The sequence below is a fragment of the Salmo trutta genome, chromosome 38 (genome assembly GCF_901001165.1).
Source record: "Salmo trutta chromosome 38, fSalTru1.1, whole genome shotgun sequence".
Lineage (NCBI taxonomy): Eukaryota > Metazoa > Chordata > Actinopteri > Salmoniformes > Salmonidae > Salmo > Salmo trutta.
In genome coordinates this window covers 18241198-18294270 of record NC_042994.1, presented here as the reverse complement: position 1 = coordinate 18294270, position 53073 = coordinate 18241198, and the positions used below count along the sequence as shown (strand labels likewise).

The window sequence follows — 53073 nt, the reverse complement described above, 5'->3', positions numbered from 1 at the left end:
CACCAAGGCACCTGCAAGTTCCCAGACATTTCTGGGGGGAATGGCCCTAGCTCTCACCCTCTGATCCAACAGGTCCCAGACATGCTCAATGGGATTGAGATCCGGGCTCTTCGCTGGCCATGGCAGAACACTGACATTCCTGTCTTGCAGGAAATCATGCACAGAACGAGCAGTATGCTGGAGGGTTATTGTCATGCTGGAGGGTCATGTCAGGATGAACCTGCAGGAAGGGTACCACATGAGGGAGGAGGATGTCTTCCCTGTAACACACAGAGTCAAGATTGCCTGCAATGACAATAAGCTCAGTTTGATGATGCTGTGACACACCGCCCCAGACCATGACGAACCTTCCACCGCCAAATCGATCCCGCTCCAGAGTACAGGCCTCGGTGTAATGCTCATTCCTTCGACGATAAACGCGACTCCGACCATCACCCCTGGTGAGACAAAACCACGACTCGTCAGTGATGAGCACTTTTTGGCAGTCCTGTCTGGTCCAGCAACGGTGGGTTTGTACCCATAGGCGACACTGTTGCCGGTGATGTCTGATGAGGACCTGCCTTACAACAGGCCTACAAGCCCTTAGTCCAGCCTCTCTCAGCCTATTGCGGACAGTCTGAGCACTGATGGAGGGATTGCGCGTTCCTGGTGTAACTCAGGCAGTTGTTGTTGCCATCCTGTACCTGTCCCGCAGGTGTGATGTTCGGATGCACCGATCCTGTGCAGGTGTTGTTACACATTTTCTGCCACTGCGAGTATGATCAGCTGTCCGTCCTGTCTCCCTGTTGTGCTGTCTTAGGCGTCTCACAGTACGGACATTGCAATTTATTTCCCTGGCCACATTTGCAGTCCTCATGCCTCCTTGCAGCATGCCTAAGGCATGTTTACGCAGATGAGCAAGGACCCTGGGCATCTTTCTTTTGGTGTTTTTCAGAGTCAGTAGAAAGGCCTGTTTAGTGTCCTAAGTTTTCATAACTGTGACCTTAATTGCCTACCGTCTGTAAGCTGTTAGTGTCTTAATGACTGTTCCACAGGTGCATTTTCAATAATTGTTTATGGTTCATTGAACAAGCATGGGAAACAGTGTTTAAACCCTTTACAATGAAGATCTGTGAAGTTACTTGGATTTTTACAAATTATCTTTGAAAAAAAAGGGTCCTGAAAAAGGGACTTTTCTTTTTTTGCTGAGTTTAGTTCTTAGGCTGTAATTGATCATTGTCTTCCGTCAGATGGGCGTTATTGATGTAATGGATGCGCTAAAGAGATCAATCTAACTCGACCAAAACAATGGAAACACCACTCACGTGTCCCCGTGGGGTATAGATCCAGAATCTCCTCATTACACGAACGGGAGTTAGCATTTATCAAACATTTTTGCTAAACCCGAAAAGGACAACTTCTAAATATAATGTAGCGAAACAGCCAAATATATCCAAATTGGATTTTAGTAACCATGTTGTGGGCCTGTTAGAACACTAACATGACCGATTTGACGAATATCCACTTTGTTAGATAGATATATATATAGTATGCTTACCCCTATACATATCTACCTCTATAGACCCAGTATCCCTGCACATTATGATATGGTACTGGAAATGACCCTGTATATAGTATGCTTTTTAAATGGGCGCCAATTACCCTTTTCTATCCCCCACAGCCTGCTTTCCATTCATCTTTTCACCCCATCTATTGACGTGTATGATGTCACTATAGACAGACTAATATCAAGTTGCAGCTTTCAGACAGGTGCATTTGTGCTATGTGCTTGCTATAATGGAGTTGCATAGCTCTTTGAGATTTTGCACGTTAGCAATTCATTGTTTTATTACTAATTAGCTGAGTAATATTGTCAACTTTCCTCCCTGGGTCAATCCCAAAGTGAAGATCCAAAACTGTTCTAGTAAGTACTTAGGAGTTCTTACTAAAACGAATCCTATAACTCCTGTTAGTTTAAATTAGAATGTTTCTTACAGCAATGGAAGACACAGAATTCGGGAAAACAAAGAGAGAACAGGGAAGAAAGAGAGGACTCAAGCAGAAAGCAAAAACGATCAACAGCAGCGCAAGTCGAGGCATCCACTGCTGTTCATACCTAGAAAAACGCTGCACAGTTTGCAGTTGTGGCGCCAAGGCTTTATTGCTTTGCTCGTATTGTTATGTGTCTTTGTGTTAAATCTTGCTCTGGCAGCATGCAGACCCTCAGCATAGAAAGACTGTGGTGGTGCCCAGGCTATCTAAATCCGTTAAGCCATCAACCTTTCAGTAACACTTTACTTAAAGCCTGCAGGTATAATGCTTCATAACTTGTTAAAACTGTGAGCATTTGTAACGTCTTATAACAGTGTTTAGAAACCTGTTAATGTTCCTGTAACACTTAACTTAAAAGGATCATTTAAGTAAAAGGCATCATCACAGTTTATGACTGATGCCATGTAGACTTTTTGGGGATTGTATTAACAGTGGATTAATGAACAAAACACTCAAATATAGTTTGAGAGAACAATCCTTTTAAAGCCTGTCGGGAAAATGTATTATGCTGCGTTATAATGCATAGTTATAATTGCCATGAAGATGTATGACCCCCTTATAAGGTCTGATGACCATCTCATAATTAAACTTATTATGTAAACATCCTGATATGGAACTTGGTGATGGAACACTTTTTCTCATAACCCCTGTCTAATGAAGCCTAACCACACAGGTTGCTAACTCACAGGAAATCCTGGTACACAGATTTTGAGACCGCGCCCTATTCAAGGTGAAAATGTACTGTACGATACATTGATTGTGCGTGCATGCAGGGTCATGCAGGAGGAAGATTCTAAGCAACGTTAGAGGAGTGTATTAGTAACTTTAGCAATGCGTTGAATGAACGTAACCTCGGGAATGGGTGGAGGTATTTCAAATGAACATGGAGTAAGAAGACCACAACGGAAATAAGTCTTTGTGCTTTATTGTGTTTTATCCTCAATAAGTTATGTAAGTTTATTAGGTACACCCATCTAGTATTGGTTCGGACCCCCTTTGCCTCCAGAACAGCAGGAATTATTCTGGGCATGGATTCTACAAGGTTTGGCATTTAAACGTTGCTCAGTTGGTATCAAGGGACCTAACGTGTGCCAGGAAAACATTCCCCACACCATTACACCACCGCCACCAGCCTGCACCGTTGACACCAGGCAGGATGGGCCCAAGTCCTGACTCTGCCATCAGCATGACGCAATAGGAACCGGGATTCGGACCAGGCAATGTTTTTCCACTCCTCAATTGTCCAGTGTTGGTGATCGCATGCCCAATGGAGACGCTTCTTGTTTTTAGCTGATAGGAGTGGAACCCGGTGGTCATCTGCTGCAATAGCACATCCGTGACAAGGACCGTTGAGCTGTGTGTTCCAAGATGCCGTTCTGCACACCACTGTTGCACTGCGCTGTTATTTGCCTGTCAGCTTGCACGATTCTTGCCATTCTCCTTCGACCTCTCTCATCAAAGCTCTGTTTTCTCCCCACAGGACTGCCGCTGACTGGATTTTCTTTTTTTTGGACTCACCATTCTCGGTAAACCCTAGACACTGTCTTGCGTGGAAAACACAGGAGGCTGGCCGTTTCTGAGATACTGGAACCGGCACCTGGCACTTACGATCATACCACACTCAAAGTCGCTTATGTCACTCGTTTTGCCCATTCTAACGTTCAATCGAACAGTAACTGAATGCCTCGATGCCTGTTTTACAGTACATAGCAAGCCATGGCCACGTGACTCACAGTCTGTAAGAGTGAACCATTTGTGAACGGGGTGGTGTACTTAATAAACTGGCCACTGAGTCTGATTTATCTCACAATTAAAAATACAAATCAAAAGTCTCTGAGAATCCTAAATAATGACTTTGGTTGAATCATTCCCAAGTCATTCAGAGTCATTTTCTTCCGGGAACACGGCCCGTCAGGTGTGGCAGGATTCGGGATGTCATCATCTGCATCTATCATTTCCATTTAAGGAGCTACTGGGGCTTCACTGGAAGAAGATCACACACACTGACACACCCAACCACGTCTGAAATCTCAGACACCCACCTACACACACCTAGAAAATCACTTAGTTGGAAACACACAGACACACACAACTAGACAAACATGCAAGTGCACGCACACACTTCGAGACACACACACACCATTTCCCATGTATCCGTCATGGCACAGCTGTTAGTATAAAGCTTTACCTGCCAGTACAAGTCTATGGGTGTAACCTGTGTGAACAGACAAACTGGGAACCGATCGGAGTAACATTTCTCTGGGTGGTAGCTAGAAATATAAAATGCACAGAATAATTGAAGATTCATTTATTGTATCTAACCCCAACAGGCATAATTCACAATTATACAATCATAATGCATCATAACACTTGTCATACGCATGTATGAACAACTTTACAGTGTCTATAAACTGTAGCAGATATAACATATAACACTGTGGGCTGGTTTCCCAGACACAGATTAAGCCTGCCAGAGAACCTGGGGGGGCAGAAACTGTGGACATTTTTAAAAGAGATCTTAAAAACACACCTTTTTGGCTTTGCTTTTCCTTAGCGTGCTTTTTAGTCATTCAGTTTTTATTGTTATTCTTTAGTTTTTTTATCTTCGTTTGTTGTGTAGTAAATATTTCCGTTTTTATTTTCATTGTTTTTATTCTGGGTTTTTTCCTCTGAAGCACATTATTTTGCATTCCATGTCTGAAATGTGCTGTATAAACAAAGCTTGATTTGATTTGATTTAGTCCTAGACTAAAAAGGGAGCTCAATGGGTAATCTCCAGTGAAAGAACTTGAATTACAAATGCAAAGTCCCAACATTAGCTGGATTCATGCACTTATGCCAGCAGGAGATTTTCACATAAATTCAAGTAACAGTCCTTGTCTTTATCCCAATTTCCCAAGTCAAGATTCCACTCCTAACAACTACCATATGTCTCTCGCTGTACTTTGGACCTGTCCAGTTGTGTGGTCCGTCACTCTAAAATGAAAGGCACAAACCTTGCGCCAGCTGAGTCACCAAAACCAGGTTCATACAAGTTCATGTGTGTGGCTGCCTGACTGTTGTGTTTGTGTGTGCGTGCATAGTCAGTCGGTCTATCCGTGTGTGTGTGTGTACGTGTGGATCTGCTTGCCAGCCTGCCTGACTAGGTGCTGCTGCTAAGTGAAAACGACTCAAAACTACAGCTTTCTACTGCACTTTCTCTGCTCTGGTAGAATCTGGTTGTATGTAAACAGTATGGTGTGACACCAGCGGTCGCTTCCGTGGTCGTTTGCCCAGGGCCTCGGGACCACTAAACTTGGAGCTAAGTCTCGCGTGACAAATAAACTTTGATTTGATTTGAGGTACTGAGTTTAGCTGTGGGAGGGATTATGGTAAGTTAAGCTGCTTTAATGAAGACTAGGAGTTGTATGCTTTTCATTTTCCTTCGCAAAACAGCCTATACAAGACATTTAATGCTATTTAGCAGACTCTTTTATCCAAAGTGACGTACAGTCATGTGTGCATACATTTTCGTATGGTGGCCCCAGCGAGAATCAGACCCACAATCCTTGGCACTGCAAGTGCCATGCTCTACCAACTGAGCCACACAGGACTACTCATTCTACAAATCAACATGGTAAACTTGTATAATGTATGGCATTACATGACATGGTGTGACATGACATGGTCTGAAGTATTGTGTGGTAAAGTATGGTACAGATTTGCTGTCTCTGAACATGATGTCAAAAGAACTTGAATAGGAGGTATCCATTTCCCTTCTCTGACCACCCCAACAGTTATGCTACTGTAGATCACCCTGCTACAGGGATGATTATTTCTGGAAGTGGGGGTGGTGTGTGTGTGTGTGTCTGAGTGCGCGTGTGTGCGTGTGTGTGTGTGTGTGTGTGCGTGCGTGCGTGTGTGTGTGGGTGGGTGCAAAGTAAACACTTGTGTGTGTGTCTGGTGGCATTTTGTAAACACGACTCTATCCAAACAGCTCCGGGTCGTGAGGCTGGGGTGAGCCCCAATGCTGGGCGTTGTGGAAATGAGTTAAATGAGAGTAACATTAACACACACACACACACACACACACCTTGGACCTTGGGGAACCACGGTAGAGGAGGAGGAGGGTAAAGTGATTTAAAGCCAATATTTTTTACCATTAGCAGCAGAACCAGTAATGTCACAGTGGAGTTACTCTTTCCTTGATTTCCACGCTCCGCTCTCTCCCTCTCCGCATTTTGAAATCTAAACCTCTAGCGAGACCTAACTGGACTTAGGAGCCTGTCGATATCAAAAGATCCTAATTGGAAAATGTGCTAAGATTTTTACGGAATGTTAGTGTTCCAACTACGTGAGACTAATATCTTCATCTGATTTGAATTGAGGGAAGAATTTATTCGGGGGGGGGGGGGTTGGGGGTGCATACTTGAATGTCATTAGCTCGTTTTGTGTGTTTTGCTTTCTTTTCGACCAAAGAAAATGAGCTCGCTCATGTTGTTGTTGTACTGGGGCTCAAGAGCCGTGTTTGCAATTGATATGCAGGGCTTTTGATATGAGGCTTAGATAAAAAAATATATTTAAAAAAGAAAGAGCGTATGTAAGAGGGCATTGAAATTCCTGGTACTTATGTACTTCTTAAGTTATTTTATCACCTATTTCACTTTAATACTATAAACACTTTCTCACTTTCATTTCTTTAACCCTTAAATTCAACTCTGCAAACCTCTCTCTCTCTCTTTCGCTCTGTCTATTGTAAACCTATCGAGGACCGCTTGTTATTTTCCACCAGGGGTTACAGACAAGGGAATGGCTTAAGCCCTCACAAGACTGCCAAGCCGTGAGTCAGCAGTGCCACAGCGCGGTGTGCTGAATACTGGGGCTGCTCTGAGGGAAAAGCCGTCTCCCACGGATATTAGTGACCATTCATCCAGGAGCCTGGGAAAGTGGCTGCGAGTTGTGCCTCTATCAGGGACCAGCCGAGGGCCCTGGCAGGTGTTCCACTTCCCAGTCCCAAAAAGTGACCCCCCCATTGGCACCTGGTGACTAGTCCCAAGCCTCAGGCTCTGGTCAGTCAGATGATCAACCCCTGTAAAGGAAGGTTAGGTCAGTTGTTGCTATCTGGTCTTGCTCTAAAGTTTTTTTGTTGCCAGGGAGTTGGGCAAGTAGCTCACCAGGGTTGTATTCATGAGTTTGCACGGTAGCAAAACAGTTTGCAATAAAATCAAGACAAGAATTTCTTATTGTACAAATTTAGCTAGGTCCCTCCCCGTTTCAGCCGATTGCTCCCTTTAGTTTTTTTGCTACTGTTGTCCTTTCAAACATGGGGACACACTCTTTTCACAGCATTTCGCCCTGAAGGCGGTGCTATACGTTACGGTGGGTGTAGATTTCAGCATACGTGTACACAAAGCGCTGAGAACGAGTCAAGCACACAACCGCTAACCCATAGTGTACAGGTTGGCTAAACCTAACTACAGTAATGGATGTTACTGTTTCATCAGGGAACAACAAACATGAAGTAAATAAATGGAATCGTTGAATTTACATTATGTTTGCTATTTCATGCAGTCACAGAATAGAAAGAATCTATACCAAATTATTTTGTATTAGAATTTTGCATTGTGTAGAGTTCAGAGATATCATTCACGCAAAGTATTGAAACTGAGTGTGTAAGTATGCCTCTACGATAATACGGTAAAGTTAGCCTCATGTATAGGCCCTCGAACAAATAAATAAGACCAGGATATCCAAAATCAATCAGATTAACAGTTTTTAATGAAGCCAGCAACACAAATAATTAATCTCACTGATTGACAGTATACAGGTATTATTGCATGTTGACTAACCAATAGCATTGAAATTAGATTAAATCTAGTCATGATCAGTTTCATATATTTTATTCAGTTCAATTTAGTAGATTGGCTTGATAGCGTCATTGACGTTGTTGGTTGGGGAAACTGATCCAGCCAGTTGGTAGCTAGCTATTGTTAGTTCAAATAAAGCAAAATGATGAACTAATGTGAAAGTGCAATTGTAAACTATAAAGTATAAACCCACCATTGCTTAATTCACGAATGAGGTCTCAGACGGAGGGTTCGTGGTAGAACGTGGCAGTCATTGCACTTTAAAACCCACGCCCACCGTGACGTATAGCACCGCCCACCGGGCGAAAGGGCTTGAAAAACGTGTCCCTTCAAGCATGGTGAGTGATTGCCAGTAAAGGACTCAGTGGATCAGCCTATCAGGCAAGGGGTGGGCGTAGCTCTCTGGTCAGGGCTGAAGTCAAGCCCGGAGTTTCTGGCCATCTAATCATCTACCCTTACCCTATCTCACTCTTACCCTATCTATCTCACTCTTACCCTATCTATCTCACTCTTACCCTATCTCACTCTTACCCTATCTATCTCACTCTTACCCTATCTATCTCACTCTTACCCTATCTATCTCACTCTTACCCTATCTATCTCACTCTTACACTCCTCACCTTTTCTTATCCTCATTCTCACTCTTGACCAGGGTTGAGTGAGATCCATTTCAACCCATTTAATGCAAGACATTAATACACTAATTGGAAATTGCCCATAACTTCAAGAATAAGATTTACGCTTAACAATAAGATATTTTCCTCACAATAAGATTTTTTTCTCAGTTCAAACCTATTGAATTTTTATTAATTTGCTGTATTACTCAGTTTAAATGGAATTGACGGGATCCGAGCTCTTTAGGCCCTGAAAGGTTTGCTTCCCATATAGATAAGACATGATAATAATTGATGTGAGTGGAAACGTATGCATGTGCTGCAGGTGCACTAAGGTCATTGAGCTTCTGCTCGCTTATCTAAATCCATGGGAACTCTAAGTTTACATACCAGAGGAAAACTTTTACACAGTCTCTGGGAGTTTTAGGGAGTCAGTGAGTCCATCAACATGGATTGGACAGACACATCTCTGGCTTTCTGGTCAGTACTTTTTATTTTTGCCCCTTTAGGGTATCAAATTGATGTCCATGATATCAACACAAAGTCAGTCACCTCTGGCCATAATTATGCACGTAATGTGCATAATGTACGGCATCTGTATTAGGTAGTGGTCAGACAAAACTCTGACAACTTCCTAATATGGATGCCGTATTCTTGTGTTTTCACCTTTCTCTGTGGCCCAGACGGATTTTCTCTGCTGATAAAATATGAATTAAAAGTATTGGATCCAGAGTTACTTCCTTCTGCAAAACATGCAATAAAAGCAATTAAAATGCAACTCTGCTAAAGAGGACCTTGATCATTAATAATGTTAATGATGATCTACACTGCTACAGACAACTAATACTGGCATCATACCCACTAATTACACTAAATCACTAAGCATTTTTGCACGGATCCCGAGTCGTCAATCTACAGGAAAAAAATTCAATAAAAAAAAAAAAAAAGAGTCACTTCTCAATTTGCCATGTCATGTTGAATTAGCTACACAAATAGACATAGGAGGTTTTGGAAATGTATACCATGGCAGAGACCATGTAATGGAACCCAAATCCTTGGAAATAACATATCTGGAATGGTGTCGTTCCTAGTATTAATACCTAATGTTGTGTGTGTGTGTGTGTGTGTGTGTGTGTGTGTGTGTGTGTGTGTGTGTGTGTGTGTGTGTGTGTGTGTGTGTGTGTGTGTGAGAGAGAGAGAAAAATCAATCTAGCAGTACAAAACATCAACTATATATTCAGGCAAACGGCAAAAGAAGCATAATTGTAATTGATAAAAAACAAAACAAAAAAGATCACAGATGACAACTGGTTTGATGCAGATTGTAAAATTATAAGGAAAAAACTTAGAACACTATCCAACCAAAAGCACAGAGACCCAAATAATGGTGAATTATGCCTTCATTACTGTGAGACATTAAAACTCTATAAACGTACACTCAGAACAAAAAAAGCACAGTACAACAGCAAGCAGCTAACACTAATTGAGGAGTCCATAAACACAAACAACTTCTGGCAAAATTGGAAAAAACTAAAAAAATCTAAACAAGAGGAATTAGCGATACAAAATGGTGACATATGGACAACCCATTTTAAAACACTTCAACACCGTTCAAATTGACACAAACGCAGAACAACACCAAATTCATGAGAAGTTGAATGGATTAGAAAAAGCTATAAAGGACAATCAAAATCCATTGGACTCCCCAATGACTTACCAGGAGCTCTATAAGAAACTTCAGGCTCTCAAATTTAAAAAAGCATGCGGACCTGATGGCATCCTAAATGAGATGCTCAAACTCACTAGTGCAAAATTTCAATTGGCTATATTAAAACTGTTTAATTTGATCCTGAGTGTAGGTTATTTCCCTAACATCTGGAATCAAGGACTCATAAGCCCAATCTTTAAGAACGGAGACAAATTTGACCCTAACAATTACAGAGGCATTTGTGTGAACAGTAACCTGGGGAAGGTTTTCTGTAGTATCATAAATGTAAGAGTTCTAAACTTCCTTAATAACCACGTCTTGAGCAAAAGCCAAATTGGATTTATACCAAAACATCGCACAACTGATCATATTTACACCCTACACACCCTGATAGATAAACATGTCCACCAAAATAATACCAAAATATACACTTGCTTTATCGACTTCCAAAAAGCATTTGATTCTATTTGGCATACACGACTGTTCTACAAAGTTATTGAAAGTGGTGTAGAGGGTAAAACATATGACATAATTAAATCAATGTATACTGGCAATATGTGCAGCATTAAAATTGGCAAGAAAATAACAGAATCCTTTAACCAGGGGCGTGGCCTTCGTCAGGGTTGCAATCTGAGCCCTGCACTCTTCAATATTTACATCAACGAATTGGCCACTATTGTAGAAAAATCCTCAGCCCTTGGTGTTAGTCTCCACAATTCAGAAGTTAAATACCTACTCTTCGCAGATGACCTATGCCTGCTGTCACCCACAGCACATGGCCTACAACAGAGCCTGGACCTGCTAGAGCAGTACTGCCAGACCTGGGCCCTGGCAGTAAACCCCAAAAATACTAAAATAATGATTTTCCAGAGAAGATCCAGATCTCAGGGAATTAGACCAAAGTTCTCAATTGGTACAAAATATATAGAGTACTGCACACACAACAATTACTCAGGTTTAAAAATAAGCTCAACTGGACACCTTAATGAGGCAGTGAATGAACTGAGAGAGGAAGCATGCAGGGCATTCTACGCCATTAAAAAGCAAATTCAAATTGAAATACCTATTCAAATTTGGCTAAAACTAATTGAATATGTCATTGAACCAATTGCACTTTATGGCAGCGAGGTGTGGGGTCCACTTGCAAAACAAGATCTCATCAAATGGGACAAACACCCAGGGGCGGAAATCCCGGGGGGGACGGGGGGGACACGTCCCCCCCAATATATCACTGAAACATAACTATGTAATTTAAATAATATTAATAATACGCAATGAAAGCCATTGTGCTGATTATAGACACTTAATAGCGCGTTTTTAAGTTTCAAAAGATTGAGACCCCCCCCACCCTTTGCCTCAATGGTTTGATCCACTGCCAGTTCCTTAGTTGGCAAGGTAACAGAGGGGTCGTGTCTACTGTCTGAAAGGCACTCAATGCACGTAACACGTGAGGTTAATCCAGTCAATCGCGCACCCACACTAGCTGAATATGCAGAGCTAGTGCGCAAATATTAACTATTAAGCTAGCTAGTACCTATTCCATTTATGTGGCGTCGTCAAAGATGGAATCTTCGCTATCGTCAATTTATTCCAAGATCAGCATGCAGATGATGTAAGTTAGTGCTTCAAAGTCCCTGTGATAAGGTTAGCGATAAAATGAAGTCCAAACTGAACAGAACTACACTCTCTTCTACCATTGTCTTAAATATATTTAATGGTCTCGTTGCAAAAGCTAAATTGTCGCAAGGGAACTTTTATTTATTTATTTTATTTCACCTTTATTTAACCCGGGTAGCAACGATTATAGCAAACACCACTGAAACTGAATTGGTGCTCGCTAGCTTTGCAAATTCAGCTATTGTTGGAAGCCAGCCAATATGAAACAAACTATTAAAATTACAAAAGGTTGCAGCATATGTTGTGTAAATGGTGAACTCATACAGCTGTCAAGTCATTTTAATCCGTTTCACATTTGCTAGCTACCTTTTAGATCGAAGCCCAAATAGAATGATAGAAGATGATAGAAGCCCATCTCCTATTGTAAATAACCTACACACTGTGTGTGTAGCCAGCCAGCCAGCCAGGTAGAAAAATGGCAGAAAAATAAAAGACGGACATCAGAGTATTTTTCAATACACTAAAACGCATAGTAAGAACCCTTGTAGCCTAATATCTCAAAGACTAGTTGATAAAATGTTCATAAGAAAGAAATGAAATTCTAATGGAAATGTTTCACAATGATGTCATTAGGCAGAGCAGGCAACAGATGGCACACAGACAGAGTTGGGGACAGATATGCAGGGACCGACTGGCAGAGACAGGGAGTCTCAGGTAAGTTTGTTGAGTCTTTGTTTGGCAACATTATGAAAGGTTCTCAATTTTTTTGACTTGTAAAATAGGAACATAATTGGAAAATGCCATGGATGCCCCCACTCTCAACTTAAACTGGTGACTGAACTAAGATTTGTTAAAGGCAATGGTATTGCTGTTGTGATTAGTTGTGTAGTTTTGGGTACCGGTAGTTAGGAGTACGGCAAACACCTTATTTCTTTGGTTCCTCAATATACATTTACCATATTACAATGTAGGCTATGTGTTACAGCACTACTTTTGGTGTCCCCCTCAGGAATTGCTCTTGAGAAAATTTCATGTAATTGTCCCCTCCAAAGTTGATATCAGATTTTCGCCCCTGCAAACACCCCATTGAAACCCTGCATGCAGAGTTCTATAAGATTCTTCTACATGTCCAGAGGAAAACTACAAACAATGCATGCAGGGCAGAATTAGGCCAATATCCACTAATAATAAAAACTCAAAAAAGAGCAATTAAGTTTTGGAAACATCTAAAATACAGTGACCCCCTCTCATATCATTACCAAGCCCTGCAATGCCAAGAGCTGAGCAAAGAAAAGAGTCCCCTCATCCAGCTGGTCCTGGGGCTGAGTTCACAAACCTGTTCTACTAACACACTGAAGCCTCAGGACCAGAACATCCAATAAATCAGAATAAACCAAATTACAACACAGTCTAAACAAAACTACATTGCTTATTGGGAAACACAAGCACAAACACAAAGCAAAATGCAGTGCTATCTGGCCCTAAATTGACAGTACACCGTGGCTAACTATTTGACCATGGTTACTGAACAAAACCTTAGAAAAACCTTGACAAAGTACAGGCTCAGTGAGCACAGCCTTGCCATTGAGAAGGGTAGACACAGGAAAACCTGGCTCCCTGTAGAGGAAAGGCTGTGCAACCACTGCACAACAGCAGAACCTGAGACGGAGCTGCATTTCCTGACCAAATGTCAAAAATATAAAACAATTAGAGAGTGTCATTTCCCCAAATTTGAAACCCTTATTCAAGGTTTCAAAGACCTCTCTGATGAGGATAGACTACCCGTCCTGTTGGGGGAGGACGCAGAGAGCTGTGTGTTGGCAGCGCACTACATTGCTGCCTGCCATAAGTTGAGGGACAGTGTCTGACAGACCAATCAACCTGCACATGTACTCTACTGTATGCTTATTGTTATTGATGAATGTATAATTATTTTGACCCTTGGTTATTGTTGTTACTGTTGTCCCGTTGACAATTATGATTCAACATTTTTTTGTAAATATGAAAAATAAGCTTTGGCAATATGTACATTGTTACGTCATGCCAATAAAGCAAAAAGCAAATTGAATTGAGAGAGAGAGAGAGAATGTGTGTGGTTCATGCCTGTTTGTGCGTGTGTGTATGTTGCATGTGCACGTGAGCTGCCCGCTATACTATAATCACCAGCATCAACCACACAGAGCTCAGTCTCCCTCTATGGAATTCATTCACCCCATCACTGTATCATTTGCACAGTGTTTAAACAAACAGCGGACACTTGGGAAAAGACCAGTCAAAACATTGGCCCATACATCCGCGTGAGCCCACAGGGTTCCCCAACCCATGTTGTAGATTGAGCTTCCTATTATAAGATACAGCAAACTGTTACAACATTCATAATGCCTACGATATATTCAGGGCGGTTGTACAAAATGTGGCGGGAAATAGCTAATGTAGCCTAGGCATCGATGCTACAACTCTGAGGGTTGGGGTTTGAACTCTAACTCACACTATTTACTAACTTTAAACGCAAAATGGCAACTGTAGCCTTTGGTCAAATCACATTGAGGTAACATGCATGCCGATCAGAATACACATAATACATATGAATCGGACTAGGACCCTTGTCGATTGTTGGTGACACAGATTAAACCTAGTCCTGGATTAAAAATAATGCTTAAAGGAGATTTTCCATTGAACATGCCTTTTAGTCCAGGACTAGGCTCAATCTGTGTCTGGGAAACCAGTCCTAAGTGTTTGACTGAGTCATCTTTTGCTGTCTGCCTCTGTTGTCCGGTCTCGCTCTGTGTAATGCTATTCATGCCAACAGTAGACAAGAACTCAACACCAGCAAGCTGCCCCCAGGCCATCAATAAAATGCTTTCACCCTATTTCCCTCCCTCTCTACTTTCTTTCTCTCACATCTCCCTTTCTAATGTGTGTGTGCTTGCACTCATGCACGCACAGACATACACACACAAGCATGTACACACACACACACACACACACACACTACAGCCTCAAGGCTGCTAAGTGAAACTGTCATGTGTCTCTACTGCGAGACTGCAACAAAGTGGCTTTTTGATTGGACGGGAATTAGGTCTTGTGTCCTGTAATCCAAAAACAAAATGATGCTAATGACAATGGAACCTCGCTTCCTGTTCCTCTCTCTACTTATGAGTACTTATCACAACGGGGGTCGTGTTAAACGATGACCTAGACTTACTAATGATTTTTCTGTCTGGTCTCCCGTTATCTCTTTCTTTGAATGGGTCGGTGCCAGACTGTGTTTCTCAACTCCAGACAGTCCTGGGGGTGTACAGCCAGGACCACACATTTTTTTCCCAGCCCAGCACTAATACAACTAGATGATTCAACTAGGTGATCATCCAGCCCTTGGCTAAATGAGGTGTGTTAGTGCTGGACTGGAACAAAAATGATCTTGTCACCATGTGGATACCTGCACAGACATTACCTCTCTCTCGAAGCTGTCTGTCTGTTGTCTGCTCTGTCTGAGCAAGTCGGGGGGAATCAAATCCTGATAGTTATGACACCCAGAGTTAATTCCAGTTCAATTCCTGTCTGTGGATTTTGACATGGAATTTCTCCATAAGAATACGACGTACTTGAATATGGAATTGACCCAGACCCTGATTCAAACAATAGCCAATCAATACAATGGATTTGCTACATAATGATAAAGGCAAAGGAATTTAAAAATGCAGAATGAACACACATGAAACTCAACATCAAAGTCTATCACATTCATAGATTCTCACCTTGGAGAAAATAGAAAACTTTCAAGCAGTTAGTAACTCTCCTCCCCCCATCCCGGCGATGGTATCTTCCTACCTAACTCCATTCAGATAACCAGCTGGTGTCTTTAGCCTATTCCCCTGGGGGTGGAACCTGAAGAAGCACCAGCTTACAGGGTTCCCACACTGTCAGACAATGAGGGGTGACCTGCCACGGGTTAGCAACGCACACGACCCCCGCAGACAACAAAGACACACCACACAGAGATAAGTGGCAAGGATAGGAGAGCGAGAAGTAAATGATAGGAGCGAGATTATTTCCTACCACTAAGCAGGCAGGGCTGTGATACTCTTCAATTACCACTTTGTATATAGTTTACGCACTCTGTCTCTATTCATTTCACTTTTATCCTCTCTCTCTGTCCCTCTTTCTCTCTGTTTTGCTCTTTGAATCGCTCTGTTGCCTTCCCCCCCGTCTCGCTCAATCTTTCATAATCTTTATCGCACAACCTGTCCATCCATCTTCCATAGTTACACTTTCTCTATGTCCCTCTCCTTTCCCAGTCAGTAAAATACTCCATCATTCCATGTAGCTAAAGTATGGGTCACTTGACTTCAAAATAATTTAGTTGCCGGGTAAGACAAAGGCCAAAATGAAAATGTATAATACTTACAGATTGTATAGTTTTTGAGGGAAGTGTTGTTGTGATGGGGGGAAGAAAAAAAATCTATACAGTTACATATCTCAATATTATTTTGGACAATACATTTTTTTCTTCTTCTAGGTAGTGTTAGCTAACGCTAGTTGGCTGAACCTGCGCCAGAACTCGTTTTATTATGGCTCTTTCTTGTCTCTGCAGCAGGCATATAGGGAGCAATATGTTTGGAACATCAAATTGCAAGAAACTCGCAGTATCGAATTGCAATACATAGAGAATCGTTAGAATTGCAATACATATCGTATCGGCACCTAAGTATCGTGATAATATCGTATCGTGGTGTTCCTGGCAATTCCCAGCCCTACAAGAAACCCCTCCTCAAAACCGACATTTTCACTTCACGCCATTAAAAAGGCAAAAAGTAAGAAAGAAATTAAGAAAGGAGATGGGATCAGGTGATTTGTCTTCTCTTTCAGGGATGAATAGTTGCCGCCCACTCTCTGCAGACTTCTCACCGCAAAATATAATATCTCTGGGAAACTTTGCTTCATGGTAAAATGATAATAGCTGATTTTCTGATGATTCACCAATGGCAATGGCTCTCTTGGGTTTTTGTCTTTTCGAGAATAGGTGTAGCTGTGGCAAAACAACCTATTAGATTAAAGATTGATCTATTCTAAATTATGAGGGCATTGTCATTGGTGGAAGACTTTCTTGGTGAGGCCAAGCCTTGTAGTTAACCCCTTGACATTTGGCTGGTTAGTATGAATAATGACTGTATTTTAGACTGGAATCCACCGTGGGAACAAATGTGAGAGTAGGCAGATTTCCACAAGAAAGACACTTGTCAAGACACTTTTCACAGGCTAAAAGGCACAGTTAAGACCATATGAGTTTGGTGGCACCTTAACTGGGGAGGACGGGCTTGTGGTAATGGCTGGAGTGGAATTTGTGGAATGGTATCAAATACATCAAACACATGGCATCAAACACATGGAAACTATTCCATTTGCTCCGTTACAGTCCTTATTATGAGCCGTCCTCCCCTCAGCAGACTCCACTGGTTAATACTATGTGTGCTTCCAAGTCTTTACAACAATGAAATGGCGAAATACTACAATTTAGGGCAGTTTGCACCAAGTTTGGCTAATTTGTCTACCTCCTACAAACAAAGTTGCAAAGAGAGCCCCTGAACTGCCTTGTCACATGCCAATGAAAGGAACAGCGCCATCTTGTGGAAAACCAAGTCACGCCTGCAAGACGACACACACACACTGTCTTGTCTTGAAACTTCTTAACCACGTTCATTTTCCTTAGGACAAGCCAGAACAAGGTCAAGCCCCTCTCCGAAAAGCCCCCTGACGCAATGTTGAGTAAGTGGTTTTATAAAAAATATTCCACTGGAATTGCATCGAAAAAATGAACTGTCTATGTAATGCGATACGTAGCGAACCTTGTTAGACACAGAATTTCATGGGTGGGTCATGGATATAAGAGCTATTTGGCCATACAGCTGGGTGGTAAATCAACAAATTGATGCAGGGGAAAAAAATGATATGCCTCTGTTCTCTTGCTCATTGGAATGAATGATGGTACAGTTAGTTCTATAGAACAGAGATACTTCTATTTTTATTTCTGGTCAATGGTGTTGGCCAGAAATCAGTGGTGGTTCAGTGGTGTGTCAGGAGTAGTAGCTGTGGTTTCAGAATGTAATTACAGCACATTACATTTTTACATTTTAGTCATTTAGCAGACACTCTTATCCAGAGTGACTTACAGTAGTGAATGCATACATTTCATACCATGCATTTATTTTTTGTACTGGCCCCCCGTGAGAATCGAACCCACAACCCTGGCGTTGCACACACCATGCTGGCGTTGCAAACACCATGCTCTACCAACTGAGCCACAGGGAATCCTGGTGTTACATTTCAAACCATGAATAGCCTAAGCAATTAATACATTTCTAATAAACAACTAGTGACACTATTAGTATCCAATCACCATGCCCTGCGTTCTTGAAAGTAATACTAATATTAGAACTGGAACGCAACGGGAATGTTGCTGAAATGCCTCCCTCCATTACTATGTGTAATGCGGGTTGGAGCAAAATAAGTGGGGAGTTGAAGAAACCGCATTGCTTCGCCTTTGGCCGGGATCCAGGTTGCGGGCCATGCTTGGAATATCTCCCTTTTCTCGAATTACTCTCGGTAAGATCGTGGAGTGACCTATTTGCACACTAACCATACATATCAGCACTAACTGACTGACTCCACGCTTCGCGCACAAACGGTGCCATGTAATAGGTTGTTTTGCCCCTTTGTCCCTTTCAGGGGAAAAATCCAATGCCATTTCTTGATATTGCACTGTCATCCAAAACGGGTCCCAGATCTGCATGTGACAATGACCATAGGAGTTGGCAAAACACAAACAGATCTGGGACCAGGCTCATCATGGTTCAGTTTGAACCACCCAAAAACATTTTGGAACGATTAAATGTGAGTGGTTAGTATTGGAGAAGTCAGTGGCCCTTCAAACACCATTAGGCTTACAATGTAGCATGGCCCTAAGTGAATGGTTATTTTCAGCCATCCCTCTTCCCACTCTTTATGATGTTTCCTATTCATATATGTATCATGAAGGAGAGGCAATGCAGGTTCAAATTTCATCAAGTAGAAAGGGAAGAGGTAGAAAGGATGCTGTTGTCTCTTTCGGATGACATGTCACCTGGTACAGATAATCTAGATGCCAAATTGCTTAGAGTTACGGCTAACCAAATATCTACACCAATCGCTCATATTTGTAATAAGTGCTTGACGTATGGGGTGTGCCCAGAAGTCTGGAAAGAGTCAAAGGTTATTCCACTACCTTAGGATAAAAAATCTGCATTCACTGGTCCTAATAGTCGTCCTATAAGCTTGCTGCCTGTGTTAAGTAAATTATTGGAAAAAAATTGTATCTGTACAATTCAAGGATTATTTCTCATGTAATGGTCTGGTTCTAAGGGCATTCTACGAGTACGGCCTTAGCACAAATGACAGATGATTGGTTAATAGGAAGTTAGTTGGTGCAGTGTTGCTGGATTTCAGTGCTGCTTTTGATGTAATTGATCATGAACTGTTACTAGGAAAACGCAAATGTTATGGTCTTAAGGATGCAGCTCTATCCTGGATGGAAAGCTATCTATCCAGGAGAAGGCAAAAAGTGTTCTTTAATGGTAGCTTTTCAAATAGTAAAGATATACACTGTGGTGTTCCTCAAGGAAGCTGCCTAGGCCCACTACTCGAATGTATCTTTACTAATGATTTACCATCATTAATGAACAAAGCAAGAGTGGTCATGTATGCTGTTGACTTTACAATGTATAGTGCAGCATCAGAATGTAATGAGCTAACAGATGTACTGAGCATTTCTAAAACTAAATGTATTGTATTTGGTTCAAGATATATGCTTGCTGATGACCCCCAATTGAATTTGTCGATGAATAGAACGCATGTAGAGCAAGTGAAAAAAACAAAACTACTAAGACGTCATGTGGAACGCAGCTTTATCATGGTCAGAACACATAGATAATATTGTTATTAAGATGGGTAAGGGAATTGCTGTTACAAGAAAATGTTCAGAGTATGTAACATCTAGCACTCTGAATCTGGTGATTCAATCCCTGGTCCTATCACACTTAGAGTACTGTCCGGTTATGTGGTCAATCCCTGGTCCTATCACACTTAGAGTACTGTCCAGTTATATGGTCAATCCCTGGTCCTATCACACTTAGAGTACTGTCCAGTTATATGGCCATCTGCAGCAAAGAAAGATATAAAAAAGCTCAAAATGGCTCAAAACAGGACTGCCAGATTATCTCTTCATTGCTCTAACCGAATGAATATTATTAAAATGCATCAGAATCTCTCATGGCTTCACGTTAATAACAAATTACTATCTAGTCGTCTGATTTTCTTTAGGAATGTTATATATTTTTTTTAAAACACAGTATTTTTCAGTCCAATTAGTACATAATAGCAACACGCATAACCACCAAACCAGACAGGCAAATTCAGGGCAGCTAAAACAACTTTATATAGAGCTATAGCTGAATGGAACTTTTTACCAATCCATATTTCTCAGGCACCTTCAAGAAAAAAATATAAGAACATCTAATGTAATAGACCATATGACTGGACAGCAAATAGAAAGTATCAACTGAATGTTAAATGTGTTTCCTGTCAGTATTTTAATTATCTGTACTGTCTACTTGTTGAATGTTTGTGAAGTCTTGATTGTGGTTGTTTGTAATGTCTTGTTAATTGGTGTTGGACCTCAGGAAGATTAGCTAGCGTTATGGCATTAGCTAATGGGGATCCTAATAAAAATGACAAAAAATTACAAAGTACCAAGACATGATGAACCCAAGACATTCCTTGATTTCTAAGTCGGTTGTGTGTGTGTGTGTGTGTGTGTGTGTGTGTGAGCGAGCGATTGGGGCTATTTGGTGAATTGGGGAGTGTCAAAGTGTGTACGTGTGGGTGTGTGTAGTGTGATAGTCGTCTCGTGACAAACGCATTGGTGACCCAGAGGGGTGTACGGCAGAGGAGGCTGGTGGGAGGAGCAGAGGAGGAAGGGCTCATTGTATTGGCTGGAATGGAATAAATGGAACGGTAAACACATCAAAGATATGGAAACCACATGTTTGACTCCATTCCAGTCATTACAATGAGCACGTCCTCCTATAGCTCCTCCCACCAGACTCCTCTGGCGTAAGGGCTGACATTACACAGATGAAACCACTAAAACCCCTTCTCTCTCTCTCTCACACACACATACATTGATAATGGCCAGACTGATGTGACTGCTAGAGTCTGGCAAGTCCAGAACAGCCCCCCTTATCCCTACACCCATAGGAACTATTTGAGTAGCCACAGCTGCATTGGGCAACATAGGTATTCCATAAATGAAGTCTGGGATTCGCTTTATCAAGTTGAATCAGTCATAACCTGACTCATCATAGCCTAGAACAAGACCAAACCAAACAGATGTTACTGGACCAAGACCCTGTACTTTCGTTGTCTCTGCATTGTTGGGAAGGGCCCGTAAGTAAGCATTTCACTGTTAGTCCACACCTCTTGTTTACGAAGATTTTAGATTTTTATGTACTTGTGGTTTTAAATTTGGTCATTGTTTGTTTAAACAAAAGACATTTCTTCATGATAGTCCATTTATTGAGGCCAACTTGAAGTGCATTGTCACAACTTTGATTTTCTTCACACACTGAGGTTGCTTGCTATTCAGTAAAGTATATTTCCATGGCTTTAGAAAACTGTCGGCAGCTTGCCCCACGGGGAAGATAGATCTAGATAAGCTTCTCCATCAATAGAGAGAACACGTCAGTGTGTCCCACCCAAGACATCTGAAATGGACCGTTTTGAAAGAAGCTCCCATTTCTCACAGCCTTTAAAAATGGGCCAACGTGACTTTAGTTCCTGGTTCTCATAAGAAGTGATGTATACTGTGGGGCGCAGGGAGTTGGGACTATTATGACTGATAGAGGCTCAGCTATCACTGGCCACTTAAGCTCGACTTCTTCATTGTACTGCTGCACCTTTTGTTCCCAACCACATTGTAACTAACCACAACTCCACTTGATGCAAAGTGTTCCTAGGTGACATTTTTCTGATTCAAAATAAAGTTTGCATTTAGCACAGGTATGGGCAACTTCAGTCCTCGGGGGCGGGAGTGGTGTCACACTTTTTACACATACCTAATCAAAACAGCTGATGAAACTAATTGCATTCTAAATTAAAGATCCTGATTAGTTGATTATTGGAGTCAGATGTGTTAGCTGGGGCTGGGGTAAAAGTGTGACACCAGTCAAGCCCCCGAGGACTGGAGTTGCCCATCTCTGATTTAGTACATACTTTGCTTTTTTCACATATTGTTAGCTTCAGGCCTAACTGAATAGATTATTTGGTAACACTTAAAATAAGGCCAACAGGTACTGTATAGGCTAATGCATTATTATGTGATCATATATAATGCTTTGAAGACATAAGTTGTGCTTTGCACCCCGACAAAAATATTGAACCGTTTCCAACGGTCCCAGTCAGAAATAATCGAAACAATTCTGTGAGTCTGTAATCTTGAATCTGATCCAAAAAGAATGAGGGAGTCGTCCACTTCAAGTGACTCCTTCTCCTCTTCACTCATCCTCGGCCAAGTTCAGGCTATAGCAGATGCCTCCTCATTCATTCCACACTAATCCTCTGTCGGTATCTGGTCTGCATCATCTGCAGTTCATGCCACCACCGAACCTTATCTTTCTAGCCCGTGTCCCAAGAGTATTACTGTCCAACTGTTGTGCTGCACAGACAGGCCATGACGCTGCTCCTCATCACCTTCCAGGCCTTGAACCTTCTACGTTCTTGTCCAATGATGGCTGACCACAATGCAGCTCTATATACAGTATCTTCTGTATAGCTACACCTCTTCTCTTTACACCACATTTTGTGTTCAGTACTTGTCCATTTTGGCCAGACTGGATAGTAGTAGACAGAAAACTGGTTCTGGATTCCACTCTTTTTTTGGTTTCCACAGTGTGTAGTCTGTTGACATTGTTGAGTAGGCCAATTAACCATATTTTACATGCATGCTTCCACAAATGTTTTATAATATTTCACTTTTCTTCCTGGAATTTGGGTCGAGAGACACAAAGGAAAAGAGAGAGAGAGATTCATCTGGTAAGAATTACATAGGCAGACAGCTCCCTCTGCTGGCCCAAACTTCTAATCAATTTTAGAGAGAAATGTTAACGTTTAACAACGACGAATTGTCAACATTTAACCAGCCAAATTAACATTAATATAGCTTCATACGCACATAGCTTCTCCTTACCACTTCAACATGACATTGTGCAAACGCAGGAACACAATTTCTCGTCCTGGCAACTTACAGGCGCAAATAGGATAAAGTGCCTTACTCAAGGGCACATCGACAGATTTTTCACATAAACCAGTGACCTTTCAGTTACTGTCCCAACGATAGAGATGGAAAGAGGCCTCATCATTGTATCCGTGCCATTTTGGCGTCTGTGACAGCATGGGCAGCGCCATTAAGGCTAACTCCATTTTGAAGTAGTATATTTTCTTCTTCACGATTGGCTGACTCCTCCTGATGACCCAGTTGCACATGACTCCAACAAGGTTACCAGGAGGGATTAGCCAATGAAGTTGGATGTCCCACCCAGTTGACTTGATTAAAAATAATGGCAGCCCGCAGTGGTATTGCCCATGCAAAAATGGCCTTTTGGCCACTAGAGGCCTTTATCATTCTCTATGGGACCAACGCTCTTAACCACTAGGTGGCTAAATATTGCCTGCATAATTATTATTATGTAGTTTGTAAAAACGTTTGTTTAAAATATTAAGTGGAAAATGTGTTTTCACTGAAAACATTTAATTTTCTAATATTTATATAAGAGAGGTTGATTATCTTTGCTGATATGATCAACATTACACAATTAGCTCATGTTTAGGCATCTTCAAGTCGACAATACTGCGAGGACCCATAAATGGTGGACGTACGAGAAAGAGCTGACTCTTGAAGGTGAGTAGCTAGCTAAACCTAGGTACACGTTAACAAACATTCAGTTAGCCTGCCAGCTTTTACATTTGGTGAAAGACGACATTACTGAAGGTCACAACGTGAAAAATGTGTGTCCTTGTATGTATGAAGCATTATGAATGAAGGATCTCTGAATATATCATAAAGCCAGCTGTTTCACTAGCAAAAGCTGTATTGAAAAGCTGTGCTAGGGCAGAGAATAGCCTTGTGCTCAAATGACTCAAATGGCAAATCTAACCCAAGCAAGACAGTTATTCGTGCTGTATTGCAATTTGATGACTGACCAGTTCAACAATTTAAAACTGTCAAGAAAAAATAAATGCATGGGACATGACACCCTTTCTAAAAAAAAGTCTACAGTTTGACTGAATAGCAGGTTATAATGCATTAACAAGTCAATGCTTCTTGACATACATTTTTTTTTCTCTTTATGTTTGTGGTTATAGTTGAGCCAAGTGCCTTTCAATCATGGGATTGCGGACTATCTGGAATAATTACAAAGTCTTGATTGTTATGGGCACGAGCCTTGGACTCATACACTGGGGTTGGTACAACGTCAAGTCGCACCCTGCGCTACACAAGAATAAACAGGACTATATGCCCGAACCAGGCATTGTGGCATATGTTTCGCCACCTCAAGCCCCTGCCAAGGCAAAGTAGCTGGTGAAGGAGAGTGAGGTAAGCATGTTGGAGCTCTTTATTTTTGTAATGTCATGAATCATGATTATCATCCTATCAATCTTGATGTATTATGTGACATTTTCTCTCTGCACTCTAATCTAAGGCATGTCAAGGTCTTATTGTAGCCAAATCATATTTAATGTAACTGTAAAGTGACACATCCTCCAGTTGTGTAGATCACCTTCATTCTGAGTTGCCATGGTAGGGGACCACGAGTATCTTGGATCCTAATTGTTCTCTGTTTTGTTCCAGTGACGTACACATCCTTCAGAAAGGACAACACCGACGTGGCTATATAGTGGACTGAGACTATGAAGCCCCAGAGCTGGTTGAGGAAGAACTGGCAGTGGGTGGCTGGGGGGGTCCTTCCTTGGCATCCATTTAACCACCTGGCTCATGCAGAGGGCTATGAGAAGCATCGCTCGCTCTGAGATGGCACTGAAAGAGAAGGATTCCCAGGAGTGACTAGTGGGGAGGCATTTTGCCAGTGGACTACTATCTGTTTAACGATTCACGTGTGGAGTAAATGGAATTGATTTCTGAACTCAAGATAATGGTGTAATTACTTGTGCTTGATAAGATGTAAATGTTATTCCTCTGTTAGAGATCAAATAAAACTATGAATTTCACAATAAGTCAAACTGCAGAGTAACTTGCTTACAGGTGTGCGGAGTATGAACATATTTCACCCAGGGAAGACCAGGGCTGCATTTCAAGACACTTTACAGACATCACATAATCAATTACATTTAAAATGTCAGCCATGAAACGCAAACAAAACTTGAGATTATATTAAATTAGGCCAACGAGTGGGCTTATGTACCATCACAATTGAGTGCAATATTGGGACCTCCATTCCTAACATGTACCATCCCTAACATCTCTATGGCCCGTTTCACACTACTGTGCTGACCCAAACCGTACTATGCTGGTTCAGGGATTTTATTTGTACATGCTCCTTTCCAGCATGGTTCCTGCAACTATGGTGAATGCGTAGCCAGGCCAGTGCAATACAGCTCAGCTGGCTCAGTAATGTGGAAAGAGTTTAATCTTTCCATCATCAGCACTGCTCTTTCTCCAGATCAGTGCCAATGAAGGAAATTAGAAAACCACCTTAAATTGAAATATTGATGTGGACTATGTTGTTGCGCTCTCTAAAACATGATACCCTTATGAAAACGCTTATACTACCCTCTAGGGCTGGAATTGGAGGATTACAACTACTGTCATGTCATAACACGTACTGTGAAGCTTGTCTGTCACGAACCTCAGTGATGCACTAGCTCGACTCTAGTTCCCACTAGCTCGACTCTAGTTCCCGAGGGTGGCATCTCTCTGGTTGATGGTTGATTGATGAATGGTTGATAATTGATTGATGAATGTCACTGCTTAGCCATATTGCATTTACATGATTTCCAGTAAGCTGAGGCTTTGTCCCACCTAACGAAGGATGACTTTGCCTTTGGACTTATGTAATCAACCAAGCAAGCATGACATTAAAAAGTGCAATAACATATGCAGCAGTTATTAATCACATAATATTTGATAAACTGCATAATAAAAACAGACCAAGGTTTTTTTTTCAGACCCAAGGTAAATAAGCAGAGGTTTAATGAGCCTTTCCAAAAGTGAAGTAGTTAATCTGTCCAAGAAATCACTTTTTGCACAACGAAGAAAAGGCAGTCAGTCATCCCTTTCGAATGAATTATTTTTTTCCTTTATTCTTTCAAGACCTACCCACCACCCCCTTTCTCTTCACCCTGAATTATTTATCCTTCATTGAGCTTTGACCATGCTGACCAAGCATTTGGGAGTATGGTATTACAGATCTGTTGCTGCAGGTGTGGAATATGATTTAGCTCTGAATACAATGAGATGATAGGAATATGTCTAGTTAATGAAAGCTAAAGCCTGGTCAAAATGGCTCTACAGAAAAGAGCAATATTGGACAAGCATTTCATTTCAGAGTTCAGTAAATGCCAAAATCATGGCTATGACTAATGATTTTAGCTAGGTCAGTCCATTAAGGCTTCTCTGGTTTGCTGTTCTTCTTATAATATGAAAGGTATCACAGCTTTCCTCGACTGGGGGTAGTCTTCAAACTTCTCTTGGTAGTACCTGAAAGAGATGAGAATGTCATATTGAAGGAATACTACTACCATGCTTTTCCATTGTAAAATGTCAACACAAGACAGTCCATGCTTATTGCTTCGCTGAAAGACCTATAGTTGTATCAATGTGAGTATGAGCATGAAGAGATTACAGAAGGCTCTTGAGGTTGGACCTGTCAGTACCTGTGGTGGTGGTAGGCCCGCGGTCCAATCGAGCACATAGTGAAAAGAGCAAAGGAGAACGTCGGCAGGGACCACGTTGCTAGGGCATACCCGCACCACTCCAGAATCTCTCCAAAGAAGTTTGCGCCGGAGACATACTCAAACATTCCCCCTGTAATAAAAAGTGTCAGACAGTTAATTCAGTAGTAATGAAGTAGGGTCTGTACACTCATACATTGAGAGTAGTTCACAACAATTCAATCCCTGAACTTTCAGACCCTACTTCATATCTACTACCTTTTTTGGACCCCATGTCAAGGGATTAGATTGTTCATTCACCCAAAGGTGAGTGAAAACAAATCTGCTGTGTCGCATCGTTCGGATAATGGTTACAAGATGTTCTTTTCCGTGAGGTAATGGCCCAGAAAGCTGGAATGTTTGCTTCCTGTGTTTCTTGGCGAAACTGAATGCCGTGTGTACGTTGCCCATAATCTTCTATGACCCTGGTGATTACATTAGCACTTAACTTCTTATGGAGGGTGGCAGTATTGAGTAGCTTGGATGACTGACGTGCCCAGAGTAAACTGCCTGTTTCTAAAACTGTTTGAATGATGTCTGTAAGTTTCACAGAACTCATATGGCAGGCAAAAACCTGAGAAAAAAATCCAACCAGGAAGTGGTTTGTAGTTTTTCAAGTGATTGCCTATCCAAACTACAGTGTCTATGGGGTAATTTTGCAATTCCTATGGCTTCTACTAGATGTCAAGTCTTTAGAACCTTGTTTGAGGCTTCTACTGTGAAGTGGGGGAGAATAAGAGCTCATTGGGTGAGAGGACTTCCAGCAGGGCATGAGCCTCAGCCATGCACACTCACGTGAGAGGTAGCTCAGTTCCATTGCATTTCTGAAGACAAAGGATTTCTCCGGTTGAAACTTTATTGCAGATTTATGATAAAACATCCTAAAGATTGATTCTATACATCGTTTGACATGTTTCTATGAACTGTAATGGAATTTTTTGAGTTTGTCTTACCTGCGCGTCGTGAATTTGGATTTGTGAACTGAAGGCGCGAACAAAAAGGAGGTATTTAGACATAAAGGATGGACTTTATCGAACAAAACAAACATTTATTGTGGAACTGGAATTTCTGGGAGTGCATTCTGATGAAGATCATCAAAGGTAAGTGAATATTAATAATGCTATTTCTGACTATTGTTGACTCCAACATGGCGGATATATTGTATGGCATGTTTTTGTGTCTGAGCGCCGTACTCCGATGGTGTGCTTTACCGTACTCCGATGGTGTGCCGTACTCCGATGGTGTGCTTTACCGAAAAAGCATGGTGTGCTTTTTCGGTAAAGCTTTTTTGAAATCTGACACAGCGGTTGCATTAAGGAGAAGTTTATCTAAAGTTCCATGCATAACACTTGTATTTTCATCAACATTTATGATGACTATTTCTGTAAATTGATGTGGCTCTTTGCAAAATCCCCGGATGTTTTGGAGGCAAAACATTACTGAACATAACGCGCCAATGTAAACTGAGATTTCGGATATAAATATGAACTTTATCGAACAAAACATACATGTATTCTGTAACATGAAGTGCTATGAGTGTCATCTGATGAAGATCATCAAAGGTTAGTGATTCATTTTATCTCTTTCTGCTTTTTGTGACTCCTCTCTTTGGCTGGAAAATGGCTGTGTTTTTTTGTGGCTGGATTAACTGGATTAACAAGAAATAAAGCTTTAAAATGGTGTATAATACTTGTATGTTTGAGGAACTTTAATTATGAGATTTTTGTTGTTTTGAATTTGGCGCCCTGCACTTTCACTGGCTGTTGCCATATCGATCCCGGTAACGGGATTCCAGCCATAAGAAGTTAGGCCCAATGCAGAAGTGTTTATATCAATATCACATTTTTACTGGGTAACAATTAAGTACCTTACTGTAATAGATTTCTATTAAAATAGGCAAAAATAGCTTTTTAGCAACAACAAAAAACCTTTCTCAAGCAATAATTTAGCCAGGACTGTCTGTGAATAGTCTGAGTGGGGAGGGAGAAACTAAAAACTAGCTGTTATTGGCAGAGAGGTTTGGAACTAACTGTTATTTGTCTATTAACCAATTTACCACATGCTGATGTCACCATGGAAAGCCAAAACTCATGCCCATGCAAACCTGCTGTGTAGATTGTATTTTCAACCAGCAATTATCAGGAAATAGTTTTTTTCCTCACACTTTTACAGTGTTAGTTTCATCAGCTGTTGAACAGTATGATATAAAACACAGGAAAAACTGAATTTTGACTGCACTGGGCCTTTAAATATCTTTCGATCAGCACAGGCATAGCCCTTACAAAGCAAACGTAAGTAGAGATAAAAGCAAAAGGTCACATTGACACCAGAATATTCTGAATATGCTCTGCTTGTTCTGTTTATCATCACATGGCTGTACAGACAGTGACTAACTAAACAGTACAGAACATGGTTAGTTATTTGGCTGAAGATTCACATTTTTGCTATTGTTTCACAAGACTGGAACAGTTGCCCGAAACACTGCCTGACATCTGTTAACCAGAATTCCATCTGGTACCTTGGGGAATCTTGTAAACAACTTCTCCGGGTTTTCTTAAATGTAGAAGAATGTGGTCGCTGTGAATGTTGATGGCCATTCCCAGGAAAAACATCAGCAAACCTGAAAAAAACAGTACAGGCTCTTAATGCAAACCACATTCTAGTTCTATAAAAAAACAAATGTTTGATCTGTTAAAATCGTTCATGCTGGCAGAAGCTTGTACAATGCAACCCCAAACTCAGACTTTGTCAACAAATCATTATTTCTATTCTTGTGGAAGGATACTGTGATACGTATCGTCCCATATCCTGCTGAGACCAAAAAATGCATGTTTTGAAGAATCTAGCCTCATTAACTGACCAATAAACACAGAACATTTGCAAGGAGGAAGCGAATGCCAACTTGTTTTCTCACAGTTCCAGGCCAAAAACCTCAAAGTTCTCTGGCCAGATTAGTCTCCCAGACTGCACGACTGGTTTTCCCGTTGTGTGTTTTCCTAACCAATTTTTAAAAAATGTTTTTGATCTCGGACTTCATCTACAGTAGCTCTAGCAGTTATCAAATGTTACCCTTTAAAGGGTGAAATTACATTACTTTGGAAATAAATCTATAGCATTTATTTAAGGCTTCAACATAGGATACCAAATGACTGTTAAATTTATGTGAACATCATCCAGGCACTGTAATATTCAGAATAAGGGCTGGGAAAAGACTGCGAAATCATTTCCGCTGGTATCTCAGATCTCACTTACCGGTGTACAGACGAATGTCGGTCTGCCACGCATCATCGTACGTGGCACAGTGGAGCATGTAGTGGCCTTGGAGGAAACCGTTGACAGAGCAGAAGACTACCGCAGAGAAGACAATGTAGAGAGGGGAAGGGCGGCCTTTGGTCAGCAAGGAGTAGATGAATGTTCTTGCAAAAAAATAGAGAAATCAAGTCAAAGGTGGGTCAATATAGCGCTGCTGTGTACAAACAATGTGAGTACCTGGAAGCCATGCAGGGCCGTGTTTCTTAAAACCTCTACGGGATCAGTGTCCCCCCCACGGGACGGTTGAGCTAACGTAGGCTAATGTGATTAGCATGAGGTTGTAAGTAACAAAAACATTTCCCAGGACATAGACATATCTGATATGGGCAGAATGCTTACATTCTTGTTAATCTAACTGCACTGTCCAATTTCCTCATGCTCTCTCCTGTTCTGTTGTTTAAGCAACTTTCATTGTCTAGCAGCCAAATGCATTATCCTAGTCATATTAGCAACAGATATTTCCATCGCTGTAGGGTACTAGGGGGTAACTAGTCCCCCCCTGTAATTCACATCAAAACCACAAGATGTCACCTAATTATTTCCGCAAACGTTCACTGGCTGCCATTGCTTTTGCTCAACCAAAAATGTCCTCTCCACATAACTTTTGGAGATATGTTAACAAAACAATTTTGTGGTAAATTGATACATTTTTTAAAACATTTTTAAAGTTGTAGCTATGTTTCAATAAAGTTAGATCTATAGATGTATTCTTTATATGCAAGTAGGAAACCCTTAAGAAAAATAATCCACCTATTTAGAGAGAAAAATTGAGAATTTTTGAGTAAATTAGTAATGTTGGATGAGTGTGTAAAACATGCGAAATAAATCATTCTCTCTACTATTATTCTGACATTTCACATTCATAAAATAAAGTGGTAATCCTAACTGACCTAAAACAGGGGATTTTTACAAGGATTAAATGTCAGGAATTGTGAAAATCTCAGTTTAAATGTATTTGGCTAAGGTGTATGTAAACTTCCGATTTCAACTGTATGAAAGTGACCTTGTCAACCACATTCAACAAATGGAAAGAGCCCTATTTGGCATAACATCATGGGACGTGAGAAGACTCACCTTCAATCTGGCAGAAAGGATGGGAATCAAGCACAGGTTCAACAAAGGAAAGGGGTATGCAGGGGTGGATTGGTTCAGTGGCTTCATGAAGCGCAACTCTAAACTGTCAGTTCAAGTATCGCAAGCAACCAGTCTTGCGAGACCATGGGCTTTAATTGAGGACAGACATTCCGCTAGCGGACCCCTCGCCAACACCCAATGGAATAGCAGGGCGCGAAATACAAAACAACAAAAATCTCATAATTCAAATTTCTCAAACAATCAACTATTTTACACCATTTTAAAGATAAACTTCTCGTTAATCCAACCACATTGTCCGATTTCAAAAAGGCTTTACGGTGAAAGCATAGCATTAGATTATGTTAGGACATCACCTTGACAAGAAAAACCACACAGCCATTTTCCAAGCAAGGAGAGGTGTCACAAAAAACAGAAATACAGCTAAAATTAATCACTAACCTTTGACAATCTTCATCAGATGACACTCCCAGGACTCAATGTTGCACAATACATGTATGTTTTGTTCGATAAAGTTCATATTTATATCCAAAAACCCCATTTTACATTGGCACGTGATGTTCAGAAAATGTTTTGCCTCCAAAACATCCGGTGAATGAGCACATCAATTTACAAAAATACTCATCATAAACGGTGATAAAATTTACAACAGTTATTGAAAGAATTATAGATACACTTCTCCTTAACCTCTACGGGCCACGGGGGCAGTATTGAGAATTTTGAAAGAAATATGTGCCCATTTTTAACTGCCTAACCCTAACCCTAACCCTAACCCTACACCAACTCAGAAGCTAGGATATGCATATTATTAACACATTCGGATAGAAAACACTCTGAATTTTCTAAAACAGTTTGAATGGTGTCTGTAAGTATAACAAAACTCATATTGCAGGCAAAAACCTGTGAAAAATAGATTTAAAAAAATGAGAATTTTGTGACTGTACTATTTAGTGTCATTGTTTTAAAGATACCACAGTGAGAAAGGATTCAGTTCGCAACTCCTACTGCTTCCACTAGATGTCAACGATCTTTAGAAAGTTGTTGGAAGCATCTGTCATGAATACAGACCGAATTAGAAAGCTTACAAGTTGACACGTCATCACTTCATTTTTTGCGCCTGCGCATGAATCTGAGAAGAGTGCCTTTGTCATTATCGTTTATTCTAGACACTTGATAGGTTGTGTGAAAATATTACTGATGTTTACTGATGTTTCACGTTAAAAATGGAACAAAAGATTAGTGCTAAACAACGTTTGACATGTTTAAACAAACGTAAATAGATTATTTACTAGGTTTTCTTTAGCTTTTCGACGTGACTTTACACTGCCCACCTCATTTTGTGGGAGCCTACTGAACGCTAACTATTTGGACATAAATTATGAACTTTGTCAAAAGAAACCACATTTGTTCTGGACCTGGGATCTCTGGCAGCGCCTTCTGATGGAGATAATCAAAGGTAAGGGGATATTTAGAATGTTATTATCGATATTAGATGATGCTAATGCTAACGGTATAGCTTAGCTTAGCATATAGCTCATTGTTGTTAGCATAGTACCCAGTTTATGCAAAATGTGATTTCCCAGTAAAGTTATTTTGAGATCTGGCCATTCGGTAGCAATTACGAGATGATAATATATTATTCTTTGAATGACAATATTATAATTTACCAATGTTTTCGAATAGTAATTCCGTGATTTGTAATGCTGGATTCACTGGGTGCATTCGAGCCGAAAAAAATTCTGAATTTCACCGCGACTGTAAATGCTGTTTTTGGATATAAATATGAACTTGATGGAACTAAGAATGCATGTATTGTATAACATAATGTCCTATGAGTGTCATCTGATGCAGATTGTCAAAGGTAAGTGCATAATTCTAGCTAGTTTTCTGTCTGTTGATGCCCTTCTTTGAATTGGCTAAACATTACACGCAGCTATTGTCAATGTACTCTCCTCACATAACCTAACTTTATGCATTCTCCGTAATGCCTCTGAAAATCGGACAGCGTGGTTAGATTTAGGAGATATATCTTTCAAATGGAGGAAAATAGTTGATTATTTGATTTTTTTGAAATGATTACTCTTGCAGTTTTGAATTCCCCGCCATGGTCACATGACAATGAATCCCAATACCGGGATAAGATCGGGATAAGATCCTCAACAGGTTAATGCAACCGCTGTGTCAGATTTCAAAACAGCTTTAGCACATTGTTCAATATTTGAATGCACATTGTTCAATATTCTGAGTACAGAGCTCAGCCATCAAAGCAAGCTATACAGTTACCCGCCAAGTTCTGGAGTCAACAAAACTCAGAAATAGTATTATAAATCTTCACTTACCTTTGCTGATCTTCGTCGGAATGCACTCCCAGGACTCCCACAAGAAATGTTTGTTTTGTTCGATAAACTCCATATTTATGTCCAAATACCTCCGTTTTGTTTGTGCGTTCAGATCACTATTCCAAAGGCACAATGCGCGAGCGCAAAACCCTAGACGAAAATTCAAAAAGTTCCATTACCGTTCGTAGAAACATGTCAAACGATGTTTACAATCAATCCTTTGGGTCTTTTTATCATAAATCTTTGATAATATTCCAACTGAACAATAACGTATTCATTACAGAGGAAAAAGAAGGAACGGCGCACCTGCGTGACCGCACAGTAAACAACTCATTGGCCTCAGGCAGTCCACTTGTTGAGTCAGCTCTTATTCTCTCCCCAGTCACAGTAGAAGCATGAAACAAGGTTCTAAAGACTGTTGACATCTAGTGGAAGCCTTAGGAAGTGCAAAATGACCCCACAGACACTGTAGTTTGGATAGGCAATCACTAGAAAAACTACAAACCTCAGATTTCCCACTTCCCGGTTGGATTTTTCTCAGGTTTTTGCCTGCCATATTAGTTCTGTTAAACTCACAGACATCATTCAAACCGTTTTAGAAACTTCAGAGTGTTTCCTATCCAAATCTACTAATAATATGCAAATAGTTTACTCTGGGCCCGAGTAGCAGGCAGTTTACTCTGGGCACACTTTTCATCCGAACGTGAAAATACTGCCCCGTCCCAAACAGGTTTAATAAGCTTAAGGTTGACCAGTTATCTAAGCCTATGCGGACGTTTTAAACAGCGTCAGGGAGGCCGGGGCCAACGAAGATTTGGACCATGGATGAGACGGGAATACAAAACGTCCAGAAACCGTTGCCTGCGGTGGCCACGAAGGGAGCCAAACAGGTTGCACGGATGACCAGCGCAGAGAGGGGCTTCACAGTAATTTGTGCTATCAGTGCAGCAAGGCAGTACGTACCGTCCCTCTTCATCTTCCCCCGGAAGAGGATGAACAAACAACTGCTGGTTGGAAGGGTGAGTGACTCAGGCTGGGTCAACAGTTCCATCTTTGTCGACTGGCTTCGCCACTTCGCCCACAGTGTTGGTTGCACCCCTGAGCAACCCCACATCCTCATCCTCGATGGGTTATAGAAGAGCCTGAGGTTATAGAGGAGCCTGAGCCCATTGCCAGAAAGAAAAAGTAATCTAAATGAATGAAAAGTAGCAGAAGCAGCATGTACTTGGTAGAAAGTGTTTATTGTACTAACACCGATGTATTGTTTTTCTCATATATTTTCAATGCAAAGAATCCATTCAACCACAGTGCTCTACCGCCGCCGCTGCCACCTCTACCGATACGGCCACCAGCTCTACCGCCACCATCACTAGCTCTACCTCCAACGCCACCAGCTCTAACGCCAAAACCTCTACCTCCACCACACCTTTCTCAATCACAACCTCCACCCTGAAGCCTACCCTTGCTCCAAATGTTGGTATAAAAAAAGGCAGCACTCATTTTAGGGATTATATATTTGCATATTGTGATTATAAGTGTTTATTGTACCAATACTCATGTGTTATTGTTTGTTTGTTTTTGCTTAAACCAACACCTGCAGCAGTTTATTGGAGTTGTCCCAGAGGCTCCAGGAGGCGAGGCCGAGGAAGGCAGTCTGTGGCTGTACTGACTGCCTCAATTTACAAAAGGTTGCTGGAGAAAAAGGCTCGACAGAAACATCAACAAGAAGAAAAGAGAGAGAGTAAGAAAACAAAGCAGGTTTTTCAAAAAAAGTTTGTCTCAAGGTTGTTGCAACACAACAAGACAAATCAGCCACCAAAGAAGAGGATGCAGAGTGCCTTTTCTGTGAGGTGTTTTCAGTCACAGGTGGGGACTGGATTAGGTGTGAGCAGTGATACGCATAGTGATACGCATAGTGATACGCATAGTGATAAGGTGATAAGGAGTTGGTGGATAGCTTCATTTGTGACCTATGTACAAATTAGAATTGTGCAATAGCAGAACAAAAGAAATGCAACGTCAATGTTACACTGAATTAGTAAAGTAATGAGTTATTGTTATTAAATGTTATATTCCAATGTTATTTAATGTTTTTAGTTATATTCCATTCCAATCTTATATTCGAATGAATATATTTCTTTTATGAATTAAAAACACCTATTGAAAATCTTTTGCTCCTGAATGTCATTTCAAGACTGCAGGGATGTAAATTTGTGCATTATTCCAATAATATTTAGTGAAATTGTACATAATGGATTGTAAGGAAAAGGAACAACAAAGAAAATGTATGTGCAGGTGAGTTAAAAAGAGGGTCTTTACATCAAATCTCCTCATAGTGCAGATATTAAAAGTGAGTGATGTGCAATCCCCTATATTTTATTAAAATAATTAAAATAAGACAACTAGACTTAGCTTTTAACTATTACTAAATAATTTCTAAATAAAACTGATGAAATGGATTTGAACACACTTGCGTGAAACACTATGCCTATTTCATGAAATAACTAAAAAAGTAAACTCTAGCCATCTATTTACCTTCATAATTTATTCGCCTAACCATGACCTTTATCCACATACCAATGTTTTCCCAAACATTTCTTGTCTTGTGTCAGCATTTAGACATTGTTCTTAGGTCGGGCTAGTTACACCGTTACCCTACAGACTGCCGATAGGTACTTATCACAGTAGGAGACAATTCCTTCTCTTGCTAGAAACAAAATACGTCATGTGCGCCTAGACATGTAGACAATACTTGCTACAAAGTTACAGAAAGCTACTCGGCTACCCCTAGTCCCGCCATCCATTATTTCCAATATAATGTACAGAACGTCGGCGTTTATCCCTTACGTGTACTCACTTTTTTTGTGGGCATTGCATATACTCACTTTTTATCACTATGCGTATCAAAGTGTAGTGTAGCGGAGGCATACGCCATAGCAATTAATAAGGCTGGTAGAACAGATCAGAATGTTTGGATCAAAATAAGCGCAGCATTGTGCACACGGCAGTAGACCTACGCGCAAATGTTCCAAAATGCAATTTGTGGGAAAACACCATTCTAAAAATGTGCACCACACATTAGAGCGTATCAGCAGTCAGATACTCGGTGTGTTTCATGCATAATTGAGTTAGAGAAAAGTTGCGTTGCTGAGATTTCTTACTTATCTGGATGATCGTGCAAATCGTCGAGGTTTCATTTTCAAAATGGCACAATTGAGAATAGTGTCGTACATTGAATGCATTCGTTTACCAACCAAATGACTAATGTTCTCTTTAATGTGATTCACCCCATTATTAGGAAACCATGATGGATGACTTCTTAAGTGTCCATGCAGAGTGATGATAAGACTTTTTCACTTTAAAATGTATGTCCAACCCCCAAAAAGTATTGCAAAGTTAATAAATAAACCATACAACTATATGCACAAGGAGTACTTTTCACAATTTCCACTGACAATTGTGCAAAAACATTTACTTGAAGTACAGTGCAAAGGATGGTAACAGATTGATGTTTTTCTCTGTTTTTACATCATACATTTTAAAGAGAAAAATCTGAGTCTAAACCTCACTCTTTTACCGAATGTCTCTCTAGTCTTCACTCAAAATAGTGAATAGGGGACTCTTCGTTGAATGGCCTGCATTGGTATTGCATACACGCAGATCAACTGTGTAGGAGGCAAAGATGAATGTTCAACACCTTTTAAGTGAAATAACTGCTGTTGCCCAAAAAACAGTTGTCCATGTTTTTCAGTTGATTTATGAGTTAAAAGATCCCAGACGCCATTGAAAGTTGGTATGTGGACATAGTCTCGTCCCACTAGCACAGATCTAATTCTGCTGTCTAGCCAGACAATACTAACAGATTGGGGACCAGGCTAATGTGGACATACCTTTGGAAGTAGTGCAGACAGAAGGTCCAGAGAAGCAGGTCTTTGCCCAGGCTGGGCTGTGTGTCAGTGGAGAGCAGAAGGAGCATGGGCACCAGGAAAGAAGGCAGTTCCTGGAGGAACCAGGCCAGCTTGGCAGGGCAGGTCCTCCCTGGGGTCCCATCCGAGGTCACGTAGCGTCCATATGGGGTCTGGAACCTGGTCTGCCGAAAGAGATACGCCACCCCACTGACGATGAAGCCCCAGCTGAGGTAGTGGATCACATTCTCCTTACACTCCATTATTATCCCCCTCTCCTTTTCTCCTTTCTTCTCCTTCTCTTTCTTCAGGTCCTTGGGTCCAGCAAAGCTTCCACGGTCTCCACGCTTTGTCAAGACCGAGTAGCCTCCATCTGTATATGCTGGTGTGAGACGTGTGTGAATGGGAGAGGCACACTTACTACTCCCAACTCCTCCCCTTTAAAACAACCAGAGTCTCACATGTTACAGGCATCTTTGAAATCTCAGAAGGATCATAATATTGCTGGTTAAGTAAGCGTGCTTTATGTAAGCAGTTTGTATGTAACTTATCTACAGTACTATAATTTATGTGTGAAATATCACTAAGATTAATTTTTTTTTAAACTTAATGAGTGATTACGTAATTTTTAGTAGTAATTTTTTTTTAAAGTAAAGGTTAACTTCCACTTACAATTCAGAATGAATAGACCTAGACAAAATCATGAACAACATTGCCCTCCAGTCTTTGCCTACCACATGTACCACTATAATGATGTTTTTCTAATCATGTGAAAATGATGAGTGATCAGAGTTGGCCCTTGGCCATTCAATCTCCTCAAGAATGTATAAAGTTTGCCATAAGGCACTCTGTCTAGAAAGGGGTAAATTGTTTAAAAAGGAGCTTGGCAGTCTTCCACTGTCAGTGACATTGTACTGTGAGAGAAGAGCAGGGTTTGGTACTAACACATAACAGGGATTACAAAATCAGATAAAAAAATAAAGCTACTAATTGGACAAAATTCCTTTAAAGAAATGGGAAATGTTTAATCGGATTACAGTTACATTCTTAAAAACAGCTGATTACATTTTAGATTACTTAATCTAATATCAAGATGTAAGTGTTTGTCTCAAACACACTAAAATGGCAGGTTTTCTGAAAGCTGCGCTAAGCCACACAGCCTGGGAATTTGATATTTTTTCTGCTGTTCTAATCTATTTGAAATCTAAAAAACTGCCAAATTTGCTCTCCTTGGTTGCTATGCACAGAAACTATTTTTAAACCAAAAACGTCAGATCCCCACTTATGGAGAACTGAATCATCCCACCTTTCGTCATGATCTTTGTGACAAAAGGACAGTAGTCAACACAGCTCCATCCAGTTCACTTCTCATGCACTGGGATGACACACATGACAAATCAAATTGTATTGTCACATGTGCCGAATACAACTGGTGTAGACCTTACAGTGAAATGTTTACTTACAAGCCCTTAACCAACAATGCAGTTCAAGAAAGAGTTAAGAAAATAGTTAGAAAATAAACTTAAGTAAAAAAATAATAAAAAGTAACACAATACAATAACAATAACGAGGCTATATACTGGGGGTACCGGTACCGAGTAAATGTGTGGGGGTACAGTTTAGTTGAGGTAATTTGTACATTTAGGTATGGGTAAAGTGACTATTCATAGATAATAGACAGCGCGTAGCAGCAGTGTAAAAACAAATGGAGGAGGGGTGAGTGGGGGGGTGTCAATGTAAATAGTCCAGGTGGCCATTTAATTAATTGTTCAGTCTTATGGCTTAGGGGTAGAAGCTGTTAAGGAGCCTTTTGGTCCTAGACTTGGCGCTCCGGTATCGCTTGCCATGCGGTAGCAGAGAGAACAGTCTATGACTTGGGTGACTGGAGTTTTGACAGTTTTTTGGGCCTTCCTCTGACGCCGCCTAGTATATAGGTCCTGGATGTCAAGAAGCTTAGCCCCAGTGATGTATAGGGCTGTATGCACTACCTTCTGTAGCGTCTTACGGTCAGATGCTGAGCAGTTGCCATACCATGTGGTGACGCAACCGGTCAGGATGCTCTCGATGGTGCAGCTGTATAACTTTTTGAGGATCTGGGGACCCATGCCAAATCTTTTCATTCTCCTGAGGGGGAAAAGGTGTTGTCGTGCCCTCTTCACGACTGTCTTGGTGTGTTTGGACCATGGTAGTTCGTTGGTGATGTGGACACCAAGGAACTTGAAACTCTCGACTTAGCTTACTCAGCTAAATCTCTAGTTTCCATGAAAATGCGTACACTAAAACCTACCTGTCTTTGCAGACCAATATACACGTGTTTTTGCAATTTTATTTGCACAATTGATCATCCAAATCATGAAATAATCAGATATCTCTTGGATCCATTGCATCTTATGTTATTGAAGTCTTTATCATTCCAGACTGTTATGTTAGGGTGGGTCAGACATTCAAATGATACTTTCCTCTTTTACTGGCCACAATTTACTTGGCAGCTCGGTGTAAACGGCCTATAATTGCACAATCAAATAATGAGTGTTGGGATGCTTTTCCTGGAACTTGACAGTGAAGTTGACCTTTCAGCCATGATGCTATTTAATCAAGAAGATGCAGCAGACAGTTAAGCCAGTACTTGCCCAGATGCTGGGGAGTTGGGGGAGCAGAGTTAGAGAGGAAACTGATCGTCTGCAGCATAAACTGAGGAGGCAAGTGCTGTCTAACCATTTAAGTAATCCACTATTTTTGAGTAATACAATAGATTTTGTTACTAATTACTTTTATTGTCATGTTATCTGTAGTCAGTAGCTGATTGAAATTTTTTAAGTAATCTGCCCAACCCTGGAAAAGTCACATTCAAACATACCAATGTACATATACAACTTACTTATCCTAATATTTAAACATGATTGTTTTGACTTTAATATTTTAAGGCGTTCCACATTTCTTACCTGTTTTGAATGATTTAAATCTTTCAAAGTCACTTGAACTTTTTTCACATTCTGTTGTGTCGGTGCCCCAGAGTTCCATGCATCCCCCCCCCCCCCCCCCACTTATCTACACACCATACTCCACACTTTTAAGGAGAATTTGTTTTTGTGAAAAAATGATACATAAAAACTAGAAAACTGAAATATCATAATTGGATAAGTCTCCACCCCCCTGAGTTAATACTTGGTAGAAGCACGTTTGGCAGAAATTACAGCTTCGAGTCTGTTGGGATAGGTCTCCACCAACTTTTCACACCTAGATTTGGCAATATTTGACCATTCTTCTTTACAAAACTGTTCAAGCTCTGTCAAGTTCCTTGCGGAGCGTTGATTGGATTTATGTCGGGACTCTGACTGGGCTACTCAAGAACATTTACCTTTTTATTCCTTAGCCACGCCACTGTAGCTTTGGCTGTGTACTTCAGGTCGTTGTCATGCTGATAGGTGAACTTCCTTCCCAGGATCAGCTTTCTTGCAGAGGGCAGAAGGTTTTCCTCAAAGACTTTTCTGTACATTGCTCCATTTATTTTCCCTTCTATCCTGGGGTCTTATTTATAAAGATTGTGTCCATTTTAAAGTAATTAAATATCAATTTCTGAAAAGACTGTGCACTCACAAAAACATTGAGATTTATAAACCTGGCGCACGCCATACATACGCATGTTTCCATTATAACTCAGACCTAAAACTGCGCGCGTGAACGAGCATTATGACTCCGTCTGAATAATGACAACCATTCACCTTTTATGGTGACAATAACGCCATTATTTGCTTTATACTTTGGAAGTATTGGAATTAGGCCAACACAGTATCTAAAGTAAATAGCAATTGAGAACTTGATCAAATGTCTTTCGCGGTGTCTAAATAATATTTTCTATTGCAGTGACATTTGCTGTATCTGAAAGACAAAAACAATAGCAAATTGTTGTGGACCTGTAAACCGATCATTTCAATTCAATAATGTTTTGCATTGACTTTTTCTCGAACCAAAATATGGTGCACTGCCCGCGAATTCTGAAACATTGTCTTCTCTGATTTTGTTTCTTCTATACAGTTGGCCTACTTACAGTGATAGCCTGCGCACTTCCATGCAAAATATCAACTGTCTGTTCACCTGTTAAATTCTACTGTATGTTATAAGGCTACTCTTGCCTTACTGCAATGCAATATTACACTAGAAACTGTGCGTAGCCTACGCATGGTCTAAAGTTTGCGGGAGGAAAAGAACTTCCTCACGTCAAGTTTAGTTTCTATAAATGCCAACTTTTGCATGAAAACTGGCGCACGCATGTTTTGTGCTTACACAACGTTTATAAATGAGGCCCCTGATGAGTGCCACAGTGCCTGACTATGAGAAACATCCCCATAACATGACGCTGCCACCGCCATGCTTCACAGTAGGGACGGTATTGCTTCACAGTAAGTGAAGTGCCATGTTGGATTTGCGCATTTAGGCCAAAAAGTTATGTTTTACTTTTGTCAGAATTTTTTTGCATTCTTCAAAAGGGATTGAATGTGGGATGGGAAATCTTGAGTAATGGCTTCCTTCTTGCCATCCTATCATACATGCCAAATTTGTGGAGCAGAGGAGGCTGGAAGGAGATGCTATAGGAGGACATGGTCATTGTAATGGCCGGAATGGCATAAATGGAAACTGAGTACCACATGTTTGATACCGTTACATTTATTCCTTTCTAGCCATTACAATGAGCCTGTCCTTCTATAGCTCCTCCCACCAGCCTCCACTGTTGTGGAGTGCTTGGGTTATTGTTGTCACATGCACACTTTGACCAGTCTTGGCCATAAAAGCCTGTTGCTCTTTCAAAGTTGCCATTGGACTCTTGGTAGCCTCTTTGATCAGTCTCCTACTTGCTCAGTCATCCAGTTTTGAGGGATGGCCTGATCTAGGCAGGGTCTTGCCATATACCATCCACTTCTTAATAATCGTCTTGACCGTGCTCCAAGGGATATTCAAGGCCTCTGAAATCTTTTTATACCCATCCCCTGATCTGTGCCTTTCCCTAACTTTGTCCCGGATTTCTTTTGAAAGCTCCTTGTGTAACGTAGATGCTGGGAGTCGAGAAGCAGGTGCAGGTGGTAAGTTTAATAAAACAAAGAACATTGAACGATACAACATAGGAGTAGCGTCTTGACATGAAACACAGAAACCATACTGCCTGGGGAATTAACCTAAGGGAGTGCCAGATAAAGAGGTAATTGAGTCCAGGTGTACCTCATGATGAAGCGTAGGTGCGGGTAATAATAGCTGCTAAGACCGGTGGTTAGTAAACCGGCAAGGTTTTGAGCCCCACGCATGGCTCCAGCCGCAGGTCAAAGCCGGCCAGAGGGAAGGGTCATGCCACTCCTACTCTGAAACAGTGGATAGAATCAATGTTGGAGGTAGCATCTTATGAACAAATGATGGCTAAGATCACTGGTAGAAACAACAGTCCTAGAAGCTGGACGAGATTTATTTGTCATGTTTCTAAGACTGGGAGGTGATTACTTATGCTTGTGAACCCATTTAGGTCTGTATTGGAAATTGCAGCATACTATTTGACTGTGTATATGTGCGCTGTTGGAGGATATGTCTTGATGTTTTTATGCTGTACAATGTTTTATTTTGTTTGTATGTGGAAAAAATGAAAAAAGAAACTTCCATCTTGCTTGGCGTGGATTCAGCCTCCTCGCTGTCCCTATGTAATCCAGGTTCTGATGGTCAGTAAGGATGATGAATGGGTCCTTGGCGCCCTCCAGCCAGTGTCAACCACTTCTCTAATGCCAATTTCACCGCCAGGAGCTCTCGATCGCCGACGTCGTAATTCCTCTCTGCAGGGGACAGTTTCTTTGAGTAATGTGCACACAAATACAATTTTTGTGGATTACCTTGTCGTTGAGACAGAACTGCCCCCACCTCTGAAGCGTCCACCTCCACCACAAAGGGTATAGTGGGATGTGTGTGTTTGAGCAATGAGGTGAAAAGTCCCTTCAGTGGGCGGAAGGCCTCGTCAGCTGCTGGACTCCACACCAACCTACAGGGACCACCCTTGAGGAGAGAGGTGAAGCGATGGAGATAAAGTTCCTGATGAAATGGCGGTAGAAGTTGGCAAACCCCAAAAAACATTTGAATAGGGTACGAAGCACCGGCTTCGGAAGGTGAGCGCGTACCTATCTCTGCCCTCCGGTGGATGATCGAAGATAACTCTGAACAGAGCCATGAACCCCTCAAATGAATCCAGCTCCTTCTCTCCTCTCTCCCAGACGGCTGTGGCCCATTCCAATGCCTGCCCAGTCAGCAGAGAAATAACCGTGGCAACCTTGGACCTCTCGGTGGTTAGGGCTTCCATCTGGTGTGCAAAGTAAAGGGAGCACTGTAGTAGGAAGCCACGGCATTTAGATGGGATGCCGTCATATTTATCCGGGAGGGACAAACGGGATTTGCTGACCTGGGCAGGTTGCTGAATGGGTTGGTGTGATGGCTTGCTGGGTTGACTGGTGGTAGAGTATCCTCCGCTTGTTGAAATCAACACCTCTCGGGTATGTTCCTAGATGTTGAACACTGCGAAGAACCTCTTGCGCCAGCTGGTCGTGGTGTTGACGAAGTTAGTATCCCTGTTCGTCGACCATCTGGGAGATGTTCTGATTTCTTTCTGGTTCCATTTGTACAGGCAGTATTCTGTAACGTAGACGCTGGGAGACAATAAGCAGGTTGTAAGTTTACTAAAACAAAGAACGATACAACATAGGAGTAGCGTCTTGACATGAAACAGAAACAATACTTCCTGGGTAATGAACCTAAGGTAAAGGTGAGGTAATGGAGTCCACGTGTGCCTCATGATGAAGTGCAGGTGCGCGTAATAATAGTTGCCAGGACCGGTGGTTAGTAAACCGCTGATGTCGAACACCGGAGGGGAGGAGCGGGAGTAGGTGTGACACCTTGGTTCTCATGGTTGAGTGTTTGCTTTGCAATTCACTACACAGGAACTGCTGAATTTATCCTGAAATCATGTGAATTACTACAATTTAACACAGATGGAGGCAAATTAAATTGGTGTGTGATTTTGAATCACACACCAAGCTAATTTAGGATTGCTAATTTAGGATGAGCTAATTTAGGATTGCTATTACAAGGGGGTTTGACACTTATCCAACCAAGCTATTTCAGTTAGAAGTTTTTATAGATTTTCCCCCCCAAAAATCTGAATATTTTTCTTCAGTTGGAAGTTGTGGGGTAGGATCTGTAGATCAGTGGAGGCTCCTAAGAGGAGGTAGGGGAGTACCATTCTCCTCAGTGAATTTCAAAAAAAAATTAAATAGTGAAACATTAAAAGTTATTATTTTTAGATAAAACTACACAAAATATATTCACGCCACCAAATAATTGATTAAAACACATTGTTTTGCAATGAAGGTCTACAGTAGCCTCAACAGCATTCTCTGGGGTAGCACCATGGTGTAGCCAGAGGATAGCTAGTTTCCGTCCTCCTCTGGGTATATTGCAATGTTCCCTCAAAAACAATTAGGCACTGAGCAAATTTCAGGTTTGCTGAGCGCAAACTTGAACGTTGTGAAAATTCTGTGCAACTTCCAGCGTGTGTTTACCAGAGGTGTGAACTCGAGTCACATGACTTGGACTCGAGTGAGACTCGAGTCACAAATATGATGACTTGCAAATCGACTTTGACTTTAACACCAATGACTCGTGACTTGACTTGGACTTGGACCAAGCCCGAATATTAAAAATGATGCTATTTAAAAAAGTGTGCAGTGCATCAACTCTTCATTTAACAGATTACAGTTTCAATCGGACAGCAGCCAATCAAATTGTGCCAGCTGAGAAAAAGTTGTGCGTGGCAGTGCAGAGGAACGCTGGCGGGTGAATTCAGATGGAGCCCTTGGAAAGATGATACCCATAATTATTATTATTTTCAGATATAAAGACGACGCTGTATCAACAAAAAACTGATTGCAATTTGCAAAACATGCGGGAAGAAAATAACAGACGCAACAATTTCCAACTTTGTTCGACATTTGAAGCTGCACAAAGAACGGTAAGTCATGGCTAATATAGCCAACAGCTATATATTTTATTACGTTACTGGTGTATCATGTAGGCTAGCGTAACGTTAAATCAATGAGCCTCCACACAGTCAGTCAGTGCGGAAATGGGATCATTGCACCCAAGATGGTCGATCACTATTGGGGGCTACCCATGTAGTCCCCATGGAAATATGTTTAATTGGAAAGTAATAAATATATAGATATTTTTAAAAGTATTCATGATTTGCGTAAATGTAATATACTAACTATTACTCTTGTTAAAAATATGAAATGATATTACATTTGGTGAAGAGCACATTATGACTTGTTTAGGACTCGAAACTCAAAGTTAAAGACTTGAGACTTGACTTGATACTTGACGGTCTTGACTTGAGACTTGACGGTCTTGACTTGAGACTTGACTCGGACTTGCCTGTCTTGACCATGGACTTGACTTGGGACTTGAGTGCTAAGACTTGAGACTTACTTGTGACTTGTAAAGCAATGACTTGGTCCCACCTCTGCTGTTTACTGTGAACACTGAGGCTGTACCCGCTTTAAGTTACAGTTTCAGACAGTGGTTAAGTAGGCTACTGTGGCTATTTGATCATAATGTAGACCTACCAGAAAGATCTACCATAAAAACAATGGAGAAAATGCATCCCATAACATTTTATCATGGAAACAGCTTTTCTTTCATTCAGCCTACAGTAGCAGTCAATGTGTGGTGTTCAATGTACAGTAGGCCTATATTCTATGACACTTTTGAAAAAGACATGCAGGGCTTGACATTAACCTGTGTATCAACTTTTTCTTCAGACAAGGAGGTGACTGAAAATGTTTTTGTGTTGTTTGATGCAAGAAACAAAATAAAATGCATTATTATTCCCATACTATTATTACAGAGAATCAGGCAAATTATGCATATGAACAAATGTGCACACGTGGCTACATGCATCTCTCACTTTGATCTCAAAACAAGCGCATCTACTCACAACCACTCATGCTGTAAACACAGTCCAGTTCAAAGTGAATGGCACAGATCCATATATGGCAGTGGTCTATTTGCATATAGGCCTACTGCAGCTCTGATTGGTTATGCCGCAACAGTCTATGTAGAGTACGGGCTGAGTCATTCTGCCTACAACAACATTTCTTTCATAGTTAGTTTTATTTTAGCATGTTGCATTGAAAGTAGCTAATATAATGTTGATTCAATCACAATTCTCACAGTAAAGGGAATCGTTGATTGAACTTCACTCAACTTTCTATCTCGTGCAATCTCTGCGCATGGCTGATATTTTTTCTGTGCTGCAGTCCCAGGGGAGCTGTGCGCACGCGTGTAGCTTAGAGGGAACATTGGTATATTGACTTCAATACAAAACCTAGGTGTCACGAATCCCACCGAAGGTGGCTCCCCTGCCTGCTCGGGCGGCGCTCGGCGGTCGTCGTCACCGACCTACTAGCCGCCGCTGATCCTTTTTTCCTTTTCGTTTGGTATGTCTTATTGTTTGCACCTGTCCCTCATTTGGTTTATTGATTTTGGTTATTTAAGCCTGGTTAGCCCGCCCAGTGTTGTGCGGGATTATTTAGCATCAGGTTGTGTTTTTGTATTTGGATGTGCTGGCGATCTACTACTATTATCTTTTATGCATGCTGTGCACCTGTTCTGGGCACTTTGCATTTTTTCCACGCCGGTTGTGTTGGCGTCGATCGTGTTGTGTTTTATTTAATAAACACAAAGTTCCTTACCTCTGCTCTCTGCGCCTGACTCCTACCACCACTCCTAGCAACTACTGACAGAATCCCGCACCAACTATGGAGTCAGCAGGAGCAGCCTCCCCTCCTCTCCCATCGATGGAGGAACGGGTCCTTCACCATACCACCATCCTCCACCGAATCGGCTCAGCGATGGAGCAGATGATGGAAAGGATGGACCGATGGGAGAGGAGTGGCCTCCCTACCGCATCCCCAGCCCCAAATCCCCCTCCACCATCTACCCCTCCACCGACGTCCGGACCCGGAGCCCTACGCCTGGCTCTCCCCAGGGAGTACGATGGAGCGGCGGCTGGGTGCCAGGGGTTCCTGCTACAGTTGGATTTGTACCTGGCTACCGTTCATCCAACTCCCTCGGGAGAGGAGAGCGTAAGCATCCTCGTCTCCTGCTTAACGGGACGTGCCCTGGAGTGGGCCAACGCAGTGTGGTATGGTCCAGACTCGGCAAGGGATCATTACCCCGAGTTCACCCGCCGTTTCCGGGCCGTGTTCGACCACCCAGCTGAAGGCCGGGCGGCGGGTGAACGGCTGTTCCACCTGCGTCAGGAGACGAGGAGCGCACAGGACTTTGCTCTGGAGTTCCGGACCTTGGCTGCTGGAGCGGGGTGGAACGACAGGGCCCTGATGGACCACTATAGGTGTAGCCTCCGGGAGGACGTCCGCCGTGAGCTAGCCTGTCGGGACACTACCCTGTCACTGGATGAACTGATCGACATGTCCATTCGTCTTGACAATCTGCTGGCTGCGCGCGGGCGTCCAGACGGGGCCCTGTTGGTTCCACCTCCAGGTCCTCCAGCTCCCATTCCTATGGAGCTAGGGGGGGCCGCGTCCAGGGGAACCGGAGGAGGAGGCTCCCCTTGTCCCCAGTGTGGTCGGAGAGGACACACTACCGACCGGTGCTGGGGGAGCTCCTCTGGGAATCGGGATGGCAGGCGGAGCACTCCTCGTCCATCTCAGGTGAGTAAGCACCAACCTCACCCAGAGCCCCCTGTTGGTCACATGTTCGTTTTAGTAACTTTCCCCTTGTTTTCTCCCTCTTTCCAGCATAAGGCGCTAGTCGATTCAGGCGCAGCTGGAAACTTTATGGATCGTGGGCTCGCATTAAGGCTAGGGATTCCCCTTGTATCGTTGGACCAACCTTTCCCCGTGCACTCCTTAGATAGCCGACCATTAGGGTCAGGACTGGTCAGGGAGGCCACGGTGCCACTGGACATGGTAACGCAGGGGGATCATGGGGAACGGATTAGTCTCTTCCTCATTGATTCTCCTGCGTTTCCAGTGGTGCTGGGGATTCCCTGGCTGGCCAATCACAATCCCAATATTTCGTGGAGACAGGGGGTTCTCAGAGGGTGGTCAGAGGAGTGCTCAGGCAGGTGTAAGGGAGTTTCCATCGGTGCGACGACGGTGGAGAGTCCAGACCAGGTTTCCACAGTGCGCATTCCCTCAGAATATGCCGATTTGGCTATCGCCTTCTGTAAAAAGAGGGCGACCCGATTACCACCTCATCGACGAGGGGATTGCGTGATAAATCTCCAGGTAAACGCTGCACTTCCCAGGAGTCATGTGTACCCATTGTCACAAGAGGAGACGTTGGCTATGGAGACATATGTCACGGAATCTCTGAGACAGGGGTATATACGGCCCTCCATGTCACCCGTCTCCTCGAGTTTCTTTTTCGTGAAGAAAAAGGATGGAGGTTTGCGCCCGTGCATTGATTATAGAGGTCTAAATTCCATCACAGTAGGGTTCAGTTACCCACTACCTCTCATCGCTGCGGCGGTGGAATCATTTCACGGCGCGCGGTTTTTCACGAAACTGGACCTCAGGAGCGCTTACAATCTGGTGCGTATCCGGGGAGGAGACGAGTGGAAAACCGCATTCAGTACCACATCGGGCCACTATGAGTACCTCGTCATGCCGTACGGGTTAAAGAATGCTCCAGCCGTCTTTCAATCCTTTGTTGACGAGATTCTCAGGGACCTGCACGGGCAGGGGGTGGTGGTGTATATTGACGACATCCTGATTTATTCCGCCACCCGCGCCGCGCATGTCTCCCTGGTGCGCAAGGTGCTTGGACGACTGCTGGAGAATGACCTGTACGTCAAGGCTGAGAAATGTGAGTTTTTCAAACGAGCCGTTTCCTTCCTGGGGTATCGCATTTCCACCTCGGGGGTGGTGATGGAGGATGACCGCGTTAAAGCCGTGCGTAATTGGCCGACTCCGACCACGGTAAAGGAGGTGCAGCGGTTTTTAGGGTTTGCCAATTACTACCGGAGGTTTATCCGGGGCTTTGGTCAAGTTGCGGCTCCCATTACCTCACTGCTGAAGGGGGGTCCGGCGCGCTTGCGCTGGTCAACAGAGGCGAACAGAGTGTTCAGTCGCCTGAAGGAGCTGTTTACCGTTGCTCCAGTGCTGGCTCATCCGGATCCCTCTTTGGCATTCATAGTGGAGGTGGACGCGTCCGAGACTGGGGTGGGGGCCGTGCTATCACAGCGCTCGGGCACGCCACCCAAACTCCGCCCGTGCGCTTTCTTTTCTAGGAAGCTGGGGCCGGCGGAGCAGAACTATGACGTGGGGGACAGGGAGTTGTTAGCTGTGGTCAAGGCTCTGAAGGTGTGGAGACATTGGCTTGAGGGGGCTAGGCACCCTTTCCTCATCTGGACTGACCACCGTAATCTCGAGTACATCCGGGCAGCTAGGAGACTGAATCCGCGTCAGGCCAGGTGGGCCATGTTCTTTACCCGTTTCCGGTTCACGATCTCTTATCGGCCAGGTTCACAGAACACGAAGGCCGACGCACTGTCCCGCCTATATGACACCGAGGAGAGGGCCATCGATCCGGCTCCCATTCTTCCGGCGTCGTGTTTGGTAGCTCCGGTGGTATGGGAGCTGGACGCGGAGATCGAGCGGGCGTTACGGTCGGAACCTGCACCATCGCAGTGTCCGGCAGGTGTTCAGTACGTACCGCTTGGTCTCCGTGATCGATTGATTCGATGGGCCCATAATCTCCCCTCTTCGGGTCACCCTGGGATTGAGAGGACAGTGCGGAACCTGAGGGGGAAGTACTGGTGGCCCACCTTGGGTAAAGACGTGCGGTTCTATGTTTCCTCCTGCTCGGTGTGCGCTCAGAGCAAGGCTCCTCGACACCTGCCTAGAGGGAAATTACACCCCCTCCCCGTTCCACAGCGGCCGTGGTCACACTTGTCAGTGGACTTCCTCACTGACCTTCCCGTATCTCAGGGGAACACCACTATCCTGGTCGTTGTGGATCGGTTCTCGAAGTCCTGTCGTCTCATCCCGTTGCCCGGTCTCCCTACGGCTCTGCAGACTGCGGAGGCACTGTTTACCCATGTCTTCCGGCACTACGGGGTGCCCGAGGACATCGTTTCTGATCGGGGTCCCCAGTTCACGTCCAGAGTTTGGAGGGCGTTCATGGAACGTTTGGGGGTCTCGGTCAGCCTGACCTCGGGTTTCCACCCCGAGAGTAATGGGCAGGTGGAGAGGGTGAACCAAGAGGTGGGTAGGTTTCTAAGGACGTATTGCCAGGACCGGCCCAGAGAATGGGCGAGATACGTGCCATGGGCAGAAATAGCCCAAAATTCTCTACGGCACTCATCTACCAACATGTCACCGTTCCAGTGCGTGTTGGGTTACCAGCCGGTCCTGGCTCCATGGCACCAGAGCCAGACCGAGGCTCCTGCGGTGGAGGATTGGGTGCAGCGCTCGAAGGACACATGGAGAGCCGTCAAGGACGCACTCACCAAGGCGAGTGGACGGCAAAAGAAGAGCGCTGACCAGCACCGCAGTGAGACCCCTGTGTTTGCACCAGGGGATCGAGTCTGGCTCTCGGCTAGAAACCTGCCCCTCCGCTTGCCCTGCCGGAAGCTGGGTCCGCAGTGTGTAGGGCCGTTTAAAGTCCTGAGGAGGATAAACGAGGTGTGTTACCGATTACAACTTCCATCTTACTACCGTATTAACCCCTCGTTTCATGTGTCTCTCCTCAGGCCGGTGGTGGCTGGTCCCATGCAGGAAGGTGAGGTGCCGGAGGTTCCTCCCCCCCCGCTGGACATTGGGGGGTCCCCGGCGTATAGGATACGCGCCATTCTGGACTCCAGACTTCGGGGGGGGGGGGCCTACAGTACCTCGTCGACTGGGAGGGGTACGGCGCGGAGGAGAGGTGCTGGGTACCCAGGAGGGACATTTTGGACCCCCCACTACTGAGGGAGTTCCACCGCCTTCATGGGGATCGCCCTGCACCTCGTCCTCCGTGTCGCCCTCGAGGTCGGTGGCGGCGCGCTGCGGGAGCCGCGCGTCAGGAGGGGGGTACTGTCACGAATCCCACCGAAGGTGGCTCCCCTGCCTGCTCGGGCGGCGCTCGGCGGTCGTCGTCACCGACCTACTAGCCGCCGCTGATCCTTTTTTCCTTTTCGTTTGGTATGTCTTATTGTTTGCACCTGTCCCTCATTTGGTTTATTGATTTTGGTTATTTAAGCCTGGTTAGCCCGCCCAGTGTTGTGCGGGATTATTTAGCGTCAGGTTGTGTTTTTGTATTTGGATGTGCTGGCGATCTACTACTATTATCTTTTATGCATGCTGTGCACCTGTTCTGGGCACTTTGCATTTTTTCCACGCCGGTTGTGTTGGCGTCGATCGTGTTGTGTTTTATTTAATAAACACAAAGTTCCTTACCTCTGCTCTCTGCGCCTGACTCCTACCACCACTCCTAGCAACTACTGACACTAGGAGGCTCATGGTTCTCACCCCCTTCCATATACTTACACAGTAATTATGACAACTTACGGAGGACGTCCTCCAACCTATCAGAGCTCTTGCAGCATGAACTTACATGTTGTCCACTCAATCAAAGGATCAGAGAATAAATCTAGTACTGAAAGCATAAGCTAAATTGTGTTTGCGGGTGATCGGTGTATTCATTCCGCTGATTCTTTACTGCAGTGCATAACATGGTGAGTAGTTGACTCAAAAAGAAAGACAATAGTTGAACAGTTTTAAACAAATTCATTTCTTAAATGCGAGAGTGTCGTGGAAATTCAGTACTGAGAGACACTTGGTCTTGGTCATTTCCTCAAACAATCATCTTTATTTAATATTGATTAATTGTTGCAATAATGAGACCGTCAGCCCACCAGTCTTGACTGACTGTTAGGCTGAGAGTCTAGCCTTTTACAGACGATGCACAGTTTTAATATAGCTGATACCAAGATTGCTTAGTCAGTCACTTTTAACCTTCCCATGACCCACCTTGGTTATCTACACATGATGGTCTTTTACTTGGTTTCCCAGATGCCAGGAAGATGAGACAATGAGACATTGTTCTTAACTCTTCCAGACTCTCTCTATCTTGAGTCACACACACCACATCTTGTCTATAGAATGCTAGCTTTTAGGTTTTTATCACCGACACAAGTCAATTGTCAGCTTCAAGCTATCTCTAGTAGAACGCATGAGTGGAGACCATAAAACACAGCATTAGCAGGACAGAAATGTCTTATTGTTCGTTAAGTAAATAATTGTTACACAGCCAACAAATAAGGTGAATACATAATCAGTTTTTTTCGCTTGGTCACAGACAGCTGTAGTGTTGTGCACTAAAGTCCACAAGTGAAGGAAAAAGGTGAGAGGAGGATAGCACGTAGATGCGAGAAGGAATTATACAACGAGCAAAGTGATCATGCTGTTTGTATGTGGCTGCTATGAAAATGAACTGTGTTTGCGGGTGATCGGGTGTATTCATTCCGCCGATTCTGTTGAT

The 53073-nt window shown here is 42.6% G+C and overlaps 1 protein-coding gene and 3 long non-coding RNA genes across 5 annotated transcripts; 2 read left to right on the top strand and 2 right to left on the bottom strand.

Annotated features, from left to right (window-relative positions):
• Nucleotides 1-21339: 21339 nt before the first annotated feature.
• LOC115178284 (uncharacterized) lies at nt 21340-23471 on the bottom strand. The gene is made up of 2 exons (XR_003872594.1): nt 23095-23471; nt 21340-22888 (listed from the first exon to the last, which is right to left on the bottom strand). It is a non-coding gene; the product is annotated as an uncharacterized LOC115178284 (long non-coding RNA).
• Nucleotides 23472-23665: 194 nt separating this feature from the next.
• Nucleotides 23666-25139, top strand: LOC115178283 (uncharacterized). The gene is made up of 3 exons (XR_003872593.1): nt 23666-23805; nt 24270-24501; nt 24757-25139. It is a non-coding gene; the product is annotated as an uncharacterized LOC115178283 (long non-coding RNA).
• Nucleotides 25140-26078: 939 nt separating this feature from the next.
• LOC115178280 (3-oxo-5-alpha-steroid 4-dehydrogenase 2) lies at nt 26079-37977 on the bottom strand. Of its 2 annotated transcripts, XM_029739387.1 has the most exons (5): nt 37489-37968; nt 30108-30271; nt 29374-29475; nt 26799-26949; nt 26079-26622 (listed from the first exon to the last, which is right to left on the bottom strand). In XM_029739387.1, the coding sequence occupies exons 1-5, from the start codon at nt 37764-37766 to the stop codon at nt 26556-26558; spliced, it is 762 nt and encodes a 253-aa protein (XP_029595247.1). In that variant the 5' UTR covers nt 37767-37968; the 3' UTR covers nt 26079-26555. The 2 variants fall into 2 exon arrangements, with proteins under 2 accessions (XP_029595247.1, XP_029595248.1); XM_029739388.1 differs by lacking the exons at nt 26079-26622; nt 26799-26949; nt 29374-29475; nt 30108-30271 and adding an exon at nt 34377-34758 and having other exon boundaries at nt 37489-37977.
• Nucleotides 34482-35760, top strand: LOC115178282 (uncharacterized). Its single transcript, XR_003872592.1, has 3 exons — nt 34482-34617; nt 34890-35071; nt 35199-35760. It is a non-coding gene; the product is annotated as an uncharacterized LOC115178282 (long non-coding RNA).
• Nucleotides 37978-53073: the final 15096 nt, after the last annotated feature.

Bases quoted from the DNA above. Each gene is read 5' to 3' on its own strand.
- LOC115178280 (XM_029739387.1), bottom strand. From the start codon at position 37,766: ATGGAGTGTAAGGAGAATGTGATCCACTACCTCAGCTGGGGCTTCATC. The intron at 26,950-29,373 runs GTACCAGATGGA...TTTTTATTACAG, and splicing joins TGTTTACAAGATTCCCCAAG to GGGGAATGTTTGAGTATGTC. The intron at 26,623-26,798 runs GTACTGACAGGT...CATCTCTTTCAG, and splicing joins CGGGCCTACCACCACCACAG to GTACTACCAAGAGAAGTTTG.